This window comes from Lathyrus oleraceus, chromosome 3 (genome assembly GCF_024323335.1).
Source record: "Lathyrus oleraceus cultivar Zhongwan6 chromosome 3, CAAS_Psat_ZW6_1.0, whole genome shotgun sequence".
Classification (NCBI taxonomy): domain Eukaryota; kingdom Viridiplantae; phylum Streptophyta; class Magnoliopsida; order Fabales; family Fabaceae; genus Lathyrus; species Lathyrus oleraceus.
In genome coordinates, this window is record NC_066581.1 from 390,069,360 (window position 1) to 390,141,448 (window position 72,089).

Here is a 72,089-nt window from a genome sequence, read left to right on the forward strand (position 1 = left end):
GAATCACAACTCAAATATTCCTTTGCTTCTCATGCAAAACAAAATAAAATAGATTATGTTTACCAAAATGGAAAGATTTTTGTAATAAATATATTTGAAAGTATTATGGGAAAAGGATAAAAATTACTTGAAATATGCTTTGTGATATAATCGTTTATATAATCTACAACGTTAATGGTTGAAGTCAAAATTGTTCTACTTGAAAGATAATTAGAGTCTTTGTAATTGTTAACTAGATCAAGATATGTACTTGTAATAATGACTTTAATTGGATCATTAAAATCAGATATTATAAAAACTCTTTTGGAATTGCAATGTTAACATACCCATCATTTGGCTCTGATATTTTCTCATCACCAATTTTCAATATCCATTCTAAAAACTTTTTGATTTCATCTCTTGATGATGATGGTGAATCACTTTGTAAGCACATATGTTCTTTGCAAGCCTCAATATTTTACAATGATCCCAAATATATTAAGTATTTATGGTTGAATGGACAATATCAACTCTAGTACCTCTTGGTATAACATGGAGAATCTATCTGGAATCACCACAAAAAACAACTATTTTTCTCCAATTATCCTCTTTAATGCATTCTTGTATCACTCATGATATCTTCAAACTTTTTTCAAGTATTTCAAAGTAAAACTTATGTGCCATAGGAGCTTCATCCCAAATGATTAGATTTCTTAACTTCAACCACTCATCAAATTCATATTTCTTATCTATATTGCAAATGGAAATTTTAGTAGTTGACACTAGAATATGAAACTTAGAATGAGTAGTTCTACCTCCTACTAATAATAAACTTGCAATTCTGATGGATGCAACCGTTAAAAAAAATCTTTTTGAATGAATTGCAATAGAAAGGGTGTTCCACATGAATATTTTACCTGTTTCGCCATAGTTATACCGGAAAATCACACCTCCTTGTTTTGTTTGAAAAACTTGCATGATCTTACTAAAGATATGTATGTGCTTATCTAAATAACAAGTAGGAAAAAATGTATTATTAGAAAATATAAATAAAAGTCATTATGCATTTAGGTATAACACAAAAATATAAATTATCGTCGGTAAGAGAGTCAACTAGTCATTGATATAGAGTTTTTTTAGCAATCGGGTCATATTTCCTTTCATCATAAATTTATCTATTTCCAAGGAAGTAAAGGACACAATTGTTAGACGGTGTGGCTAGTGATCGAGAGGGGGGGTGAATAGATCACCTCTTTAAAATTTAACGGATTTAACGTTTAATCAGAGTTTTCAGAAAACAGCGGAAAAAGCAGTCCCGAATCGACTTCCGTCTATTCTGAACTGCTACTAGAAAGCCGGACACGCAAGTGCAGTTGCTGGATTTTAATGAGAATGACAGAAATAATACACACAGAATATTAACAGATTGAATGCGCTTATCCTCAAATACTATTTCCAATGAACACAATTTAGTTAACCGTTTTGTCAAACAGTTGGTGTGTGAGTGTTTGATGATAAACATCAATGGTGTATGATTAAAGGTTTTATTATCACTGCTGTCCAGAATTATGATCAATCACCACACACTAACAGAAATTGCAAAACAGTTTTGAAACGTAAAGAAGATTAAGGTAAGAGTACGATACGCAGAGATTTGTTAAGGAAGTTCCCCACGTCGTCCTCGCGTGTGGGTACGTCTCCCTCTCAATTTCAAATGAAATTGAGAACTTTGATTATCAATTATTGCCGAATCCGTTGATACAAGGTTTTGATACAAAGACAGAATTTCTAAACTCCAAGAACCTCTTCTTGTATAAACCTTCACTTGATCTGAGCTTGATCAAGATTTTCCTGCACAAAGTTGCAAACAATTCACCGGTTCCACGACCTGCTTGCGAAATCCCCCGATCTCCAAACGCAACGCTGCGGCTGAATCTGTTCTGCAAATGTGACTCCGAAACCCTCAAGAACACACCAGTTCTTGAAGGACAAACCAGTAGGTTTTTCCTAGAAACCCCCTTCAATCTTCGACTCAGCTAGATCCTCGATCGTTCCACTGCAACCCACAGTTAGATCCTTGATCACACCACTGAACGTTATCTCAATGCTTCTTTGATCCAACGAACAAGAATTGTTATGTGTAAATGTTCTTGAAAGAAGAGTGATTGAGAAGATGAAGAAGATGAAGTCTCTTTCAGGTTTCTATGTGCTCACTGACAATTGCTCCAACACTGCTTTGATCTTGTGTTCAATTGTCTTTTTGCTCAATGAATTCGTGTCTTCATCTGCTGTTGAAACCTGTATATATGTGCTGCAGAAACAGTTACTGTTATGACTTAAAATAACCTTATGTATTGATACACAGGAGTGTGCATCGATGCATACTGTAAGTTGTATGAATATTTGGTCAAATTAATTAATCATGTATCGATGCAGGAGTCGTGTGTATCGATGCATGTGATTTTTACACTAATCTGTATCGATGCTTAATGCTCATGTATTGATGCACAGGCTGTCTCAAGTGGTCATGTATCGATGCAGAAGTCGTGTGTATCGATGCACAGAGTTTTTGCCCTTTCATGTATTGATGCATGGCTCGTGTGCATCGATGCATACTGAACAGAAGTTGTTTTGTGATTAATCAAAGCTACATGTATCGATGCACAGATTCATGTATTGATACATACTGTTACAAAATGCATTTTAATAGTTATTTTAAGGAATTTTTCAATGTACATTTATATGTGGGGTTATGCAACAATAGAATGGGATGAATCACAAAGTAAAAACACAAATATATCATGTAATGCAATGCACAACCAATTTGGATGATGTTCACACAATTTGCTATCATTAAAAGTTAATTCAAGTTAAAGAATTCTTTCACAAACTCCCCCTTTTTGATGATGGCAAATTCTTGGCAAGATGTGTGATACTCCCCCTGAGTTTGTGCATATCTGCATTTTCTCCCCCTTTGTCAACATCAAAAAGAGGAAGAACCATAGTTATCAAGTAGAAAGTGAAGCAGGGCATGGCAAAAATGGATAATACGCTATCAATCACAAAGAAAGAAGCTGCAAGTTAAAGAATCATTCACAAAGAATCATTCAAACAGTAAGGGCAATAACGAATAGAGATAAACAGAAACTTAAAAGCATTTAAAGTTTGCAAACGAGTTTAGGAGTTACATAAGCTAGAATATATAATGTGCAACCAAATAAAATGAAATGCATTGGAATGAAAGATATGGTGGGTTAATTTGGATTGTGGCCACCACAGGATTCCTCATCATGTCTGTCGGGGTCTCGGTAGCTTGGCGGAGGTGGAGGAGGAGGCATTGTGTCTGGATTTTGTCCCATGAAGGAGTATTGCCTAAACCGATTCTGAACCTCAATGCTTCGAAAGCTGTCCATAATCCCAGGATTTTCACGGCAGTCATCCATAAAGCCGGACATTTCGTTGTAGAACACTTGATGCCATTTAACCAAGTCTTGGTGCCAAGCATGTTGATTGTGATACATCTGTGTGTGCTCATCATGCCAGTCACGATGCTCATTGTGCCATTCAGTTTGTTGAACATGCCAATAGCGTGCTTCTTCGTGGCGTTCTTTGTTGACAAGTTCCATCTGTTGAAGCATGTGAGTGATGTCGGCATTTGGAGTTGAGGCTGAAGTACCACCGGAGAAAGGAGGGGCTGTAGGTTCAGGTACATAGTTGGTAGGAGACCACCTTCGTGGCACCCATTCATCCCAACCAGTGTTGGCCTCAGCTTGTGGTGCATCGGTATCAGCCGCATCCTGCATCTCTTCATCAGGCTGATCTTCAGCAACATGGATGCGTTCCGAAGGGATGTCAAAGTTGTAAATTCTGGTTTTGGATTTTCTTTCGTAAAAATAGAAGCATTTGCGGTCTTTATCCCACCGATATCCCATATGCGAAAGAGTGGTAGAGTCAAACTCTTGAGCAGCAGACGGGGATAGAAGAGGAACAATAGGGAATGCAATTTTCCAAAATTTAAGAATTTTCATTATCTGAGAAGCATAGCCTAAAGCCACAACCTTTGAGCTGTCTCGCACGTAAAATAGACGTTTGACAAAGTAGTTAGCCCAATTCAAGAACACCCTATTTTGCAGAATGTAGAGAAGATGTATGCTGGGCCTGTCCAACCGGGAATGTCCACTGTTTGTTGGACGCAGAATGTGCGTAATAATCCAGTGAAGTATACGCGGGGTTTGCTTGATTAATCCAGACGTGATGTGTTCATCATCACCCAATGGTCTGTCTATTTTTAGGATAGATAGAAGAAAATCCTTCATGTCGAATTCAGGATCAAAATGCAGGTCATGCCAGGACTTACTAGCCAGTGTCGGAGCCGACATTTGAAATACCGTTTCCCAATCAGAGGCATCAAAAGTGTATGTTCTGACGCCGATAGAGCACCGGAACATATAACCTCTGCCAGTTTGTAAACCAGCATAGAAAGCCCGAATGAAATCCTCGTGATAATCATCTTTTGTGGACAGAAAAGACCCAAGCCGTTGTACATGTAAGAGTTCAACTACTTCATTTAGGTGCAGATGAATAGCATCTGTTTTGTCAAAGATATGAGGTTTCATGACTAACCTTGTCTTGAAAGATTCTTCAAATTCATCAGCAACAGCAGGATGAAGTAGCTCTAGGGCATTCGACGGAACTTCTGGTGGTTGCTGAGACGTGCCGGCAGGTTCTTTTCCCTTTCCTTTTCCTTTGGTTCTGGCTGGAATAGTGCGTGGAGGCATGGTGGTATGAGATTTTAGGGTTTTGGAGAAAGTGAAGACGAGGAGGATTAGGGTTAGCCACTGGTTTTGGGTTTTGAGGGAAGATGATATGAATGCTTGAGATAAGAGATGATATGATTGGTTGATGTGTCGATGCATGAGAGAGAAAAAAGAATGCATTTAATTCAGATGACAGCAGTAAGTATCGATGCAGATAGTTGTGCATCGATGCCAAGTGTTTCAAAAATGTCATGTGTATCGATACATGCGATGGATGCGTCGATACCAAGTGTGTACAATTACCTTGTGTATCGATACATGCGATAGATGCATCGATGCATACTGAAGCAGTTTTTCAAAAAATTTAATTTCAGAGTATTTGTATCGATGCTGGCTTCGTATGTGTCGATACATACTGATGCTGAACTGGTTTTTAATAGGTTTTAATGCAGTATGATTATGCAGTAGCACTATGTCATGATAATTTTGCTCAGAAATCAGATTGTTAATGAGCACACATTATAGACAGGAAGTATATTCAAGCAAACTTTACATCAACTAGAGTAAGCACATTTGATCTAACAAACACAATCACTAATCAATAAGAAAATTGTAAAAAGGATTGATATTACCTCTGTTGGAGAGATCTTGTGAAGGATAATTGACATCTAAAACAGTGCTTGTCACACACGGTGAGGCATAATATAATTAAGATGTAACATGCTTATGACATCAAATGAGATAGATCTAAGATTCCTAATGCGCGACGAATGTTGAAGAAAGGTTCCGTTGCCAAAGGTTTAGTGAAAATATCAGCAAGTTGATTTTTGGAGTCAACGTGCTCAAAGACAACGTCTTCTTTTTCAACATGATCACGAAGGAAATGATGTCTAATCTCTATGTGTTTAGTGCGTGAGTGTAAAACAGGGTTTTTAGTAAGGTTTATGGCACTAGTGTTGTCACATTTGATAGGAATACGTTTGAGTTGAATGTTGAAGTCTTGTAGTTGCTGCTTCAGCCATAAAATCTGAGCGCAACAACTACCGGTTGCAACGTATTCAGCCTCTGCAGTTGACAAAGCCACAGAAACTTGCTTTTTGCTGTGCCAACTGACCAAGGAGTTTGAAAATAGGTGACACGTACCACTTGTACTTTTCCTATCTGATTTGCAGCCAGCAAAATCAGAATCGGAGTACCCTACTAGGCTACAATCACTTCCTTTAGAATACCAAAGCCCATATTTAGATGTTCCATGAAGATATCTAAATATGCGCTTCACCGCTTTTAGGTGCGATTCTTTAGGATTTGATTAATAGCGTGCACACATGCAAACACTAAACATGATGTCGGGTCTAGAAGCAGAAAGATACAAGAGAGATCCAATCATACCTCTGAATCTTTTGACATCTACACACTTACCGTGCTCATCCTTTTCTAGATTTCCGTAGGTAGGCATTGGGGTGTCGATTGATTTTGAGTCATTCATTCCAAAGCGCTTTAGTAGTTCTCTGCAGTATTTTGTTTGACATACTGCAGTACCTTCATCAAGTTGCTTTATTTGCAGTCCTAGGAGGTAGTTTAGCTCCCCCATTAGACTCATCTCAAATTCACCCTGCATAACCTTAGAAAATTCTTCGACCAAGTGTATGTTAGTTGAACCAAATATGATATCGTCGACATAAACTTGAACTAAAAGAATGTGCTTCCCTTTGTGTCTAATAAAGAGAGTATTGTCCACTTTGCCTCTTGAATATCCATGATCAATTAGGAACTTGCTAAGCCTTTCATACCAAACCCGAGGGGCTTGTTTAAGACCATACAAAGCTCGTTTTAATTTGTAAACATGATCTGGATTTTCAGCATTTTCAAAACCGGGAGGTTGTGAAACATATACTTCTTCATTTATGACACCATTTAGAAAGGCACTCTTTACGTCCATTTGGTAAAGCTTAAAATCCTTAGAACACGCATAGGCAAGCAAAAGACGTATAGCTTCAAGGCGAGCAACGGGAGCATAAGTTTCCTCATAGTCTATGCCCTCCTCTTGGTTATACCCTTGTGCTACTAAACGTGCCTTGTTCCTAGTAATCACTCTGTTTTCATCAAGTTTGTTTCTAAAAACCCACTTAGTGCCTATGATATGATGATCTCGCGGACGAGGGACAAGTTCCCAAACGTCATTTCTTTTAAATTGATTAAGCTCTTCTTGCATGGCCATTAGCCAAAATTCATCAATCAAGGCCTCTTTGGCATTTTTAGGTTCTACTTGTGAAACAAACGCGAAGTGAGAACAAAAGTTACTTATCTTAGAACGAGTCAATACTCCCTTTGAAATGTCTCCCAAGATGTTGTCAATGGGATGGTCTTTTGAGGATCTCCAAGCTGTTGGAAGATTATCCACTTCAGCTGTCTTTTCTTCCTCAATTTCTTCATGACTAGTATCTTCCTCCTTCTCATGGGCAACTGTCTTGGACTGATCAGTTTCCTCAACAGCTTCCTTGAGTATGTCTTCTGTAGATACACCTGCGTCATCAAAAGAAATACCTTTTCCGACATTTTTCGGATAAGACTCATCAAAGGAAACATGAACAAATTCTTCAACAGTAAGTAAACGCTTATTATACACTCTATATGCTTTACTTGACATTGAGTAACCAAGAAAAATACCTTCATCCGCTTTTGCATCAAACTTCCCAATGTTTTCCTTACCGTTATTCAAAACAAAACATTTACAACCGAATACGTGAAGATGTGACAAGTTTAGTTTTCTTCCTTTCAAAAGTTCATAAGGAGTTTTGTTCAAAATAGGGCGAATTAAAATTCTGTTTAGGACATAACAGGCTGTGCTAACAGCATCAGCCCAAAAGTATTTTGGTAATCCACCCTCATTAAGCATTGTTCTTGCCAACTCCTCTAAAACACGATTTTTACGCTCCACAACGCCATTTTGTTGTGGAGTGCGAGGGGCTGAAAAGTTATGCTCAATGCCATACTTGTCACAAAACTTCTCAAAGTGATAATTTTGAAACTCACCACCATGATCGCTACGAATTGTAACTATTTTGGAATTCATTTTGTTTTGGGACAGATTTGCAAAAATTTTAAAAGCAGAAAAAGTTTCATCTTTGCTATGAAGGAATATAGTCCAAGTGAATCTAGAGTAGTCATCAACTATTACAAAGCCATAGTAGTTTCCACCTAGGCTCTTTGTCCTAGAAGGTCCAAAGATGTCCATATGGAGAAGCTCAAGGGGTCGTGAAGTTGAAATTACATTTTTAGATTTAAAAGACACCCTTGTTTGCTTTCCCATTTGGCACGCGTCACATAGGTGGTCTTTTGAAAATTTTATTTTTGGTAGACCAACTACTAGATCCTTAGATACAACCTTGTTTAGCAAATCGAAGTTAACATGAGCTAAACGTCTATGCCAAAGCCAAGAATCATCATTCAAGGTGACTAGACATTTAGTGTTTGTTAACGGTACATCAAACAAGTCAAGCATATAGATGTTGTTTACTCTTACACCCTTAAACACAATGTTTTGTTCAGCATGTTCAATTATGCAGCAAGTTTTTGAAAACGAAACTTTATAGCCCATGTCGCATAGTTGACTTATGCTCAACAAGTTGTGTTTAAGTCCCTCAACTAAATGGACATTTGAAATAGTAGTGGTGGAGGGATTACCTACACTACCTTTCCCGAGTATAGCTCCTTTGTTGTTGTCTCCATAAGTAACATATCCCTTTTTCTTCGCCTTGAAGTCTATAAAAAGCGATATGTCACCGGTCATGTGCCTTGAGCAGCCGCTGTCAAGAAACCACCTTCTATCTACGGAAGCAAGGCACTCATCCTACAACATCAAAAGAGAAAAGTTGGTCCCCAATTTTCATTGGGTCCAAGAGGGTAAGTGTTAACATGGTTGCCTTTTGGCTTCCATTGATAAATACCTTTAGGGACTAGAAATCTCCTAAATTTGCATTTCTCAATGGTGTGGCCAGCATGACAACAATAATGACATAAACCATGATGATGTGTTAGTTGTTTCTTGTTCATTGAATCCTTTAGAATAAAAGAGTATTTTGCATATGGAGGATTCAATGACTTCTTAAACAACTTGGGGTCAACTGCATAAGTAATTTTAGGTTGTAGCGCTTTCTTTAGTTTGTCCTTAAGAGTGTTTACCTCTTTTTGCCAAACATAACAAGCGTCACAATACCTAACTCTACTACATCCGTCAATGTCAATAGTTTTTGAATTTTCTGCAATGCTAGTTTTCAATGCTTCTAAATCAATTTCAGCTTTGTTTACTTTACCTTCCAAAAAAGAAGATATGTTTGTCGGAAGCAAGTCGTTTAAAAGCATCTACAGCTTCGTTATGCAGTTTTTCAAAAGCTATTTTTAATTCCGAAAAAGACATAGAGGAGAAGTTATTGAAGTAAGCTTGTTTTACCTTTTTGTCATTGCTTTTCTTCTTGTGGTAGGACTGAATTTTTGAGTGAGCCATAAGGCACAGATTTGCAGCTTCATCATCATCACTTGAGCTTTGTGTGTTTGATGACTCACTATCACTTTCCCATGCAATATACGCTCTCCTTTGCTTGCTGTGACCTTTTGGTGAGTCTTTTCTTTGGTCCTTATACTTCATAGGACATTCCGTTTTAAAGTGTCCGGATTTACCACAATTAAAGCATGATCCTCTTCCTCTACTCTTCTTGTTTTCTTCTTGTTTCGAATTTATGGATTGTCTTCGAAACTTCATGAGATTTTTGTCGGAATGCTTGACTCCATTCTTTCGAATGAATCTATTGTATCTCCTTACAAACAGTCCCATTTCCTCATCATCCGAGTCTTTGTCACTACTTGAATCATTGTCGCTTTGCTCTTTTCGTGAGAACTTAGAGCTAGAAGCCACAAGAGCTATTGGCTTCTTCTCTCCCTCTTTGTCTCTTTTCTTTTCCTTCTCCTTCTTACTTTTATTCTCATATTTTTCAAGACTTTCCAAGGCTTGCTGATGTTCTTCCAGCTTTCCAAACAGTGTTGTAATCGTAAGTCTTGTAAGATCGTTGGCTTCCTTGATTGCTGTAACTTTAGGTTGCCACTCCCTGCTAAGACACCTGAGAATTTTATTAGTAGCAATTTCATTGGAAATAGGTTTTCCAAGAGCATTCAATCGGTTAGTTAGATGGGTGAATCTCTTTTGCATGTCGGAGATGGATTCTCCTTGTTTCATGCGAAAGAGCTCAAATTCCTGATTGAGTGTGTTAATGCGGGACTGTTTTACTTCAGTAGTACCCTCATGGGCAACTTCTAAAGCGTCCCACATTTCTTTAGCAGTCGTGCAATGTGATACTCGATAATATTCATCAACACCAAGTGCTGAAATTAACATGTTTCGAGCTCTCCAATCACACGACCACTTTTTCTCATCTTTCTCATTCCAATCATCTTCTGGTTTAGGTACTATGGCGCCAGCCGCATTTGTCATTGTAATTTGAAACGGACCGTTTTCAATGGCAGCCCATACTAACCTATCCACAGAATTTATATGAACTCGCATGCAGTCTTTCCAGTAGCCATAATTTTCACCGTTGAAAATAGGCGCTCTATTATACGCCCCCTTTGGTTCAGAATCCATACTGTTACAGGCAGCCACAGAGCACCAGCGAACCGGCGCTCTGATACCACTTGTTAGACGGTGTGGCTAGTGATCGAGAGGGGGGTGAATAGATCACCTCTTTAAAATTTAACGGATTTAACGTTTAATCAGAGTTTTCAGAAAACAGCGGAAAAAGCAGTCCCGAATCGACTTCCGTCTATTCTGAACTGCTACTAGAAAGCCGGACACGCAAGTGCAGTTGCTGGATTTTAATGAGAATGACAGAAATAATACACACAGAATATTAACAGATTGAATGCGCTTATCCTCAAATACTATTTCCAATGAACACAATTTAGTTAACCGTTTTGTCAAACAGTTGGTGTGTGAGTGTTTGATGATAAACAGCAATGGTGTATGATTAAAGGTTTTATTATCACTGTTGTCCAGAATTATGATCAATCACCACACACTAACAGAAATTGCAAAACAGTTTTGAAACGTAAAGAAGATTAAGGTAAGAGTACGATACGCAGAGATTTGTTAAGGAAGTTCCCCACGTCGTCCTCGCGTGTGGGTACGTCTCCCTCTCAATTTCAAATGAAATTGAGAACTTTGATTATCAATTATTGCCGAATCCGTTGATACAAGGTTTTGATACAAAGACAGAATTTCTAAACTCCAAGAACCTCTTCTTGTATAAACCTTCACTTGATCTGAGCTTGATCAAGATTTTCCTGCACAAAGTTGCAAACAATTCACCGGTTCCACGACCTGCTTGCGAAATCCCCCGATCTCCAAACGCAACGCTGCGGCTGAATCTGTTCTGCAAATGTGACTCCGAAACCCTCAAGAACACACCAGTTCTTGAAGGACAAACCAGTAGGTTTTTCCTAGAAACCCCCTTCAATCTTCGACTCAGCTAGATCCTCGATCGTTCCACTGCAACCCACAGCTAGATCCTTGATCACACCACTGAACGTTATCTCAATGCTTCTTTGATCCAACGAACAAGAATTGTTATGTGTAAATGTTCTTGAAAGAAGAGTGATTGAGAAGATGAAGAAGATGAAGTCTCTTTCAGGTTTCTATGTGCTCACTGACAATTGCTCCAACACTGCTTTGATCTTGTGTTCAATTGTCTTTTTGCTCAATGAATTCGTGTCTTCATCTGCTGTTGAAACCTGTATATATGTGCTGCAGAAACAGTTACTGTTATGACTTAAAACAACCTTATGTATTGATACACAGGAGTGTGCATCGATGCATACTGTAAGTTGTATGAATATTTGGTCAAATTAATTAATCATGTATCGATGCAGGAGTCGTGTGTATCGATGCATGTGATTTTTACACTAATCTGTATCGATGCTTAATGCTCATGTATTGATGCACAGGCTGTCTCAAGTGGTCATGTATCGATGCAGAAGTCGTGTGTATCGATGCACAGAGTTTTTGCCCTTTCATGTATTGATGCATGGCTCGTGTGCATCGATGCATACTGAACAGAAGTTGTTTTGTGATTAATCAAAGCTACATGTATCGATGCACAGATTCATGTATTGATACATACTGTTACAAAATGCATTTTAATAGTTATTTTAAGGAATTTTTCAATGTACATTTATATGTGGGGTTATGCAACAATAGAATGGGATGAATCACAAAGTAAAAACACAAATATATCATGTAATGTAATGCACAACCAATTTGGATGATGTTCACACAATTTGCTATCATTAAAAGTTAATTCAAGTTAAAGAATTCTTTCACAACAATCCTTCGAATATGACATTAACTTGAACTCTTTCAAACTCCTACGATTATCTTGTAATTGTGACTCAATTACCATAATGTGAGTTGTTGTGTTTCTACATTGACGAGTAATAAGCCCAATGGAAATAAAGAAGTGAAATTGTTTTAGTAAATATTAGTATTGTGAGATTAAATAAAATTTACATAAGCAATAGTTGAGTACATTAACAATATTAAAATTAAGATTACCTGGATTTTTAGCTAATTGATGTTGTTTATAAAGAATACCATCAGATAAGTACTTTCATGCATTATGCAATATATGCTCAGACAGATTCATTGATGCAAATAAAATTTACATAAGCAATAGTTGAGTACATTAACAATATTAAAATTAAGATTACCTGGATTTTTAGCTAATTGATGTTGTTTATAAAGAATACCATCAGATAAGTACTTTCATGCATTATGCAATATATGCTCAGACAGATTCATTGATGCAAATAACAACATAGTGACAAATAAATTTCTAAAAAAAAATCCAGAACTCCAAACATGTGCCTTTTTTATTGCTTCAATAAAATCTCAGTCATCTTATAAAAATTCCATTGAAAAAACATGCATCCCTAAAGGTTTTATGTTGAAAACCATCCACTTTCTTAATGTCATTATAACTAATAGACCATTTCTTCACAATTAACATCATCCTTAGAAAATATAACTCTCATGGACAATATGGAACCCAAATAAGATGATCAACTGTGTATTCTCTTTTGTATGGTTTCCGAGATCTACTTTGTTTGACATAAAGAAACTTTGAAACAAATTGTCCAAAAGTTAGCAACCTTGTATCTTCATAGATGTTGTTTTCTTCAAACCAAGATGTAACCATGGATTCCCTAACACTTTGTTTTAGTAAGACATTTCCAATTTTCTCATAATCTTTGTAGTACACTGGATTTTCTCATTCCATGTGAAAAAAGAATCTCTCTACAACAGGTTTTATCCCATGGATTGAATATGAGAATATCCTCCAACATGTTGCACTTAGGGAAATATACTTACAATATAAATATTGTTTAATTTCATCAATGTTATTTTTGTCACCCCTTGTAGGTGTTTCTGAAGGTATAATAACAATTGAAATTCTATCAGAAAATTTATTTATATACTTGAATAAGCATTTTATTGAAGTACTTTGATTGCACCATTCCATGTTAACGTGTGCTTCATATTTCAACAATAAACATGGTTTATGAGGAACTGCATGATCATTATATACGGTGGCGGAACTGAGGGGGGACGTGGGAAGGCCACGACCACCCCTCAACTTTTTATTTATTTTTAGTTCATATATATTAAATTACTAAAACATCCTTATTTTAAATTAAAATTAATTTTTATTTTTTATTTTTCATTCAAAGTTAGGTTAAAATACAGATAAGGTAAAAAGCTCTTACCTTTCCTTTCTTTCTCATATGGGTTTGCTACTGGCACCGGAATCGGAACAGATTAAAGTGATCGGCATCTAACAGGTACAAAACTTTATTCATTCTTCTTTTATAAAAAGTAACAAATTAAAGTGATTGCTTGATTTGTGTTTTTGAGATTTTTAGGGTTTTTCTTTCTTGATGTGTTAAAATAATCTATATGAGGTTTATTAAGTCAATTCATAACACTGTAATTTACAAATATAATTATACACTGTAATAAGGTTTATTTAATCATTGTTGCTGCTAATTTCTAATAGTGAAGTTACCGGTATTTGAAAACAGATTAAAGTTGATTAATTAAGTTTATTAATTTTTTCTCTTTTAATTTTTATGTTCTCTAAATTGATTTTTGGATCTGATATGATATTATAGGAAGAGTAAAGATGAATAATAGGAAAATTGATTCTTTTTTCAAAAGAAAAGCATGTGAAATTGAAAGAAAAGAGAGAGATGAAGAAATTATAATCCCGACATCCGAATCTGAAACAGTTCTTGAGAATCCAACAATTGAAGAGCATCATGGTTTTGAAAATTCTTTGGAACGCGATCCTGGAAAGCGTCCTCCTATTTGGCAATATCCACCAAATCAAGTGGATGCAATACGAAGAGCTTATCTAAAATGGGGTCCATATCAAATTCATTTAGAAAACTATCCTTTGTCCGGTAACGAGGATCATCCTAGAAGGTTTCAACATACTTGGTTTAGCATATTTCCATCATGGTTAGAATATTCACCATCTGAAGATGCCGCATATTGCTTACCATGTTACCTTTTTAGCAAAAAACTAAGTGGACGTCTCGGATCACTTGTCTTTATTTCTATGGGTTTTAGAAATTGGAAAAAGTTAGGAATGGAAAACATTGTTCCTTTCTTAAACACATAGGGAAGGATCCTTGCTCACCACACAACAATGCAATGAAAGCTTGTCAAGACTTGTTGAATCAAGATGGTCATATTAGAAATGTTATTCAAGTGCAAAGTTCAAGTCAAAGAATGAATAATCGATTACGACTCAAGACTTCAATTGACACTGTTTGTTGGTTAACATTACAAGCTTGTGCTTTTAGGGGTCACGACGAAAGTAGCAAATCAAGAAATCAAGGTAACTTTCTTGAGTTATTGAAACTTTTAGCATCCTACAATGATGAAGTTGCAAAAGTTGTGTTGGAAAATGCTCCACAAAATTGCAAGTATACTTCACATCAAATTCAAAAAGAGCTCTTGTAAATTCTTTCTAGTAGAGTGAAAAGAGTATTTGTGAGGAAATTGGTGATTCCAAATTTTGTATCGTTGTTGATGAAGCTCGTGATGAGTCAAAAAAGGAACAAATGGCTCTTGTATTAAGATCTGTTGATAAAGTTGGTTTAATACAAGAGAGATTTTTTGATGTGGCACATGTTAAAGACACCACATCTTTAACTCTTAAGGAAGCAATATGTGATATACTTTCTCGACATAACCTTGATATTTCTAACATTCGTGGTCAAGGGTATGATGGTGCTAGCAATATGAGAGGAGAATGGAATGATTTACAAGCCCTCTTTATGAAGGATTGTCCTTATGCATACTATGTTCATTGTTTTGCTCATCGATTGCAACTTGCATTAGTTACATCATCAAGAGAAGTCAAACCTGTTCATAAATTTTTTGAGAAGCTGATCTTTGTTGTGAATGTTGTTTGTTCTTCTACAAAGCGTCATGATGAGTTACAAGCTGCCCAATTAGAAGAAATTGCTTATTTGTTAGAGATTGATGAGATTGTAACTGGTAAAGGTGCAAATCAAGTTGGTACATTGAAACGAGCTGGAGATACTCATTGGGGATCACATTACGATTCAATTTCTAGCTTGATAAACATGTATGAAGCAACTTGTTTAGTTTTAAAAAAAATTGCAAAAGATAGAGGGAGTTATGCTACACGTGGGGATGCAGATAGTTGTTACAATTACTTGAAGGCATTTGATTTTATATTTATTTTGCACTTGATGAAAGAAATCATGGGAATAACAGATATGCTTTGTCAAGCCTTACAAAAAAAATCAAGATGTAGTTAATGCTATGAACTTGGTTCGTTCAACAAAACATCTAATTCAAGGTTTGAGAGAAAATGGTTGGGATATATTGTTTACTAAAGTGGTATCTTTTTGTGAAAAGCATGGTATTGAGATTCCTGATCTTAATGATGTTCATTCAACAACAAGATTTGGACGCTCCCGTCTTGAAGAGAATCAAGTCACAATTCAACATTACTTTAAAGTTGAAATCTTTTTCACTACCATTGACAAACAATTACAAGAGTTGAATAGCAGATTCAGTGAGCAGGCAATGGATTTGTTAACTCTTTCTTGTTCTTTATCTCCTAAGTATGGATATAAAGCTTTTAGCATTGATACTATTTGTTCTTTAGTTGAAAAATATTATCCTATGGATTTTAGTGATCAAGAGAAGAATAATTTGCAATTTCAACCCCAATATTTTCTATTTGTTGCTCGTCAAGCATCAAACTTGAATAATTTATCAACTATTCAAGAACTATGTTCATGTTTGGTTGCATCTGGACAGGCTGAAACTTACTTCTTGATTGATAGACTACTTCGTCTTATCATAACTCTTCCCGTTTCTACGGCCACAACTGAGAGGTCTTTTTCAGCAATGAAAATTATTAAGACTAAGTTGAGAAACAAGATGGATGATGGGTTTCTTGGAGATAGCATGACAATATATATTGAAAGGGAGATTAGTGCAAGCATTAGTTCGGAGTCAATTATTGACGATTTCAAGTCACTCGGAACGCGTAAAGCATTACTTTAAGGTAGTTTTAAGTCATGTAATTTAAATTTTTAGTAATTAACTTTGTATTTATTTTAACTTTAATGTTTTATTTAAAATACTATTTAAATTTTATTTATAATCTTTATTTTACGTTAGCGGCCATCCCAAATTTTTTTATCTGGCTCCGCCACTGATTATATAGTAAGATTTCATTTTTTTTCAATTGTGTACCCATTATCTCTTCTTCTATATAAAGGACAACTTTCTTGATCAACTATAATAGCATTACGAAACTGTCTAGGATAGTATTTGGAACATTTCTCATCCTTCACGCAAGGTGAATTTTTGTTTTTCAAACCACAAGGCCCATGTACCATATGTTTCTTAACCAAATTGTATAACTTTTGATCTTTCAAAGGATCAAACACTTCAACACTTATAATATTATTTATATCTTCCGGTCCCGGATATTTGTTAGGTGGATGCAAAAAAATGAGGATGTGTGAATGTGGCAATGCTCTCTTTTAAAACTCAATAGTGAACATATCTACAATATAGAAAACACATTTAGTTAGAACTATGATATTGTGTAAAAGATGAATACTGACATACACATGATTTAGAGGTAAGTTGAAATAATAATGTAATAAAGAAAAATAGATCAAAAGGTGGTAAAAATCATACAAAGTAACAAATGGTAATATGGTTATTTGTAATAAATATTTAGCATTTAAAACTCACATACAAGAACTTTTCCCAAAATTTCCTTTTTGGTTACATTTGAAAGTAGTTGATAAAACTCTATTTTAAAATTTCTTGATATAAATTTGGTCTATCTTGAGGTTTCAAATGAAGAAAGCACTCTTTGTGTCTCTGGCCAATCAGGATTTCATATAAAAGTGATGAATAAATATGGAAATTTTACCTTGCTACAAATGAACATCTCATCATAGTATAATTGATCCATAAACTCGCGACTACCAACATACGATGATGGAAACATCACTCTTTTCCTAGTACTTGAACCGGGTGTTTGACTTTGGTCGCCTTTTTCATTTAGAGTTCTATATATTGACATTATCAACTTGGCTTTATTGTTATAAAGTCGTTTCAATCTTTATGACTCTAACATTGTGTAACCATATACTAAGAACTGTTTAAAAAATCTCCTAGATTGTAACTTTTGTTGCCTATTCAGATCTGCTTTGAATACTAAAAGAAATTCATTCTCTTGTTGTAAGTTTATTTCTCTTGTCATAAAAAATCTCCAAGTCTTTGTGTGCAACATTAGGTATTGTTCTTGCTAAAAACACTAAAATGTTGATTTCTCCGATGCTAGTCAGGGAGTGCTTCAAATGATTGATTAAGTGTCTATAAATGTTTTTATAAGGTAGTTATTGTCTCATTTTCCTTATTTCTTGATGTCCCTTATATAGGTTCATTCCTACCCCTAAATATAATGAAGAACAATTTCCTCTTCCTTCCTGCATTCAAAGCCTAGAAAATCATCGATGCTTTATCATTTAATCTCACTTCTTAATGACTTGTAACACCTGTTTCATTATGTACCGTTATGACCTTTCATTTTCCGAGACCGTTTCCAAATGGTGGCCCTTTGTCCGGCTATTATCTCGGCTTATCTGGGTTTCATACCCGATGACACGAGGCTCTCCACCTCGGCTCATCAGGACCCTCAACCTGGAAATACGATGACTTCCTTAGGCCATATTATATCTCGGGTATCCATTAGACGAGTATGTGTTCTAGCTATGACTACTACCGGCTTCCACCTGAACCATCCCTACTTCATCATGGATTTCTTCCGATTTTACACATCGATTGGTCAAAATAATTTCCAGGGTGTACATAAGCCCCTTGAGCATGAAATTTAAAAGAGTGAAATGCTCAGAAAAAAGAAGCCCATAACATTTTTCGTCCATCATGAGGTTGAGGTATAACTCGGCCCTACATACCGTTGTTTGTTCTATAGACCCGCATTAGTGAAGTGGACAATCGTGACAGACGTGGGGGTGTATCTTTTCCAGATTTTATCTTTTGTCTATAATGATGATTTTTATGGAGAATTTATTTTCTTGATAAATCTCAAACACCTCATCTTTTAGAATCGTTAAAAAGGACTCTCCTCTTATTTAAAGTTGTTTCTTCCTTTTCTTGCTAATCATCCACTAAAGTAACTTATTTCTCCTTCAAGACGATTTCAGAGCTTCCAACCGTTCTTCAATTCCAGGTATTTATGCTTTTATCTCTTTATCCGCTTTTCTTTTATGTTTTGCATCTGAATCCTGCTGTGATCCGTAACAACTGTGACAATCTTGTATCTTGTTTTATGTTATTGGTTGTCTCCTTTTCATAATTTATCTTTATAATTGGTTTTTCTGAAGTGGTTCCTTATAGAATCCCCAAGTGCTAAAAATAAATTTTTAAACATAAGTGGCTCAGTCAAACCCACTCCCTAACTAGGGGTAAGGCTATGGTAAGTCATTAAGATATTTCTACTTTGATAAACCACTCGAGTACCTCTACGAGGCATGGTCATGATGATAGTATAACTCAGAGCACTTATAAAACACGACTAATTAACAAACCAAAGACCCCGACCATGATAAGCATATATCGGCCTAGGGTTTCTCTTTATAATTTAGTCAGACCCAATTTCTCTAGAGGTTTCTATTAACTTGGACTTCAGTTAGGCTAGAGGTTTCAATTAACTTAGCCCGACCGCAATCGATAATGCATAAGTTTAAATTAACATAGACCTCAATTAGGCCAAAGGTTTCAATTAACTTAGCCTATCCACAACCGATTATGCTAGAGGTTTCAATTAACATGAACTTCAGTTAGGCCAGAGGTTTCAATTAACATAACCCGACCGTAGCCGATTATGCTAGAGGTTTCAGTTAAATTAGACTTCAGTTATGCCAAAGGTTTCAATTAACTTAGGCCATCCACAACCGATTATGCTTGAGGTTTCAGTTAACGTGGACTTCAGTTAGGCCAGAGGTTTCAATTAACTTAGCCTGACCACAACCGATTATGCTAGAGGTTTGAGTTAACTTAGACTTCAATTAGGCCAGAGGATTCAATTAACTTAGCCAGGCCGTAGCCGACTATGCCAAAGGTTTCAATTAACTTGGACTTTAATTAGGCTAGAGGTTTCAATTAACTTAGCCCAACATTATCTAATTATGCCAGAGGTTTCAATTAACTTGGACTTTAGTTAAGCCAGAGGTTTCAATTAACTTAGCCCGGCCGCAGGAGATTATGCCAGAGGTTTAAATTAACTTAGACTTCTCATATCAATGATTGCTTGACATTTATCCGGGTTTGCTTCTATTCCCCAGCTGATCAACATAAATATAGGGAATTTCCCGGCTTATGCCCCGAAAGTGAACTTGTATGGGTTAAGCCTCATGTTGTAACTTATGATTGACGTAAATGTTTCTTCTAAATTTGTGACGTGTTTCCAATTTTCCGAGGTTTTTATCACCATCTCATCGACATATACCTCCAGGTTCTACCCTATCTGTGAAGCGAATACCATATCCATTAGTATTTGGTAGGTAGCCCCTGCAATTTTAAGTCCGAAAGACATCACCTCATAATAATAATTATTCTTGTTTGTCATGAATGTCATCTTGGGAGCATCCAACGAATTCATTCTATCTGATTGTAATCCGAGTAAGCATCCATAAAGTTGAGAAGACGGAAACCGGAAGCCCTGTCGATTAGTTGATCAATGTGAGGAAGCAGATAAGGATCTTTGGGACATGCCTTATTCAAGTCAGTGAAATCCACACATATTCACCACTTTCTCGATTTCTTTTTTACCATGAATATATTAGCCAACCAAGTCGGCTACTTAATTTCCTCAATGAAATCGGCCTTCACAAGCATTCTGACTTCATCTTCTATCTCTCTTCTCTTCTCCTTGCCATCCTTTCGCTTTATATGAGACACCAACTTCATGGTTGGATGCAATGCCAGATGGCGGCAAACTATGTTTGGATCGATTAGGGGCATGTCAACTGGTTTCCATGCGAACAGATCTATGTTCTCCTTCAATATTCTTATGATCTCGTCTTCCTTCTCTGGATACAAATTAGAACTAATCTGAGTTGTCTGGGATATTTGCGCACCAATTTGTACCTTCTTCACATCCTCGATAGGTGTCAAACTATCTTCCGTCAAGTCTTCTCTTGGATCAATATAAACTAGATTCACCTTTAAATGATCACCTTTTATTGGCTAATCAGTTTGAGCTTTATTTTTGAGATTCAGACTGTCTTTCTAACATTTCCTTGCTAAACCCTAATAACCTTTTATTACCCCTACATGGACATCTTTGAAAGGATACTTTAGTGTGAGGTATAAAGTGGATAGTTCCGCCTCTAAAGCATTGAATGATAGTCTGCCAATAATAATGTTGTAAGGAGATGCGACATTGACAATCAAGTACCTAACCTTGACATTTTTTGCATTTTTTCCACTGCCAAAAGTTGTTATCATGGGCAGGTGCCCTAGAACCTGCACCTGTTCTCCGGAGAAACAGACCTAAGTACCTTAAAAAGGTAACATCTTAGCGATATCGAAATTCATACCCTTGAATGCATCCCAATACAAAATATTTGTTGAACTTGCCGAATCTACTAAGACTTGCTTCATACTTTAATTATAATTGGGTCATTATCGTGAGCCAATACTCCTTTAACATCTTTTCTGGAAAAACTGATTAGGGTTGGGTTTTCATCTTCTTTTGAAAGCGGCTTCTGTCTGATATGCATCACTGTTCGTGCATATCTTTTCCTGGATGAATTGGTTTCTCCTTCTCTTGCGAATCCTCCAACAATGATGTTCAATGTATGACGGGTCACTCGGGCTTCGCGGATCTCATATGTATTTTCCCCTTCTTTTGCGGAGGATTTTCCAAGCTGATATCCCCCCTGGAAGGACTTCTCTTTCCTGTATGTTCTCCGACATCTTTCACATAGGACAACAAATGACCTCTCTGAATTAAGATCTTGATTTCTCTTTTGAGCTGATGGGAATCTTCCGTGTGATGACCATGAAGTTTGTGGTATGCACATCATGCATTCTTGTCCTTTCCCATCACAGCATGGACTCCTTTTGGACGCCCCGGGATATAGAGTAATTTAAGATGATAGACTTCTCTGAAGATATCTTCACGTCTTGAATTCAGTGGCGTATACTCGACATCTTTGTCAAACGGTCGCTGGGATGGTCTTATCATTGTTCGGTCTCTATGTCTGAGCTTAGGGTACTCCTTCATATGCCTGACTCCCTCTTCTTTAGCTCACATTTTTCCTTGGCATCTTAAGATCTATTTTTCGCGTTACTCTTCTCCCCTTTGATATAGTATTTTGCTCTGGTAATTACCTCATCCATGCTGGATGTCGACTTTTGTGTTAGGGATTCATTGAACTTTCTGACTTTGAGGCCACGTTGAAATTCCCCCACGAACATATTCTGGTTTGAATGAGACACATTAATGGTTTCTTCGTTGAACCTCACCAAATACTTTATAAGATACTCCGAGTACCCTTGTCGAGCGTTGAATAAAGTGGTAGTCGACACTTTTCTATGTTTGCTTGCTGAAAAGTGTTGTACCATCTTTTTAGTTAGGTCCTAGTAGCTAACAACCGAGAATATGGGTAAGATCATATACCATCACAAAACTCATCCCTTAAAGGTACCTACCACGATTTTACACTAAGGGAGTCGGATGCCCATACTATTACCATATAATTATTAATCGCAATAATATGCTTATGTGGGTTGGTTTTATCATAAAAAGATACCAACGATGGTGGTTTGAAGTTCTCTGGAACTTGATCATCCCATATCGCCTCAAACAATGGTTGGGAATCTAGAAGCTCGTCCTCTACATCCTCATCCTATTGACTATATGTTTGTAAAACATGGACGTTATCTTGCAATGTTTGATTTTGTTGATGGAGAGCCTTCACCACTACGAGCAATTGGATTAAATCTGGTGGTGGAAGTGGATCACTTTGGTTGGGAGATGATCTGAACATCATATAACTGGGCTATTAGCGATTTTCATGATGATTTTTTGTGTGGCCTGGGAAAATTTTACCAAGGCCTCACGATGGGAGTCAAATGTTCATGCTAAAAACACTAAACGATTGACTTCCCCGTGTTTACCAGTGATTTCTGATAAACAACCGTTAGTCTTCCAAATTTATATATTTTTGGTAACTTACAGGATCGACTAGATTGATCATAGGACATGTGTCTCAAGAACTACTATTACGGTGATTTGACTCATGGTTAAGTTTGTTTCTGGTTTATGGACAACGAAAAGTGTTTTGACAACAATTCTAAAAGAAACTTATGACTTTATGAACAAAGTAAATGATGATAACTTTGTAGTAAAAGGTTTTTTAAAGATAACGAAAATACTTGGAAAGGGTAAAGATAAGTGACTCGAAGTAAATGCTTTAAGTTTTGAGAAATTAGTGGAAATGAAGACTTGGCGAAATGTAAATGCAAAAGTAAGAATGATGATAAAATACTGAAAATAAGGGCAACTCGACAAAATAAAAGGCATTGAATAACTTTAATTTAAATGACTTGCATGAAATAGATAACATGAACGAAACTTATGGTGTTCTTCATACATACATTTTCAGCGTAAAACTCTTTTCTCTCGCTCTGGTACTTCGAGTATATTTTGTGAATTTCTGTATATTTGTTTGAACACACCCTGAAATCTAAAACTAAGACCCCTATTTATAACAATTCGACCCTAACGGTCTCTACATTGATGACTGCCACGTTCGACATTTTCAAGTGTTGCATGTCTCAGATGTTTCCACGTGTTGGTCTGACGAAACTGCTTCGTTTAAATTTCAAATCTTCCCGCTTGAAGCTTCGACTCTGTCAAAACGCCTACATCGAAGAGAGCTTTGTGGAAATCCAAAAATCTTCTAAGTCTCAGGCTTCGACCATAAAGATTTGTTCACCCAAGAAAAGAATTCAACAAACAGCTTCGACACAACCATTTTTTATTTATTCTCCAAAATGCAACATTTCCAAAGAGCTTCAACTATTTGTCGAAATCTCCAGTTAACAAATTGCCCCCAATAAATGTCTATTTCGAATCAATGTAGAAATGAGCATTTTTTGTAATCACCAGATTTCGACCAGAGACCTTTCATAGACCTAAAAGTCCACATTTGTCAGTTAATCATGATTAAATTTTTCAAAACGTCTCATCAGAACGTGTGCGCAGTTATTTGTCATCAAGAATTTCAACTTCCAAGAAAATGAACAGTAATCCCTGTACCCTTTTCTCAGAAAAACCACCACGTGGCCCACTACCCTGGTAAAGCGTAACCAGTCAGCTTCGTAGGTTGACACTATAAAAACTCACTTGTCATTTCTTTATTTCTTTTTACGAAAATCTTCATTTCCAACCTAAGTTCATCTTCTAAAACCTCTCTGAAAATGTTTCTTCTTCCCTAAAACCCTAATCCTTCAAAATCTCCAAAAACCCCTTACAATGTCTTCTGATAAACAGCAAAAGCAATCAAAGAACATCAAAGGTGCTGGATCCTCAAAAAGTTCTGCTTCTCAGAACATTCCAACTAGCACAACCATCACTGTTGGGGATCGGGAGTACATCACTATTCCAAAACTTATGAAAGAACAGAAAGCAATTTTTGCTTCTCAGGTAATGGTTCCTTCCTTACTTTCTGGAAATGCTTTAGGGTTTTTAGGCCCATTAGTTTCTGAAGAACATTTAGAGAAATGTGCGAAGTTTTTTCCCTGTTATCATAATACCAAACCCATAGCCAACAAAACCGTTTCCTCCAGGAATAATGAGGATCTAGTCCAAAGGGAGGCTTTTCAACTGGATTTTATTACTGATAGTTTCAGACCCTTTCGGTCTTGTCCAACCTTGGACAAATCCTATCTAGCTTGGTTAACTAAAGTTGAGAAGAAGAAAGCTTCATTTTGGAAAGAATTGGGTATTTTTGACCTAATCCAGATGTCGAAACTGGGGTTTAGTTACTGCCAACCTTTATTATTATCCAACCTATATTTCTGGGATAGCACATATAATAGCTTTCATCTCCCTTGTGGAATGATGACTCCTATGCTTTTCGACGTAGTTGTCATCGCTAGACTTCCTCCGACAGGAGAAACCTTCGACCCCTACCAAGACTGTGAAAACTTGATTGACTTCAACGTCAAGAACGCTTCATTCAGTACTTACATTAATCTGTATCACGCTGATGGGGAAGAAGTTTTTGATATAGAACATATAGCATTCTTAGGTCTATGGTTGTCCAAGTTCTTCTTTTGCTGCAAATTTCTGCAAGTTGCAAAGAGATTTTTAACACTCGCTAACCAATTGCATGTTGGTCGAAGAGTGTGTTTGAGTAAACTCTTACTGGCTAGTTTGTATGAAAGTTTAGGATCAGCTAGTGTTAAGTTAAAGGAGTATGAAGCTGATACCAATTTATTACTATCTGGGCCTTATTGGCTTCTTCAATTGTGGCTCAATGCCACTTTCGAATCCTTTTTTCCAACATGAGGAAACGTCGATGAAAGTGCCCCAGAGATAATAAATCGAAGCATTGAGGGCACCAGACTCCTTCGATTGACTCCAGCTGATGATGTTGACAACTTACAAACTTCCCTCACTAAATACACCTTGATATTCTCGAAGCGTCACCATTTCCTTCCTTCGATGGCTCCTTTTGCCAGTCGAACCCATGGTCCTTCCTGGTTTACTACCTCGCTCGAAGATGTTGTGAAGAACGCCAACACAGAGATCGAAGATATATGGCGTGCCTTCCTCTTCTCAAGGCTGCTTGTTTCTAGGATCCTACCAGTAAAGAGCCATGTGTGTCTGTTGGCTTATCAACCTAATTTTGTCTCTCGACAGTTTGGGTTGTGTCAACTTATTCTTGTTTCTTTATTCAAACGAAAGCGCGAGATCTGTTGTGCAGGGACTGAATGGAGCGCTCGAGACATTGCCATCCACAAAGAATTCCATGCAAATTTTGTTGAATTCCAATTAATAGCCTACCAACCGTCGTTCTACTCCACCAATGGTTTTGCCACTTGGTGGACAGATTTCTATTCCCAGAATACGTTTTCTACTGCCGATATCAAAGAACGTCTAATGAAGGCCTTTTCATCTTTGCAGGAAAATATCCACAAGGGTAAACTTACTCACTCTGAAGAAATCCAAGCATTCCAAAAGTACTTTGAAACTGTCTATGACCCAACGGACCTTGCTCGAACCGTTTGTGATGCAGCGCCAATTTTAAAAGAAAAATTCGAAAAGCAAATTGCCAAAAGAAAATCTCTCAAAGCTGTAAAACCTGAATTTAAATATGATTTGGCCTTTGAGTGCAAACCACCCAAATTTCCAAATTTACCCAGTGCAGATTTTGCTTTGTCATTTTTTACCCCTTATCCAGACTGGTTCATATGTGGGGACATTTTTCACATAATAAAAAATGACCAACAAAAACCTGCCAAAAGAGTAATTGCAACCAAACATACCTTAGATAGTTTCAAAGGCTTTCTTCACTTCGACTTAGATGCAGTGAGAATTACTTCTCTGACATGTGAAGGTGTGGAATGTTTGGATTTCTTGGTTTTACAACTCCCTTTCGTCTTTTTGCCAATCTTTTAAACATTTGCATGTTTCGACTAACTCACATTCTTCTTTAGTTGTCGAAAGGAAGGTGGCAACGAAAGAGAAGCCTGCGGCGAAAGCTAGTTCGAATATTGCTTCTAAGCCAACCACCTCTTCAAGCCAGGGAGTGCCTTCTGGTGTTGCTCTAGAGAAAACGAAGAAGAGTTCAAAGGTATTACATCAAATAACTTCTTTGTCTCTTTCGTATTTTTCTAACTATTTATAATTTTCTTTTTCAGGGTAGTGGCAAGCCTCCTTTGACGCCCAAGAGAAGAAAAGTCTTCACTGCTAATATAATTCTTGTCGAAGATGATGAAGAAAATACTCCTCCGACTCCACTGAAGAAAAAGCAAAAAAAGAATAAGGCGACAATTTCCCCTTACCAAGCAAATAAACAACAAGGTGTCGAAACCAACATTCTCCCTCCTCTTCCAAAGAAAACTCAATCCCAACCCTCTAGTGGCGCAGCACTAGAGCACATTAGGAGCAATGCTTCTGACCCTGAGGCTCAGCAGGTAGACTTCGACCTTAAGTGTTTTATCTTTCGACAAACTCATACTTTATTCTAACATTTTGTTTTCAGGACAAGCCTACCACTCCCCTCATTTCTACTGCAAATCAAAGTGATCCTTCGAGCGGCATGAATCCATCTCCTCCTCCGACAATCAGCGGTGCTGTCCAAAACAAAGGATCTTCGACTGGAGCCCAAAATCTCGAAGGAGATAACACCCAGAACGAACAAGAAACCTCTTCTCCTGGTGAAGATGGTGAAATAGTTTCGAAGCATGCTGATGAGAAGGACTCAGCAGAGAAAGAAGATTCTGAGGATACTCTCAGTAATTCTCCTGCCAGAGTTGCGTTTCCTTCGAATGATGCTGATGAGGATGATCAAGATTCTGATGAGATTGAGGGGTACTTTCAGGACGATGAAGACATGAATGTGGGAGAAGCTGATCCTAAAGGAAATCAAATTGGAGCTGGTGATGCCAACGTCGACACGGTCCCAAATCCAATTAAAGTTCGACCATCCATCACCCAAACTTCGCCTATATCACTTACTGAGGAGGAGAAAAAAGCTTTAAAACAAAATGATCCCCTCAAGTATGTAAGGTTAATGATGGCTCAAAGAGAGTCTTCTTCAGAGCAAAGCATTTCTGGAGCTTCGACCCATTCTGGTGCTAGTGCAAATGAAGCATCACATGACGAACTCCTTCAGCAGGTGAAGAAGGCAGTTTTTGATGTAGATCTCTTTGAGGAATTAAAGAATAATGTGGGAGCGAGCTTTAGCATAAAGAAGTTGATAAGCAAGATTAACATCACTGCTTGCCCCAATGATATAGGTGAAGCCCTTATCGACATTCAAAACCTCATTGACCAGGTTTGTGCTGAATACCATAGGGAGGTGGATGCCAAAGCAAAGCTTCTATCAACTGAAAAAGCTCAAGCCACTGAGTTTGACAATGCCCTTCGAACTTCACAAGCTTCTAAGGAGTTAGCCGCTTCCAAAAAATCAGCCCAAGCAGAATTCGACACTTATACTGCTTTGATACGTCATTGGGAATCTCATATTGCAGAATTGCAGAAGAAGATTTCTGATGCTAAGGCGAAGCAGGCTGCTATCCAAGGCTTGGATAGTACTGAAGCTGATGATCTAGCGAAGCAAAGCGTAAATCATGTCGAAAAAGCTACTGCTATGAACGAAGATATTGCACGCCTCAGAGGGGTTCAAGCGGCTGTTCAGTATAAGATTGGCTTGGCGAAGAAAAAATATGATCGGATGAGGGCCACTATTCCTTTTTGATTTCCACCTATATTTGTTCTATTCGACTCTTGTTTATTTGTAATTTGATTAAGACGAAAGCCATTTTGGCAAAGTTTGGAGTTAAAATATCTTCACCATTTTGGCTATGATAGTTCTTTGCTTGCTATGTTGCTATGATTTTAACTTCATGCATACATGGTTTATACTTCTTTAAGTATTTCCCATTTACTTTTAGGATTCTTCGATCCTCTGTTAATTCTTCTATTTCGTATGCGTTATTTGAAAAGGCTTTTAAAATTCGAAAAGGTCCTTCCCAATGTGGAGACCATTTTCCTAATGCTTTATTCTTTCGATCCATAGGTAATATAACTTTCTAAACTAAATCATTCATAGTGAAAGTTTTACCTTTGACCCTCTTATTATATGCCTTTGCTACCCTCTCCTTCTGTCTTCTTAATACTTCTAACGCATGCAACCTTTCTTCGTCCAAATCCACCAGCTCATTTATCATCATTTCCCAGTGTAAGTCAGATGGAATTTCTCCTTGTCTTTGGATTCTCACTGATTTTAAGTAGATTTCGACAGGTAATACTGCATCATGTCCAAATGTAAGCTGGAAAGGTGTAGTGTTAGTAGCTTCTTTAGGGGAGTTTCGACAAGCCCAAAGTGCTTGATCTAAAGTTTTGTGCCAGTTTTTTGGCTTCTTACCTACATGCTTTTTGATTAAGCCAATTATTACTTTATTAGCTGCTTCAACTTGCCCATTGGCTTGAGCATAATAGGGTGTGGATGTTAATAATTTCAAACCCATCTCCTTTGCAAACTCTTGCATCTTTCGACCAGTAAAAACTTATCCTTGATCTGTTGTTATACTTTCTGGGATTCCAAATCTATATAATATTTGCCTTTGAATGAATTCGATAACAGTTTCTTGATCCACATTTACTAAAGGTACTGCTTCGACCCATTTAGTGAAATAGTCAATTCCTACAAGTATGTACCTTTGGCCTTTGGATGAATTGGGTCAAATTTCCCCAATTAGATCTAATGCCCAACCTCTGAAAGGCCAAGGCTTAATAATTGTATGAAGCTCACTTGCAGGAGCATGTTGAATTCCTGCATGTATTTGACATTCTTGGCAACCCTTAGCAAACTCTATACAATCTTTTAACATGGTGGGCCAATACATTCCATATCTGAAAAGCAACCATTTCATCTTATGGCCTTCCTGGTGTGCTCCACAGGCTCCACTATGTACACTAGATAATGCCAAGTAAGCTTTGTTTTCTCCTAAACATTTCAGCAGGATCCCCTTAGGGGTTTTCTTGAATAATTCATTCCCCATCAAAACATAAGATAAAGCCTTGTACTTGGTTTTTCTTTCTGTATCTGTCGAAGGGTCCTTAAGATAATTAATAATTGGATTCCTCCTATCTATATCTATTAAGGTATCAATGGCCAGTACTTCAAACTCCTCTTTGTTAGCATATCCTAACTGAGTGCTTTCCAAATCTGTCGGAGACAATCTGGCAGCCATTGCCTTTCCTCTTACTTCGACAAGTTCTTCTAGCTTCTCTTTTGAAATTCTATACCCTGAAGCTATTTGTGCTAAGTCATTAGCTTCTTGATTTTTTATTCTAGGGACATGTTTTATGTCGATATATTCGAATTTTTTAAGTAACCTATTTGCAATGACGAAGTACATAATCAAATTTTCTTTTATACATTTGTACTCCTTCGTCAGTTGCTTGATTACTAATTCTGAGTCTCCTTTAATTTCGACCCTAGTTGCCCCCAATTCCAACAAAGCCTCAAGTCCTGCAATAAGGGCTTCGTATTCTGCTTCGTTGTTAGAACAAAGGGGACCTTCAATTCTATATTTGAGTTTTATTGGAATTCCGCCAGGAGAAATTAACATGATCCCAACTCCACTTCCATCCTTATGAGTGGAACCGTCGAAGAATAATCTCCAAGGTTTCAACTCAACTTGAAGTTGAGGATTTTCGACCACTGCATGGTCTACAATAAAGTCTGATACTATTTGTCCCTTCATTGCCCTTAAGGGCATAAAGGTTAAAGAGTATTCAGTGAGTGCCAAAGCCCATTTGCCAATTCGACTGTGCATTATTGGCTTAGATAACATATACTTGATGACATAAAAATGTGAAGAGACGTATAAATCAATAGGTTTTATATAATACTTGAGTTTAGTACAAGAGAAATGCAAACAAAGACATAACTTTTCTATTGAAGTGTACCTAGTTTCTACATCATTTAAAACCCTACTAAGATAATAAATGGCTCTTTCGACGCCATCTTCATTCTCTTGTGCCAACATGCTACCTATGGTAGTGTCGGAAGCTGATATATACAGTCTCATAGGCTTCTTTCCACATGGTGGTGCCAAGATAGGAGGATTCGTCAGATAGTGTTTGATCTTGTCAAATGCCTTTTGATGTTCGTCATTCCATTCGAACTTCCCTTGTTTCAGGCGTAGGAGGGGAGAGAAGGCTTGAGTTCGACCACTTAAGTTTGAGATGAATCTTCTTAGGAAGTTTATCTTTCCTAATAATGATTGCAACTCTTTCTTGGTTGATGGTGCTTTGGTCTCCATAATAGCATTCGTCTTGTTCTGATTGATTTATATCCCCTTTTTATGGACCACAAAGTCTAGAAAATCTCCAGCCTGCACAAAGAATGCACACTTAAGAGGATTCATTTTTAAGCCATATTTTCTCATTCTTTTGAATGATTGGCTTAGATGGGTTAGATGATCTTCATCTGACGTAGATTTTATCACAATATCATCTATGTACACTTGCATAAATGTCTCTATATAATCATGGAATATAGAATTCATTGCTCGCTGGTATGTTGCCCCAGCGTTGTTTAGACCAAATGGCATAACTATCCACTCATAAGTGCTTATTGCCCCTGGACATTGAAAGGCTGTTTTAGAAACATCCTCTTCTGCAATGAAAATTTGGTTATAGCCATAATATCCATCAAGCATGTTGAGATATTCATAACCTGCGGCTGAGTCAACCAGCATCTCTGCCACAAGCATTGGATACTCATCTTTAGGAGTTGCTGCATTTAGATCACGAAAATCTATACACACTCGCAAAGAGCCATTTTTCTTGATAACAGGAACTATATTTGCAATCCAATCCACATACCTTGTGGTCCTAATGAAATTGCATCGAAGAAGTCTTTCGACCTCTTTTTTGATCTTTGAGAGGATCTCTGGGGCGAATCTCCTTTGAGTCTGCTTGATGGGTTTCTTGCCATCCTTGATAGGCAACTTTAATTCGACCAAGTCCCTCTTCAAACTAGGCATCTCGTCGTAGTCCCAAGCAAAGAAATCTTTGTTTTCTCTTAGCAATTCAATTACTCTTACTTTCAACTTGGGGTCCAATTTAGTGCTGATGTAGGCGATTCTTTTTGTACTCCCATTTACGAGATCAATTTCTTCAAAAGGATTTTGCGCTAACATCTTTGCACTTGATGTTACTGGATCTTTTTTGAATCCCAGAGGCTCTTCGTCGTAGATGGCATCTAACCTCTGTTATGTTGGTTCCACAGGTACTTGTTCGTCAGGGGGTTTTGGTTTAGAGTACTCCTCAGGTCCTGTATTATAGATTTCACCATATGTGGCTTTGTTAGCCATGTTTGTTATCTCGACTTTGAGAGCCGCTTATCTTTTGTTCTCAGCCATGTAGGCCGAAATCTTTTTAAGAAAAGAAGACTCAGTCATAGTACAGGTTATCATCCCAGCCTGTTGGTCGTATTTCAGATGATTCCCCTTCTTCTGGGTCTCCCATAATCTCCCTATCCCACTGAAAGCCATTTGGATGAAGAGTCAAGAAGTACAAGGCATTTTTATTTGGGGTGTAGCCTTCTTCCGCTGGGTAGCATGGTCCTGTATACAAGTATTTTTGACGCCATGAAATTAATAAGCAGAATAGTGTTTTCGACAAATGGAGATGCTTGCAAAAAGGAAAAATTAAACTGGAAATATATACTTGAAGAGCATTTTCAACAGTTTAGTTGATAAGTGTTTTCGACACTTTGACAGATTGGTAGGTCGATATTTCGACAGTAGAAGATGTGTGCAGATGGAAAGACGTCTTCGACAAGTACCCGTGTGAGAGAAAAAAGTCTTATCTGGAAAACGTACATGTGGACAAACACCATTTCTTTAAAGTTTTATCTTATAAATTTCAAAGTTCTTTACCAATTCTCCTTTACATTTACCAGTCATTTATCCTTTGCATTTACTTTATGCAATTTATTCTTTGCCATATATTTTTCGCCATTTATCTTAGTCTTGTTAAGTTTACTTTTACTTAAGCACTTTTAGTCAATATCTTTCGTACATGAAAGACTTAGTAAACCAAATAAAGGATACAAAGGTTGTTCTAAAGAGTTATAAAGTTATTTAAATTTGCACATGTCCTAGGATTTGTATAGTTGATCCTGCAAGTAACCCAATTCAATAAGTTTTGGAAAACCAGAGGTTGTTCGCCAAAATCAACATCGAACAAATTGGCACGCCCAGTGGGATTGGTGCAAAATCTAAAACTTAAATAATCTTTAGTCAAGGTTTCTTCTTTGTTGTATGAGACTAAGAAGCGGTAAATTAGCCGTATCTGACGTAGAAAGACCTAAAAGAACGAGAGTAAGGAAAATGGCGTGTCAGCTAAATAATCCAAATAATTCTAATCCAAATGAAGCCATCCCAGTATCCAACCCTATCCCTTCGACAGGAGGAAATGTGGGATCAGTCCCTGTGTCAGAGGTTGTGCCTTCGTTAACAGGGTCAATACCAGCGGTTTCAATATCGCAAAATGCGCCTAGTCCGTCCATTAGGGCGTAACAAATGCCTGTTGGGACACCTCCTCCTATAGGGAATGCTTCTAGGCCTTTTGTGACAAATTTCACCATGCCTCTGTCTGGTAGGGAACAACCATTTGGAATGCCAACTTCGGTAATGGTAAATTTACACAATTCGCCGGTATTATATTCTGATTCTATGGCCAATATGTCTTCACCATTACAAGGGTCAGGATATGGCGGAAACATGAGTAGACTAAACCAACAACCACTTCACATGCCGGCAATAACAAATAATTTTGTGCAAGTAATTAGACAACAAATGGACGAGAGTAATCATGATATGGTCCAAATGTTGACACAACAAATGGGGGCGGTGTTTAATCCTCTAATACAAAACACCACCCAAACAAACCAATTGTTGGCAGCGCAAATGACGCGCATTGCTGACTTTTTTGGGGTCCCTCAAACTCGACACAGAGAACAAGTGGTTCAAGACCCAGTGGTGGCGGTCCAAGAAGAGCCTACAATAAATCAAAGACCTTTAGATAATCCCCAGGCAAACGTCAGAAACCAAGAGGAAGTAGTCGAACAGCCTCGTGTCGAAATTCCTGTTCCACAAGAGCCTAGAAGGATAGTAGTCCAGAGAGGCCAAGACGCTGATGCTGTGTTGCAACAGCGAATCCGATATAATAACTTGCCTGCCGAAAACAATTTAGCGGCCATGGTCGAAACGATAATGGCACAAAATGGGGTAAACGTAGGATTACAAAGGCCTAGTTACGCTTCCCCACTGTCGGAATATATTCTGCAAGAAGAATTGCCCCCAAGATGGAAAGTTCCTAAGTTCACCAAATTCTTTGAGGATACTAGTGAATCCACCATAGAACATGTAGCACGTTATCTGATTGAAGCAGGAGAGATAGCCCGTAATGAAAATTTGAAAATAAAATACTTTCCTAGTTCCTTGACGAAAAACGCATTTACTTGGTTTACATCCTTGCCTGCAAACTCAGTGTATACGTGGACCCAATTAGAGAGGTTATTCCATGAACAATTTTACATGAGACAAACCAAAATAAGTCTGAAGGAATTAGCCAGTGTTAAGAGAAAATACTCAGAACCAATAGATGATTATTTAAATAGGTTCAGGTTGCTAAAGGCTAGGTGTTTCACTCGGGTGCCAGAACATGAGTTAGTCGAAATGGCCGTAGGGGGTCTAGATTATTCTATAAGAAAGAAACTAGACACTCAGTATCTAAGGGATATGGCGCAATTAGCAGATAGGGTGAGACAAGTCGAAAGGTTAAGGGATGAAAATTTTAGAGCAAATAAAAATGAAAAAGAAAGGGTGGCCTATATAGGGGTATGTCAAGATGATGAATACGACGAAAACGAACTAAGTAACTTCGACGAACAAGAGATTGACTTAGCAAAACTAAAGCAAGGCCCACCATATTCGTGTAAAGTACTAACTTCGTCGAACGGAAATCCAATCGAAACCAATGACAAGTTTCCTAAAAGAATTTATACGCTCGACATCACCAAATGTGATGAGATTTTTGACTTATTGGTTAAAGATGGTCAATTAATAAAACCACTAGGCACTAAAGAACCGCCTGTGGAACAACAGAAAAAGAGAGGTTTTTGTAAATACCATAACTTTCTGGGCCATAAAACATCTCGGTGTTTCCTTTTCAGGGATCTCGCTCAAAATGTTATTCGTGACGGAAGGCTGAAGTTTGGTGATAAGCCAAAACAACAGATGAGGATTGATTCGAATCCCATGCAGCCAGTCGAAGCCCATTATGATGAACCATCCATTGTGAATATGGTGGAGGTCGAAGTTGCTTCTGACGGCAATTTTGAAATGATGGAAGCTGCTGGAGGTTTCGACACTAATATGAACATGGTTGAGATTGTTGATGATCTTACAAACCAGAACAAAGTTGAAGTTATTGAAGGCTTTGACGACCAGAAAAATATGGAAACTACTGAAGGTTTCGACAAAAAGGACAATGACAATATTGCTGAAGATGTTGTAGATCGACAAGGAGCAAATTGGGATTGCTTGGGATAGTCAAGTGGGAAGTACGATTATCTCGTGAAATACACTGCGCCTGCAATTTCTCGTATCGACATCAACGCAATCCAGCAAACTAGGTGGGGGGATTTACCTTTGAGCAACAATGAAAAAACAACTGAGACAACTGAAAATTTCCCTATCCTCAAAAAGAAGGTTACTGAAGACCTCACTATTGAAAACAAGGCTACTGAAGGCCTTGATCCTGACCAAATGAGGATAGGTGATGTCGCAAACTGCGTCAACATTATGGGACCTTTCAATAAAGTGGTCACAGGAATCAAAGCAGAAGCTGTGGATGGTCTTATGAAGCCTGTGACCGGTGGAATCCTACGTAGGGTAATGGAGGACCCCAAAAGAAATTCGAACAAATGTTGCTGCAAACATGGTCCCAGGAACATATCTTGGTGTTGCTGCCCAGAAAAGGAGTTTGACCAGATACAAAGAAATGGTGAAGTCGAAGAAGAAAGACTTATTAAAAAAATGAACAAATTAAGCATTGCTGACGGACGGAATGTTGGGGTGAATATGGTGGAAGTGTCTCAGAGAAATCAGGTAGAAGTGGATGAAGATCACCGTCGAAAGGAGTACCAAAGGCTGGCATATCCTAAAGAAGAGGAAAGTCTAGTGGAATTCATCAAGAGGTGCCAAAAGATGGGGACTGAAGTGATGTTATGCCCACGTTGCAGTGCAATCTTCGACAGGAAGGCAACAATCGATCTGGAAGCAGTGGATAAAGCCAGGAGAAAAAGAAATTGGGGGACAACAGGATATGACCCAAGAAAAAGTGATCATCACCAGTGGAGGCGCGGAGAAAGACACCATAGCACTTACAAGCCATCCAACAAAGCAACGGATGACAAATGGGTTCAGCCCATTAGAGATACTCAAGGACAGAAAAAATGGAGAAATTTTGAAGTTCAGAGAGGCACTTCGATGGAAGGTAAGAAGGAGGTGGAGAAGCACAAGTCGAGACCATATCCTTCAGAAAACTACAAAGGAGCTGCAGAAAAAAGCGTGATTGGAAAAGATGCTGACAGCAAAGATAAAGTAGAATCCAGTGACAATGCTCAGATAGTAAACAGAGAGGAGCCCTCCCACCAGATCAATCCTGGCAGCATGGTCGAACCAGTGGTGTCCAAAGAGAAGGTGCAAGAAGACGACGAAATAACTAACAACTTCGACTCTGACTCAGAAGCGTCCTTTAATGTGATCTGCAATGTGGTTTCTGTCCTCCCTAAAGATTATGATAGAATCATGGAGGTCGAAGACGAGGAAGATGAGATGGAAGAGGAAACAATGGTACATGGGCCCGTTTGCTACTACGTCATGAACAATGGTTGCGTCGAAGAACAGAATGCTTTCTTCGAAAGGCCAGATGATTCCATGAAGGCACATTTAAAGCCTTTGTTCATAAAAGGAAAGGTTGAGAATGTTGGTGTAAACAAGATATTGGTAGATGGCGGAGCAGCAGTAAATTTGATGCCTCATTTCATGCTAAAGAAGATTGGGAAGGATGATTCAAACGCAAAACCTCACAACATGGTGTTGTCGAATTATGAAGGAAGAGTAGGAACCATTATGGGCGTTATCCAGGTGTATTTGATTGTTGGAACCATAACAGGTCCAATAATGTTCATTGTCATTGCTTCAACGGCGAATTACAACTTACTACTTGGAAGGAAGTGGATTCATGGTGTAGGAGTCGTACCTTCTTCAATGCATCAGCGAATAGCCATCGGGAGACCAGACGGGATTGTCGAAAACATTGAAGCTGATCAAAGTTATTTCATGACAGAAGTGAACAATGTCAACAGTCGAAGTTTCGACAAGAACCTGGCTCACATACCTCCGTGCAGCCCAGCCGAGTTCGACCTAAAAGCAACAGACAACGCCTACTGCTCCATGTACCTTCATCCTACACATGGTTTTTAGTGGGACAAAGAAGTAATTGGCGAATCAAACTACATGTGGGGAACTACTCATATAGCGCCAACAGGATGGGGAAGCGAATTTGATGATGATGATGAGTAAGGAATCAACGCTCGAAAGAATTACGGCTTACATAGCCGAAAACAAACTCAAAGAGGCCCTTGAGGCCGAAGTAAAATATATGGCTATCGAAGCCAACAAAGAAAATCCCAACGAACAATGTCCCCAAAGAGACGTTGCAGAAGATTATGATGACAACCAGATGGGCGAATGGCAACACCAAAAGCTCGACGCCATTTATGATGACAAACCTCTGGGGTTTGAAAAAGATCCAGTGTCAACTAACGTGAAGATGGTGGCGCAGGATCCATTAGAAGAAATAAATTTAGGACTGGGGGCAGAAAGTAGACCAACCTACATAAGCGCAAAGATGGGCCCCTAGTTCAAAGTCGAAATAGTCCAGTTGCTGAAAGAGTTCAAAGACTGCTTCGCATGGGATTACGACGAGATGCCTGGTTTAGATAGAAGTTTGGTCGAATTGCAGCTGCCAATAATGGAAGGAAAGAAGCCAGTAAAGCAGACTCCAAGACGCTTCGCACCAGAGATTCTGTCGAAAATAAAAGAAGAGGTCGAAAGACTTCTAAAATGCAAGTTCATCCGCACAACCAGGTATGTCGAATGGATTGCAAATATAGTTCCTGTAATTAAGAAAAATGGCAAACTTAGGGTATGCATTGATTTTCGAGACTTAAATTCAGCTACCCCAAAGGATGAATATCCTATGCTAGTGGCAGAAATGCTTATAGATTCTGCAGCAGGCCACGAGTAATTAAGTATGCTAGATGGATACTCCGGCTATAATCAAATTTTTATTGCTGAAGAAGATGTTCCTAAAACAGCTTTCCGTTGTCCTGGAGCAATATGAACGTACGAATGGGTAGTAATGCCCTTTGGTCTAAAAAATGCTGGAGCAACTTACCAACGGGCTATGATATCCATTTTTCATGACTTTATTGAAACTTTCATGCTAGTGTATATTGATGATATTGTGATCAAGTCTGTTTCAGGGAAAAGTCATATAGACCATCTTCGACAATCCTTTGAAAGGATGAGGAAGTTTAGTTTAAAAATGAATCCCCTTAAATGTGCTTTTGGTGTGAAGGCGGGTGATTTCTTAGGTTTTGTGGTCCACAAGAAGGGGATTGAAATAAATGAAAACAAAGCCAAAGCCATAATGGAGGCGAAAGCGCCATCAACGAAAAAGGGGTTGCAGTCTCTGCTGGGGAAAATCAACTTTCTCAGAAGGTTTATCTCCAACCTTAGTGGAAAAACGCAAGTCTTCTCTCCTCTACTTCGACTAAAGAAGGAAGACTTTGCATGGGGGCAACAACAACAAGCTGCCTTTGACAAAATCAAGGAATACCTGGCTAGTCCTCCAATTCTAATATCTCCTTGTAGAAAAAGAAGTATAAGATTGTACATTTTGGCATCAGACAAAACATTAGGAAGTATGTTGTGCCAAGAAGATGAGAATGGCGTCGAAAGGGCCATCTATTATCTCAGTAGAGTCCTAAATGATGCTGAAACTAGATATAGTATTATAGAAAAACTATGTTTATGTGTATATTTTTCTTGTATGAAATTAAAGCATTATATAAAGCCTGTCGATGTGTACATTTCTTCCCATTTCGACGTAATACAATATATGTTATCTAAATCTATTTTACATAGTCGAATCGGAAAATGGGCTTTAGCATTGACAGAATATTCTTTGAAATATTTGCCTTTAAAGGCTGTGAAGGGACAAGTGGTTGCTGATTTTATAGTTGACCACTCTATAGATGAAAATGTAGAGTATGTCGAATTAGAACCATGGAAACTGTATTTCGACGGTTCCAGTCATAAGAATGGAACAGGTGTTGGGATGTTGATTATTTCTCCTGACAGAATTCCAACAAAATTCAAGTACAAAGTTGAAAGTCTGTGTTCAAATAATGAAGCAGAATATGAAGCTTTGATTGCTGGACTTGAAATGTTGTTGAAATTGGGGGCAACAAGAGTCGAAATAATGGGTGACTCTGAACTAGTGATAAAGCAGTTGACTAAAGAATATAAATGTGTGAAAGAAAATTTAATCATGTACTTTGTAATAGCCAATAGAATTCTCAAGGAATTCGACAGTGTGGCCTTGTTCGCTGTTGATTTTGGCGAACAACCTCTGGTATTCCCAAACTTATTGAATTGGGTTACTTGCAGGATCAACCATACAAATCCTAGGACATGTGCAAATTTAAATAACTTTGTAACTCTTTAGAACAACCTTTGTATCCTTTATTTGGTTTACTAAGTCTTTCATGTACGAAAGATATTGACTAAAAGTGCTTAAGTAAAAGTAAACTTAACAAGACTAAGATAAATGGCGAAAAATAAATGGCGAAGAATAAATTGCATAAAGTAAATGCAAAGGATAAATGACTGGTAAATGTAATGGAGAATTGGTCAAGAACTTTGAAATTTATAAGATAAAACTTTAAAGAAATGGTGTTTGTTCACACGTACATTCTCCAGATAAGACTCTTTTCTCTCACACGGGTACTTTGAGTATTTTTGCAGGAATTTTGTACAACTTTTCACACACACTATTCTGATAACAACTATCCTATTTATATACAAACAAAATAACTGTCACTAACGAATAAATCCTAAAACTATGACACTTGGCTCTCTGCATGACTTCCTTTCGCCAGGTGCTTCCACGCGTCTTCTGCCAAACGTTACAACTTTTTGAATTTGAATTTCTGCTTTACGTCGAAACGACGCGTCTCCTCAGACTTGTAGAATTGTCGAAATATCATAACATCATCCGTACTTGTCGAAGACGTCTTTCCATTTGCAGACATCTTCTTCTGTCGAAATATCGAACTACCAATCTGTCGAAGTGTCGAAAACACTTATCAACTAAACTGTTGAAAATGCTCTTCAAGTATATATTTCCAGTTTAATTTTTCCTTTTTGCAAGCATCTCCATTTGTCGAAAACACTATTCTGCTTATTAATTTCATGACGTCAAAAATACATGTATACAAATTGCCCCCCAGCAAAGATGTTTCGACTACTCTGGAGAAACAATCATTTGTTGTCAACCAATATTTCGATGCCATGTCATTTAATTCCACCATTTCCAAGCTTTTATAATCTCAAGTTCCCAAACAGATTCATCATTACACTTTTTCAAAAAACGTCATGTCTAGCCCACGTTTAGACCTTACCCCCATCATTTCCTAAACCTAACATCATGGCCTTTTTCAACTTCCACATCTTCATCATCACCGTTGTGATTCAGCCACGTGTCCCACGATTATCATCAAAAACTCAAACGTTTTTATCATCTTCCCTTATAAATACTCACAACCTATTTTCTCTGAAACTTTTTTACGCTTCAAACCTTCTTCTTCATACCCATTTTCATACTTTCAACTTTCCTGAAAAATTTCTTTGTTCTTCTCAACAATGGCTCCTCCAAAATCTTCCAGCAGCAAACACTCCAAGAAGACCCAAGATTCAACTCTTCATCCTGCGCACGAGTTGAATGGACCAATGATTGTTGGAAACCAACAATACGTTCATGAACCTTCCAATGAGAGAGAGAAGGAATGTATCTACAAATCACAGGTATTAATTCCTGTTCTTGTTTCTGGTATTTGTCACGCTATGTTAGGTCCACTCCCCAATCCAGATATTAAACCAGATCGTCTGAAAGAATTTTTTCCCACATATTTCCATACCAAACCCATAGGTGCTTAAGTAAAACCTCAACCTCAAGAGAAATCTGTAGAACAAATTGACCCACAAAGTTCGACTGATGATGGAGAGTTGAATTTAACTTATTTGAATTATGCTAGGATCTTTAGAACTTGTCCATGGTCGAAAGACCCGTCAGACTATTTATCCTGGCTAGATAAGGTTGAAAAGATTAAAGGAGATTTCTGAAAGGAAATAGGCATTTTCGACCTCATTCAATTGTCGAGAGTAGGACCCAACATTTGCCCCAATATGCTTTTAGCTTCCCTCTATTTTTGGGACAGTACCTATAACACTTTTCACCTTCCTTGTGGGATGGTCACACCCACTCTCTTCGACGCAGCAACCATCGTTGGCCTTCGCCCCAATGGGATAGATTTCAAACCCACCAACCTAAATGAAGATTCTTTAGCTTTCGACACTAGCTTTGCTCCATACTCTTTATTCATGTCTCATTATCATGACAAGGATACCACAGAAGTCTCGAATGTCGAACATATAGCCTTTTTTACTCTATGGCTAACAAAATATGTGTTTTGCTCTTGTTCCCTCCAAGTTGCCAAAAGATTCATCACTATGGCCAATCAGCTTCACGCATGAACCAAACTATGTTTAAGTGAAATGATTTTGGCGAATCTTTACGAATCCTTGAGTGAGAGTGTAAATTTTTTGAAAACCATCAAAGACAGATGTAAAATCAATTTGTCAGGACCTTTCTGGCTTTTACAATTATGGCTCAATGCCACCTTTGAAGCTTCTTTTCCTGTAAAACACAAAGTGAACGAAGAAAAAGTGAAGGACAGGAATGTCGAATGGCCTAGGTTGGTGCAACTAATGCCAACTGATGAAGGAATTAGCCTTCGACAAGCTTTCAACGGTTATGTCATGATGTTTGCCAAAAGGTATCATTTTACTTCGACCATGGCACCCTTTGCTAGTAGAAAAATTGGACCTGAATGGTTTACCCAACAACTGCCCTTGGAAATGCAGAAGGATGAGAATATATTTTTGGATGTTTGGGAATCATTTTTAACCCCCAGGCTCCTTTTTTCCCATCATAACATAACCAAAACCCAAATAGCTTTGATAGTCTACCAACCCAATCTCGTTGCTAGAGAGTTTTGCTTGATCCAAATAAAACCTCGACCCATCTTCCCAAAGAAAGGATCTATCATTTTTTACAACTCCCTTCATAATGAAGATAAGAGCAAAGAGCTGTCGAAGAAGCTAACTGATGATTCTCTTGATATTCGAACAGTGATCTTTCGACCATCTTTTCTCTGTACTCCTGAGTTTGATGAGTGGTGGAAGGATTATTATTCTACCAGTTTTTTGACGTAACAGTCTTCACCACACATTTAACAGATGCTTTTGCTTTCGTGCAGGATCGGACCAAAAAAGGTATTCAAAGACACATTAAAGAAATACAAAAATTTCAAAAATATTTTGAAACCGTGTATAGACCTGATGATCTTAGTCGAACCATACGCGAAGCAACAATAATTTTAAAACATAAATTGACGGAGAGGTTTGAAAAATTGTCATTGCCTTCACATGTTCGACCAGAAGCGCGTTATGACCTGGCTTTCAGCTGTCATCCACCAAAATTTCCTCCTCTACCAACTGTTGAGTTTGGCGTGGCATTAAGCCCTCCATTTCCAGATTGGTTCGTTTGTGAGGACTATATGAAACTTCTTCGTTAACATTACAAAAAACCTGTTGAGCGTGTGGTTCCGACTAAGTATCATCTGAACGACTACCAAGGACACCTTCATATTGGAATAGAACACGTTCACGTGGAAAGTCCCATTCTTGAAGGTGTTAACAGAAAACACGATTTTTCTTTTGTTATTCTAACCGTATTATCATGTATTTCTTATATTTGTTTCTAATTTTCCTTTCTTTCCTTAGCCGTAAAGATCCCTACCAAGAAAGCTTTCGTCGAAGCGTCACCAGGTGCTGCTAAGAAACCTTCGACAAAGGTACAAACCTCACCCTTTTCATTTATTCTTTTTCCTTTTAAGAAATTAACCGGCTTTGGTTTGCATGACTAGGTAAGTCGAAAGCCCCCACCAATCCAAAAAAGAAAGAAAAAAGAGGAGAAAGTTCCCAATGAAGAATCTGGTGATGAATCTCCAGAGCCAAACCCCCCTCCTCAGAAGAAGACAAAAATCAAGAGGATCTCTACCCAAAGATCCATTGTTAAGTCAGCTAAAAAAGACTCTTCAAGTATTCCAACTGCCAAACTTCAGTCAAAGGATACAGAGAGTGGGAAATCTAGTTTTAATACTGAGATTCCTGAGGTAAATCCTTATTTCTACTATCTATGTTCATCTTCATTGCATTTCTTTCTTCTAACTTAGAATTATTGTAAGAAACAATTGGTTGTCGAAGGAAAACCTACAGATAAAAACAAACCAAAACCTGATAGTGGTTCTGCTCTCAAAACTGTCAGCTCGACGTCCACTTCTCCGAAGGATTCGACAAAAGGATCAACAATGGAGATCCCGCAGACAAAAATTAATCCTTAACTTGAGAAAACCCTGGAAGAGACAGTCCAAGAAAAAGATATCTCCAAAAATGATCATGACATGCAGACTGTAGCAGAATCCGACGCTACAATGAGTGAAGCTTATGAAGACGATTCTCCTCCTCATTCAGGATTAAATGCTGCAAATAAGGGCGATGACACTAACGTGGAAACTGGGGTCGAAGATGACCATGAAGAAGAAACTACTAAAGATGAGGATGACAGTCGAAACAACCAGATGCTGGGCAAACTTTAGGGCGAAGCACTCAACCCGCTCCTGACCAGACCAAAGGAAGTGCCATATCAACTGGTTCGACTGGTTTCTCTCGCGAAGAGCTTGAGAGTCTCAAGGTGCAGAAACCCTTAGAATATCTGAAGGCCATGCTTAGCGCTCGTCATAATTTTCAAGATTCTTCGCAAAGCAGTTCGAACACCTCTGGGGCCACTTCTGAAGCGCAATCTCTTGACAATATCTTGACCAAGATAAAGACGAAAATCCTTGATGTTGATTTGTTCAAAGTTTTAGAAGAAAGCGCCACTGCTCGTATTGAACTCAAGAAGATTTTGAAATAAATAAACGTCTTGGAAACTTCTGCTAAGGCTGGCAATTTTGTGATGGAACTGATGACCCTCATTGACTTAGCGACTGCAGACCTTCATCGTCAAAGAGATCTCTCCCAGCAAATCTCCACAAAATTCGAGACTCAAGTTGTTGAATGGGATGTTGTTGCTACTTCGACTGACGAAGTTTCAAAGCTGCAGCAGCTTTCTGAAACTTATATCAAAGAAGTTGCTGCTTGTGATGATAATATCCAGAAATGGGAGAAACAAATAGCTGTTCTTCAAGAAAAAATCTCACAAGAGAAAAAGCGCAGAGCATCCATACAACAACCTAAGCAAAATGAGATTGACGACAAACTGAAGGTGGGTATTCGACATGCAGAATGGGCTCAGCAACATAGTCAAGAGATTGAGACTCTCTCTACCCACAGAAGTCTTTGTGATCATCGACTCCAGTTTCAGAAAAAGAAATTTGCCACATTGAAGGAAGCTTTTGCTAGTATCAATTTGTAGTCAAATTAGTTTAACAATTCTCAGCCCTTTGAGGCTTTCTTTGTAATAACTTTGGTGCCCTTTTTGTTTGGCAAAGTTGTCACAATTATTTTCACAATTATTCTACTGCTATTTTTACTTCTTACAATATTGGCTTATATTTTTTCAAATACTTGCCATTTATCTTTAAGATTCTCTCGTCTTTTCCTATCTCTTCAATCTCATACGCACCATTTGAAAAACTTTTCAAAATCTGGAAAGGTCCTTCCCACTTAGGAGACCATTTTACCATTAATCTATCTTTTCGATCCATAGGAAGGATTACTTTCCAAACAAGATCACCAATTAAAAAGGTCTTGAATTTTACTTTCTTATTGTAAAACTTTTCGACTCTTTCTTTTTGTCTCTTTATTAGATCCAGCGCACGCAACCTTTCTTCGTCTAAATCAACTAATTCGTCCATCATCATACTCTAATATATATCTGATGGGATATCATGATGCCTTTGAACTCTAACTGATTGCAAATATATTTCGACTGGTAAAACTGCATCATGTCCATTGGTCAACTTAAATGGAGTCGAAATCGTTGCTTCTTTTGGAGATGTTCGACAAGCCCACAAAACTTGATCTAAAGTTTTATGCCAGTTTTTAGGTTTTCTCCCCACATGCTTTTTGATCAAATTTATCACTACCTTGTTGGCTGCTTCAACTTGTCCATTGGCTTGAGCATAGTAAGGTGTCAAAGTAAGGAGTTTAAATCCTGTTTCTTGTGCAAATTTCGGTATATTTTTACCAGTGAACACAGATCCTTGATCTGTTGTTATTGTTTCTGGTATCCCAAATCTATAAATTATGTGCTTTTGGATAAAATCTATAACTGCTTCTTGATCCACATTTACCAATGGTATGGCTTCAATCCACTTAGTAAAATAGTCTATTCCAACCAAAATGTACTTTTGCCCTTTTGAAGAGGCTGGTCGAATTTCACCAATCAAGTCTAAAGCCCAACCTCTAAATGGCCAAGGCTTTATAATTGAATGCAACTCACTTGCAGGAACATGTGGTATGCCTGCATGTACTTGACATTCCTGACAACCTTTTGCAAATTCGACACAGTCCTTCAGCATTGTTGGCCAATACATTCCTTGTCGAAATAATAACCATTTCATTTTATGACCTGCTTGGTGTGCGCCGCACGCTCCACTGTGCACATTCGACAAAGCTATGTAAGCTTCATCTTCACCTAAGCATTTTAACAAGACTCTTTCTACAGTCTTTTTGAACAATTCGTTTCCAAAAAGTACATAACTTAAAGCTCTGTATTTTACCTTTCTTTCGGCTTTCTGATTTGGGTCTTGTAGATAATCCTTGATGGGCTTTCTCCAGTCTTCAATTCCTGAATCATCTATATTGAATATCTCAAAATTTTCTTCGTCACCATATCCTAATCTTATTGACTCCAAATCTGATGGGGACAATTTGGTAGATATGACTCTTCCTCTGACTTCAATACCCTTTTCTAACTTTTCCTTTGACACTTTATATCCAGACGCAAGTTGAGCAAGGTCATTTGCCTCTTGATTCTCCACCCTGGGAATGTGCCTAAAGGCCACATTGTCGAATTCCTTAAGAAGTCTATTGGCTATTACAAAGTACATCATTAAATTTTCTTTCACACATTTATATTCTTTAGTCAACTGCTTTATCACCAGTTCAGAGTCACCCATTATTTCGACTCTTATTGCCCCCAATTTCAACAATATTTCAAGTCCATCAATCAAAGCTTCATATTCTGCTTCATTATTTGAACACAGACTTTCAACTTTGTACTTGAATTTTATTGGAATTCTGTCAGAAGAAATAATCAACATCCCAACACCAGTTCCATTCTTATGACTGGAACCGTCGAAATACAGTTTCCATGGATCTAATTCGACATACTCTACATTTTCATCTATAGAGTGGCCAGCTATAAAATCAGCAACCACTTGTCCCTTCACAACCTTTAAAGGAAAATATTTCAAAGAATATTATGTCAATGCTAAAGCCCATTTTCCAATTCGACTATGTAAAATAGATTTAGATAACATATATTTTATTACGTCGAAATGGGAAGAAATTACACATCGACAGGCTTTATATAATGCTTTAATTTCATACAAGAAAAATATACACATAAACATAGTTTTTCTATAATACTATATCTAGTTTCAGCATCATTTAGGACTCTACTGAGATAATAGATGGTCGTTTCGACGCCATTCTCATCTTCTTGGCACAGCATACTTCCTAATGTTTTGTCTGATGCCGAAATGTACAATCTCATACTTCTTTTTCTACAGGGAGATATTAGAATTGGAGGACTAGCCAGGTATTCCTTGATTTTGTCAAAGGCAACTTGTTGTTCTTTCCCCCATTCAAAGTCTTCCTTCTTTAGTCGAAGTAAAGGAGAGAAGGCTTGCGTTCTTCCACTAAGGTTGGAGATAAACCTTCTGAGAAAGTTGATTTTCCCCAGCAGAGACTGCAACCCCTTTTTCGTTGATGGCGCTTTCGCCTCCATTATGGCTTTGGCTTTGTTTTCATTTCATTCGATCCCCTTCTTGTGGACCACAAAACCTAAGAAATCACCCGCCTGCACACCAAAAGCACATTTAAGGGGATTCATTTTTAAACCAAACTTCCTCATCCTTTCAAAGGATTGTCGAAGATGGTATATATGACTTTTCCCTGAAACAGACTTGATTACAATATCATCAATGTACACTTGCATGAAAGTTTCAATAAAGTCATGAAAAATGGAATTCATAGCCCGTTGGTAAGTTGCTCCAACATTTTTTAGACCAAAGGGCATTACTACCCATTCGTACGTTCCTATTGCTCCAGGACAACGGAAAACTGTTTTAGGAACATCTTCTTCAGCAATAAAAATTTGATTATAGCCAGAGTATCCATCTAGCATACCTAAATACTCGTGGCCTGTTGTAGAATCTATAAGCATTTCTGCCACTGGCATAGGATATTCATCCTTTGGGGTAGCTGAATTTAAGTCTCGAAAATCAACGTATACCCTAGGTTTGCCAATTTTCTTAATTACAGGAACTATATTTGCAATCCATTCGACATACATGGTTGTGCGGATGAACTTGCATTTTAGAAGTCTTTCGACCTCTTCTTTTATTTTCGACAGAATCTCTGGTGTGGAGCGTCTTGGAGTCTGCTTTACTGGCTTCTTTCCTTCCATTATTGGCAGCTGCAATTCGACCAAGCTTCTATCTAAACCAGGCATCTCGTCGTAATCCCATGCGAAGCAGTCTTTGAACTCTTTCAGCAACTGGACTATTTCGACTTTGAACTGGGGGTCCATCTTTGCGCTTATGTAGGTTGGTCTACTTTCTGCCCCCAGTCCTAAATTTATTTCTTCTAATGGATCCTGCGCCACCATCTTCACGTTAGTTGACACTGGATCTTTTTCGAACCCCAGAGGTTCGTCATCAGAAATGGCGTCGAGCTTTTGGTGTTGCCATTCGCCCATCTGGTTGTCATCATAATCTTCTGCAACGTCTCTTTGGGGACATTGTTCGTTGGGATTTTCTTTGTTGTCTTCGACAGCCATATATTTTACTTCGGCCTTAAGGGCCTCTTTGAGTTTATTTTCGGCTATGTAAGCCGTTATTCTTTCGAGCGTTGATTCCTTACTGAACATCATCAAATTCGCTTCCCCATCCTATTGGCGTTATATGAGTAGTTCCCCATATGTAGTTTTATTCGCCAATTACTTCTTTGTCCCACTGAAAACCATTTGTAGGATGAAGGTACATGGAGTAGTAGGCGTTGTCTGTTGCTTTTAGGTCGAACTCGATTGGGCTGCACGGAGGTATGTGAGCCAGGTTCTTGTCGAAACTTCGACTGTTGACATTGTTCACTTCTGTCATGAAATAACTTTGATCAGCTTCAATGTTTTCGACAATCCCGTCTGGTCTCCAGATGGCTATTCGTTGATGCATTGAAGAAGGTACGACTCCTACACCATGAATCCACTCCCTTCCAAGTAGTAAGTTGTAATTCGCCCTTGAAGCAATGACCATGAACATTGTTGGCCTTGTTATGGTTCCAACAGTCAAATCCACCTGGATAACGCCCATAATGGTTCCTACTTTTCCTTCATAGTTCGACAACACCATGTTGTGAGGTTTTGCGTCTGAATCATCCTTCCCAATCTTCTTTAGCATGAAATGAGGCATCAAATTTACTGCTGCTCCGCCATCTACCAGTATCTTGTTTACACCAACATTCTCAACCTTTACTTTTATGAACAAAGGCTTTAAATGTGCCTTCATGGAATCATCTGGCCTTTCGAAGAAAGCATTCTGTTCTTCGACGAAACCATTGTTCATGACGTAATAGCAAACGGGCCTATGTACCATTGTTTCCTCTTCCATTTTATCTTCCTCGTCTTTGACCTCCATGATTCTATCATATTCTTTTGGGAGGATAGAAACCACATTGCAGATCACATTAAAGGACGCTTCTGAGTCAGATGCGAAGTTGTCAGTTATTTCGTCGTCTTCTTGCACCTTCTCTTTGGACACCACTGGTTCGACCATGCTGCCAGGATTGATCTGGTGGGAGGGCTCCTCTATATTTACTATCTGAGCATTGTCATTGGATTCTGCTTTATCTTTGCTGTCAGCATCTTTTCCAATCACGCTTTTTTCTGCAGCTTCTTTTTCTGCCCTCTTCTGCCTCTGGAATCTTCTCCATTGGGATCTTGACATAAGGTTTTTTCCTTTGTAGTTTTCTGAAGGATATGGTCTCGACTTGTGCTTCTCCACCTCCTTCTTACCTTCCATCGAAGTGCCTCTCTGAACTTCAAAATTTCTCCATTTTTTCTGTCCTTGAGCATCTCTAATGGGTTGAACCCATTTGTCATCCGTTGCTTTGTTGGATGGTTTGTAAGTGCTATGGTGTCTTTCTCCGTGCCTCCACTGGTGATGATCACTTTTTCTTGGGTCATATCCTGTTGTCCCCCAATTTCCTTTTCTCCTGGCTTTATCCACTGCTTCCAGATCGGTTGTTGCCTTCCTGTCGAAGATTGCATTGCAACATGGGCATAACATCACTTCAGTTCCCATCTTTTGGCACCTCTTGATGAATTCCACTAGATTTTCCTCTTCTTTAGGATATGCCAACCTTTGGTACTCCTCTCGACGGCGATCTTCATCCACTTCTGCCTGGTTTCTCTGAGACACTTCCACCATATTCACCCCAACATTCCGTCTGTCAGCAATGCTTAATTTGTTCATTTTTTTAATATGTCTTTCTTCTTCGACTTCACCATTTCTTTGTATCTGGTCAAACTCTTTTTCTAGGCAGCAACACCAAGATATGTTCCTGGGACCATGTTTGCAGCAGCATTTGTTCGAATTTCTTTTGGGGTCTTCCATTACCCTACGTAGGATTCCACCGGTCACAGACTTCATAGGACCATCCACAACTTCTGCTTTGATTCCTGTGACCTCTTTATTGAAAGGTCCCATAATGTTGACGCAGTTTGCGACATCACCTATCCTTATTTGGTCAGGATCAAGGCCTTTAGTAGCCTTGTTTTCAATAGTGAGGTCTTAAGTAACCTTCTTTTTGATGATAGGGAGATTGTTCAAATGAGGATAGGTGATGTCGAAAACTATTGAAAACAAGGCTACTGAAGGCCTTGATCCTGACCAAATGAGGATAGGTGATGTCGCAAACTGCGCCAACATTATGGGACCTTTCAATAAAGAGGTCACAGGAATCAAAGCAGAATCTGTGGATGGTCCTATAAAGCCTGTGACCGGTGGAATCCTACGTAGGGTAATGGAGGACCCCAAAAGAAATTCGAACAAATGTTGCTGCAAGCATGGTCCCAGGAACATATCTTGGTGTTGCTGCCCAGAAAAGGAGTTTGACCAGATACAAAGAAATGGTGAAGTCGTTGAAGAAAGACTTATTAAAAAAATGAACAAATTAAGCATTGCTGACGGACGGAATGTTGGGGTGAATATGGTGGAAGTGTCTCAGAGAAACCAGGTAGAAGTGGATGAAGATCGCCGTCGAAAGGAGTACCAAAGGCTGGCATATCCTAAAGAAGAGGAAAGTCTAGTGGAATTCATCAAGAGGTGCCAAAAGATGGGGACTGAAGTGATGTAATGCCCACGTTGCAGTGCAATCTTCGACAGGAAGGCAACAATCGATCTGGAAGTTGTGGATAAAGCCAGGAGAAAAAGAAATTGGGGGAGAACAGGATATGACCCAAGAAAAAGTGATCATCACCAGTGGAGGCGCGGAGAAAGACACCATAGCACTTACAAACCATCCAACAAAGCAACGGATGACAAATGGGTTCAACCCATTAGAGATGCTCAAGGACAGAAAAAATGGAGATATTTTGAAGTTCAGAGAGGCACTTCGATGGAAGGTAAGAAGGATGTGGAGAAGCACAAGTCGAGACCATATCCTTCAGAAAACTACAAAGGAAAAAACCCTATGTCAAGATCCCAATGGAGAAGATTCCAGAGGCAGAAGATGGCAGAAAAAGAAGCTGCAGAAAAAACCGTGATTGGAAAAGATGCTGACAGCAAAGATAAAGCAGAATCCAATGACAATGCTCAAATAGTAAACAGAGAGGAGCCCTCCCACCAAATCAATCTTGGCGGCGTGGTCGAACCAGTGGTGTCCAAAGAGAAGGTGCAAGAAGATGACGAAATAACTGACAACTTCGACTCTGACTCAGAAGCGTCCTTTAATGTGACCTACAATGTGGTTTCTGTCCTCCCTAAAGATTATGATAGAATCATGGAGGTCGAAGACGAGGAAGATGAGATGGAAAAGGAAACAATGGTACATAGGCCTGTTTGCTACTACGTTATGAACAATGGTTGCGTCGAAGAACAGAATGCTTTCTTCGAAAGGCCAGATGATTCCATGAAGGCACATTTAAAGCCTTTCTTCATAAAAGGAAAGGTTGAGAATGTTGGTGTAAACAAGATACTGGTAGATGGCGGAGCAGCAGTAAATTTGATGCGTCATTTCATGCTAAAGAAGATTGGGAAGGATGATTCAGACGCAAAACCTCACAACATGGTGTTGTCGAACTATGAAGGAAAAGTAGGAACCACTATGGGCGTTATCCAGGTGGATTTGATTGTTGGAATCATAACAAGGCCAACAATGTTCATGGTCATTGTTTCAAGGGCGAATTATAACTTACTACTTAGAAGGGAGTGGATTCATGGTGTAGGAGACGTACCTTCTTCAATGCATCACCGAATAGCCATCTGAAGACCATACGGGATTGTCGAAAACATTGAAGCTGATCAAAGTTATTTCATGACAGAAGTGAACAATGTCAACAGTCGAAGTTTCGACAAGAACCTGGCTCACATACCTCCATGCAGCCCAACCGAGTTCAACCTAAAAGCAACAGACAACGCCTACTGCTCCATGTACCTTCATCCTACACATGGTTTTCAGTGGGACAAAGAAGTAATTGGCGAATCAAACTACATTTGGGGAACTACTCATATAGCGCCAACAGGATGGGGAAGCGAATTTGATGATGATGAGTAAGGAATCAGCGCTCAAAAGAATTACGGCTTACATAGCCGAAAACAAACTCAAAGAGGCCCTTGAGGCCGAAGTAAAATATATGGTTGTGGAAGCCAACAAAGAAAATCCCAATGAACAATGTCCCCAAAGAGACGTTGCAGAAGATTATGATGACAACCAGATGGGCGAATGGCAATACCAAAAGCTCGACGCCATTTATGATAACGAACCTCTGGGGTTCTAAAAAGATCCAGTGTCAACTAACGTGAAGATGGTGGTGAAGGATCCATTAGAAGAAATAAATTTAGGACTGGGGGCAGAAAGTAGACCAACCTACATAAGCGCAAAGATGGACCCCCAGTTCAAAGTCGAAATAGTCCAGTTGCTGAAAGAGTTCAAAGACTGCTTCGCATGGGATTACGACGAGATGCCTGGTTTAGATAGAAGTTTGGTCGAATTGCAGCTGCCAATAATGGAAGGAAAGAAGCCAGTAAAGCAGACTCCAAGACGCTTCGCACCAGAGATTCTTTCGAAAATAAAAGAGGAGGTCGAAAGACTTCTAAAATGCAAGTTCATCCGCACAACCAGGTATGTCGAATGGATTGCAAATATAGTTCCTGTAATTAAGAAAAATGGCAAACTTAGGGTATGCATTGATTTTTGAGACTTAAGTTCAGCTACCCCAAAGGATGAATATTCTATGCCAGTGGCAGAAATGCTTATAGATTTTGCAGCATGCCACGAGTATTTAAGTATGCTAGATGGATACTCTGGCTATAATCAAATTTTTATTGCTGAAGAAGATGTTCCTAAAACAGCTTTCCGTTGCCCTGGAGCAATAGGAACGTACGAATGGGTAGTAATGCCCTTTGGTCTAAAAAATGCTGGAGCAACTTACCAACGGGCTATGAATTCCATTTTTCATGACTTTATTAAAACTTTCATGCAAGTGTACATTGATGATATTGTGATCAAGTCTGTTTCAGGGAAAAGTCATATAGACCATCTTCGACAATCCTTTGAAAGGATGAGGAAGTTTGGTTTAAAAATGAATCCCCTTAAATGTGCTTTTGGTGTGCAGGCGGGTGATTTCTTAGGTTTTGTGGTCCACAAGAAGGGGATCGAAATAAATGAAAACAAAACCAAAGTCATAATGGAGGCGAAAGTGCCATCAACGAAAAAGGGGTTGCAGTCTCTGCTGGGGAAAATCAACTTTCTCAGAAGGTTTATCTCCAACATTAGTGGAAAAACACAAGCCTTCTCTTCTCTACTTCGACTAAAGAAGGAAGACTTTGCATGGGGGCAAGAACAACAAGTTGCCTTTGAATAAATCAAGGAATACATGGCTAGTCCTCCAATTCTAATATCTCCTTGTAGAAAAAGAAGTATGAGATTGTACATTTCGGCATCAGACAAAACATTAGGAAGTATGTTGTGCCAAGAAGATGAGAATGGCGTCGAAAGGGCCATCTATTATCTCAGTAGAGTCCTAAGTGATGCTGAAACTAGATATAGTATTATAGAAAAACTATGTTTATGTGTATATTTTTCTTGTATGAAATTAAAGCATTATATAAAGCCTGTCGATGTGTACATTTCTTCCCATTTCGACGTAATAAAATATATGTTATCTAAATCTATTTTACATAGTCGAATCGGAAAATGGGCTTTAGCATTAACAGAATATTCTTTGAAATATTTGCCTTTACAGGCTGTGAAGTGACAAGTGGTTGTTGATTTTATAGCTGACCACTCTATAGATGAAAATGTAGAGTATGTCGAATTAGAACCATGGAAACTGTATTTCGATGGTTCCAGTCATAAGAATGGAACTGGTGTTGGGATGTTGATTATTTCTCCTGACAGAATTCCAACAAAATTCAAGTACAAAGTTGAAAGTCTGTGTTCAAATAATGAAGCAGAATATGAAGCTTTGATTGCTGGACTTGAAATATTGTTGAAATTGGGGGCAACAAGAGTCAAAATAATGGGTGACTCTGAACTGGTGATAAAGCAGTTGACTAAAGAATATAAATGTGTGAAAGAAAATTTAATCATGTACTTTGTAATAGCCAATAGACTTCTCAAGGAATTCGACAATGTGGCCTTTAGGCACATTCCCAGGGTGGAGAATCAAGAGGCAAATGACCTTGCTCAACTTGCGTCTGGATATAAAGTGTCGAAGGAAAAGTTAGAAAAGGGTATTGAAGTCAGAGGAAGAGTCATATCTACCAAATTGTCCCCATCAGATTTGGAGTCAATAAGATTAGGATATGGTGACGAAGAAAATTTTGAGATATTCAATATAGATGATTCAGGAATTGAAGACTGGAGAAAGCCCATCAAGGATTATCTACAAGACCCAAATCAGAAAGTCGAAAGAAAGGTAAAATACAGAGCTTTAAGTTATGTACTTTTTGGAAACGAATTGTTCAAAAAGACTGTAGAAGGAGTCTTGTTGAAATGCTTAGGTGAAGATGAAGCTTACATAGCTTTGTCGAATGTGCACAGTGGAGCGTGTGGCGCACACCAAGCAGGTCATAAAATGAAATGGTTATTATTTCGACAAGGAATGTATTGGCCAACAATGCTGAAGGACTGTGTCGAATTTGCAAAAGGTTGTCAGGAATGTCAAGTACATGCAGGCATACCACATGTTCCTACAAGTGAGTTGCATTCAATTATAAAGCCTTGGCCATTTAGAGGTTGGGCTTTAGACTTGATTGGTGAAATTCGACCAGCCTCTTCAAAAGGGAAAAAGTACATTTTGGTTGGAATAGACTATTTTACTAAGTGGATTGAAGCCATACCATTGGTAAATGTGGATCAAGAAGCAGTTATAGATTTTATCCAAAAGCACATAATTTATAGATTTGGGATACCAGAAATAATAACAACAGATCAAGGATTTGTGTTCACTCGTAAAAATATGCAGAAATTTGCACAAGAAACAGGATTTAAACTCCTTACTTCGACACCTTACTATGCTCAAGCCAATGGACAAGTTGAAGCAGCCAACAAGGCAGTGATAAATTTGATCAAAAAGCATGTGGGGAGAAAACCTAAAAACTGGCATAAAACTTTAGATCAAGTTTTGTGGGCTTGTCGAACATCTCCAAAAGAAGCAACGATTTCGACTCCATTTAAGTTGACCTATGGACATGATGCAGTTTTACCAGTCGAAATATATTTGCAATCAATTAGAGTTCAAAGGCATCATGAAATCCCATCAGATATATATTGGAGTATGATGATGGACGAATTAGTTGATTTAGACGAAGAAAGGTTGCGTGCGCTGGATCTAATAAAGAGACAAAAAGAAAGAGTCGAAAAGTTTTACAATAAGAAAGTAAAATTCAAGACCTTTTTAATTGATCTTGTTTGGAAAGTAATCCTTCCTATGGATCGAAAAGATAGATTAATGGGAAAATGGTCTCCTAAGTGGGAAGGACCTTTCCAGATTTTGAAAAGTTATTCAAATGGTGCGTATGAGATTGAAGAGATAGGAAAAGACGAGAGAATCTTAAAGATAAATGGCAAGTAGTTGAAAAAATATAATCCAATATTGCAAGAAGTAAAAATAGCATTAGAATAATTGTGAAAATAATTGTGACAGCTTTGCCAAACAAAAATGGCACCAAAGTTATTACAAAGAAAGCCTCAAAGGGCTGAGAATTGTTAAACTAATTTGACTACAAATTGATACTAGCAAAAGCTTCCTTCAGTGTGGCAAATTTCTTTTTCTGAAACTGGAGTTGATGATCATAAAGGCTTATGTGGGTAGAGAGAGTCTCAATCTCCTGACTAAGTTGCTGAGCCCTTTCTGCATGTCGAATACCCACCTTCAATTCGTCGTCAATCTCATTTTGCTTAGGTTGTTGTATGGATGCTCTGCGCTTTTTCTCTTGGGAGATTTTTTCTTGAAGAACAGCTATTTGTTTCTCCCATTTCTGGATATTATCATCACAAGCAGCAACTTCTTTGATATAAGTTTCAGAAAGTTGCTGCAGCTTTGAAACTTCGTCAGTCGAAGTAGCAACAGCATCCCATTCAGTAACTTGAGTCTCGGATTTTTTGGAGATTTGCTAGGAGAGATCTCTTTGACGATGAAGGTCTGCAGTCGCTAAGTCAATGAGGGTCATCAGCTCCATCACAAAATTGCCAGCCTTAGCAGAAGTTTCCAAGACGTTTATTTGTTTCAAAATCTTCTTGAGTTCAATATGAGCAGTGGCGCTTTCTTCTAAAACTTTGAACAAATCAACATCAAGGATTTTCGTCTTAATCTTGGTCAAGATGTTGTCAAGAGATTGCGCTTCAGAAGTGGCCCCAGAGGTAGTTGAACTGCTTTGCGAAGAATCTTGAAAATTGTGACGAGCGCTAAGCATGGCCTTCAGATATTCTAAGGGTTTCTGCAACTTGAGACTCTCAAGCTCTTCACGAGAGAAACCAGTCGAACCAGTTGATATGGCACTTCCTTTGGTCTGGTCAGGAGCGGGTTGAGTGCTTCGCCCTAAAGTTTGCCCAGCATCTGGTTGTTTCGACTGGTCATCCTCATCTTTAGCAGTTTCTTCTTCATGGTCATCTTCGACCCCAGTTTCCATGTCAGTGTCATCGCCCTTATTTGCAGCATTTAATCCTGGATGAGGAGGAGAATCGTCTTCATAAGCTTCACTCATTATAGCGTCGGATTCTGCTACAGTCTGCCTGTCATGATCATTTTTGGAGATATCTTTTTCTTGGACTGTCTCTTCCAGGGTTTTCTCAGGTTCAGGATTAATTTTTGTCTGCGCCATCTCCATTGTTGATCCTTTTGTCGAATCCTTCGGAGAAGTGGACGTCGAGATGACAGTTTTGAGAGCAGAACCACTATCAGGTTTTGGTTTGTTTTTATATGTAGGTTTTCCTTCGACAGCAATTGTTTCTGAAAATAATTCTAGGTTAGAAGAAAGAAATGCAATGAAGATGAACATAGATAGTCGAAATAAGGATTTACCTCAGGAATCTCAGTATTAAAACTAGATTTCCCACTCTCTGTATCCTTTGACTGAAGTTTGGCAGTTGGAATACTTGAAGAGTCTTTTTTAGCTGACTTAACAATGGATCTTTGGGTAGAGATCCTCTTGATTTTTGTCTTCTTCTGAGGAGGGGGGTTTGGCTCTGGAGATTCATCACCAGATTCTTCATTGGGAACTTTCTCCTCTTCTTTCTCCTCTTTTTTCTTTCTTTTTTGGATTGGTGGGGGTTTTGAAATTTTATCTGGCTAAAACCTTTAACGAGTTCTATACTGAATTTTTGCTTGAGGACAAGCAAAGATCTAAGTATGGGGGAGTTTGATAACATGAAATTATATCATATTTTAGGACTTAATTCAATTAAATTTTATCATTATTTATTCCAGTTCACTTCATTTTATTAGATATTATGCGGTATTTTCTTCCTATTTGTCTCAGGTGGCTTATTTTGAAGCGCAAGTAAAAATGGAAGAAAAGGAGGTGCAAAAAGAGAGAAAATGAACCAAATGTCAAAGCCCAGCCCAAAGTACAAGAACACAGGTGTTGTGCCTGTGACGTGCGTCACAGAGGCTGTGACGAGCGTCACGCCTTACACACTCCTGTGACGAACGTCACACATGGTGTGACGAACGTCACACCAGTCCCCTACATTTTTGGCGCAAGCAACGCTTCAGAGACGTTGAGGGAGAGTTGAAGCCGATGTCCACGCCTAAATACTTTGCACGTTGAAGACCTTTGGAAGCGGAAGCAGTTACTCAAGGCACCAATATAAATAGCCACTTGCCAAACCTAAAAGGGTTCCACGTTTTTCCACAATTTTCTTTGCCGTTTTCGCTTTTGCATATTTTCTTTTCCAGCAGCTTAGGCATTGTTTCTTTATTATTTTTACGAGTTCTACACTATTTCCCTTGCAATTTCTATTTTCCTTTTTAGCATTTAGTCAATTCTTTTCGCACAATAGTTTCTACACCGGAAACTATTGTGTACCTTTTTACCGGATCTAACCTTACGTTAGAATCCAGTTTTTATTTCCTTCGTTTTAATTTGTTATTTAATTGAAGAATCCAAGAACAAATCCTACCGGCTTGTGGTGGAGTGTTCAAGACTACTGTTTAACTTATTCAGGTTCTTTAGTTATTATTTAATGCTTTGTTTTATTATTTATTTATATTATCTGCCTGGGATGAGTCTGTTTATGCATGATAAGTATTTTAGTTTGTTTAGCATGTCTGGCTAATTCGCTTAGATATCGGTATGTAAAGTAAGCGGAATAAGGGATCAGGACTAAGTCGGTTTAACTAAATTTAAAATTAAAATCACTCTTTTTACGGTCTCAATTTACAGGTTTAATAACAAAGGTTTCTACGAAAGTAAAAGACATAAAGAAGTTAAAATCAATAGAGCGAGAGTTTGAGGTTTTAACTGGACAGTGTAAATTAGACATTAATTCTAGATCAGGGCGAGAGCAAGTTTTAGAGTTAATTAAATTCCGATCTTTTCCAAAAAGTATTTTTAAAGATTGAATGTGAGGACGAGAGTTAAGCATTCGAATTTAATTATATAACCTAAGTCAACAGAGCGAGAGTTTGAGATAAGGGTGTTTAAACGGTCAGTGTTTTCTTGAAAAGAGTTTCTATGGATTGTATTGCTTTCAAAAAATGGTTTTTGACTTAATTATAAGTGACAGCTACATTAACATAAAATCATGGTTTATTCAACAGAGCGAGAGTTTGAGATAAAACTTTTAATCAATAAAGTCAACTGAAAAGATTTATTTTAAAACCAAGAGACCGACAAAGGATTGATTCCCTAATTACGACGAACTACATACCGATATCCGCTTTATTAATATTTAATCTAGATCTCAGTTTAGTTTTTAGCTTTTTCCCAAACAATCAAACATTATCCACCTTAGCTTTACGAAATAACCTTAGATAACGGTATATCGATTCATAAGTCCCTGTGGGATCGATATCTTTTAAAACTACGCGATAGAACTGTGCACTTGCAGTTTGTACCCCATTCTCGACTCACGAAGTCGAGCGATCAAGTTTTTGGCGCCGTTGCCGGGGACTTTTATTTAATCGATATCGTAACTCTTCTGTTACGCTGTAGAGACTAAGGTTTCTTTTTCTTCTATTCTTTCTTTCGTTGATTTGTATGCCACGCACTCGCTCACAAGGCGAACCGCTCTATTTACGAATCAACGATATCGAACTATATCTCCGAGTCCTACGACGAATCCGGGAATATCGTGCTGCAAACAATCTCCCTCCTGTAGAATTTCCTGATTTCAAAAACATTTTTCCTTCGATAACCGAGATGGCAGAACCAGCTCGTGCTCTTAGAGATTACGCTGCTCCATCACAAGATGAGCCGCATTCAAGTATTGCTCCACCCGCAATCGAAGCAAACAACTTTGAACTTAAACCTTCGTTGTTGCAGGCAGTGCAACAGAACCAATTCTCTGGAAATCCTACCGAGGATCCAAACCTTCATTTATCCGTATTTGTCCAATACGCTGATACTGTTAAGGCTAATGGTGTCACTTCAGAGGCAATTTGACTTTGTCTTTTTCCTTTCTCATTAAGAGATAGCGCTAGAAGATGGCTTCAGTCTCTCCCTTCCAACTCTGTCACCACATGGAACGAGTTGAAGAAAGTTTTTCTTGCCCGATACTTTCCGCCAAGCAAAACAGCTATGTTAAGAGCCCAGATAAACGGATTTAAACAGAAAGACAACGAGTCTCTTTTCGAAGCATGGGAAAGATACAAAGACATGATGAGACTTTGCCCACACCATGGTTTGGAAGACTGGTTAGTAATTCACACATTTTATAATGGTCTCTTGTACAACACAAGGTTAACAATAGACGCCGCTGCAGGTGGTGCATTAATGAACAAACCTTATGCTGATGCTTACCAGCTTATCGAGAGCATGGCCCAAAACCACTATCAGTGGGGAACCGAACGAACAATGGTGGAAAAACCTCAAACGAAAACTGGCATGTACGAGATAAGTAACCTTGATCACGTCAATGCAAAAGTGGATGCTTTGGTCCAGAAAATTGAAAGTTTAAATGTATCACCTCCAGCCGCCGTGGCTGCTGTAACTCAGAATTGCGAGGTCTGTGGAATCCAAGGTCACACTCCTACGGATTGTCAACTCTTGACAGGAAACCAAGCAGAGCAATTGAACTATGCTCAAGGAAGCCCCTACTCGCATACCTATAACTCAAATTGGAAGAACCATCCAAACTTTTCATATAAAAGTAATAATGCTTTGTACGCACCTGGACAATCTCCAAATCAAGCCCCAGCTATACCTCCGGGATATCAGAAACCGAACCCATCCATGCCTAACAATAACGCCCCTAGGAAATCCAACTTGGAAATCATGATGGAAAACTTTATAGCTTCCCAACAACAAACCAATAAAGATTTCTTAAACCAAAATGTACACACTGGCGAACAACTTAAACAACTAGCAAACAAAGTAGATGCCCTGGCTACCCATAACAAAATGCTGGAAACACAAATATCACAAGTAGCTCAACAACAAGCGCCTACTGCTGCCCCAACTGGTACATTCCCTGGACAGCCCCAACCTAACCCGAGAAGCCACGCTCATGCAATCATATTAAGAAGTGGAACGGAAGTGGAAGGACCGTCTGATCCAAGGACAGAAAACCAAAACCCTAAAAGATCAACTGAGGAACGCGAACCTAAGGAAAAGGAAGAGAGTAATAAGGAAACCATAGAAAAGAAGGAACCTTATGTACCTCCACCACCTTATAAACCACCTATCCCTTACCCTCAAAGGCTGGTTAAAACCAAAGATGCGGACCAATTTAGAAAATTTGTTGATCTCCTTAAACAATTAAACGTTACAATTCCGTTCACCGAAGCTATTACGCAAATGCCCTCATATGCCAAATTCTTAAAAGAAATTCTTTCTAATAAGAGGAAACTTGAAGATAGCGAAACCGTTACACTCCCTGCCGAATGTAGCGCTATAATCCAAAACATGCCTCCTAAACTCAAGGATCCGGGTAGTTTCTCTATACCCTGTCACATAGGAAAATTTATCATCGACAAAGCCTTATGCGATTTAGGAGCCGGAATTAGCGTTATGCCTTTATCCATATGTAAGAAACTGGAAATGGGAGAATTAAGACCAACCAAAATGTCTGTGCAACTAGCAGATCGCTCCATAAAATATCCTGTAGGAATTCTTGAAAACGTTCCCGTACGCATATGTCAATTCTACATTCCAACTGATTTTACAATTATGGACATTAGAGAAGATGATATTACACCCATTATACTAGGAAGACCGTTCTTAGCAACTGCCGGTGCAATCATAGACGTAAAACGAGGACGACTCACCTTCGAAGTAGGTGAAGAGAAAATTGAGTTCATTCTTTCCCAATTCTTGAAAGCACCTGCAATAGAAGATACATGTTACTTCATGGATATCATCGATGAATGCATAAAAGAAGCAGAGTTAGTAGAAGACAAATCATCTGACTACCTTGTAGAAGACAAATCTAACCAATGTTTAGCAATAACGCCGGACCCTACGCAATGTCTTAACAAACCAACCCTTGACCTGAAAACACTTCCCAAAAATCTGAGATACGAATTCCTAGACTTAGAACTTGAACGACCTGTGATAGTTAATGCAGACCTAGGAAGACTCGAAACAGAAAAACTCCTACATATCTTAAGAAAGTATCCAACCGCACTAGGTTACCACATCACCGATCTTAAAGGAATAAGTCCTTCTATTTGTATGCACCGCATCATGCTAGAAGAAGACTGTAAAACCTCTAGAGAACACCAGAGGAGACTAAATCCGATCCTGAGTGAGGTAGTAAAGAAGGAAATAACCAAGTTATTAGAAGCAGGCATTATATATCCTATATCTGATAGCAAATGGGTTAGTCCTGTACACGTAGTACCAAAGAAAGGAGGCATAACCGTTATTGAAAACGAAAAAGGGGAAACTATAACGAAACGAATCGAATCGGGATGGAGAATGTGCATCGACTATAGGAAACTAAACAAAGCAACCCGAAAAGATCATTTCCCTCTACCATTCATTGACCAGATGTTAGAACGATTAGCAAAACATTCACATTTCTCTTATCTAGACGGTTATTCAGGCTTCTTTCAAATAGCAATTCACCCTGATGACCAAGAAAAGACAACGTTCACGTGCCCTTTTGGTACCTTCGCTTATAGACGAATGTCGTTTGGCCTGTGTAACGCCCCTGCAACCTTTCAAAGATGCATGATGGCAATTTTCGCCGATTTTCTCGAAAACATCATGGAAGTATTTATGGATGACTTTTCCGTATACAGACAAAGTTTTGAAGAATGCCTTGAAAACCTAGAAAGAGTTCTTGAGCGATGTGTAAAAGTAAACTTAGTACTTAACTGGGAGAAGTGCCACTTTATGGTACAAGAAGGAATTGTTTTAGGACACATCATCTCGAACAGAGGAATTGAAGTAGACAAAGCCAAAATAGAGGTAATCGAAAATCTTCAACCCCCAAGAACCGTGAGAGAAGTACGAAGCTTCTTAGGACACGCCGGTTTTTACCGACGATTCATCAAAGACTTCTCTAAGATAACTAAAACTTTAACCGGACTATTGATGAAAGATGCTGAATTCATATTCGACGATAACTGTTTAAAAGCATTTCAAACGCTCAAGCAAGCATTGATCTCCGCACCCATAATGCAGACACCCGACTGGAATGAACCATTCGAAATAATGTGTGATGTCAGCGATTATGCTGTAGGTGCTGTTTTAGGACAACGAAAGGATAAAAAGCTTCACGTTATATATTACGCAAGTAGGACCCTAGATGAAGCGCAGATGAATTACGCCACTACCGAGAAAGAACTCCTAGCAGTGGTATTTGCGCTAGATAAATTTCGTTCCTACTTGGTCGGAGCCAAAATAATAGTTTACACTGATCACGCCGCTATCAAGTACCTCTTAACAAAAAAAGATGCTAAACCTAGACTCCTAAGATGGATCTTGTTGCTACAAGAGTTCGATTTAGAAATAAAAGACAAGAAAGGAACTGAAAACGTAGTAGCAGACCACCTCTCTAGACTTGAGAACCTTGAACCGGAAAGAACATCAATTAATGATGATTTCTCGTACGATAAACTTATAGCTACTTTGGAAGAGAATAACTCTGACAAGCCAGTAGAAACCACCTTAGCTATATCTGTCACACCATGGTACGCTGATCTCGTCAATTATTTAGCCGCCGGAATAGTTCCACCTAATTTATCTTACCAGCAGAAGAAACGATTCTTCTACGACATAAAACACTATTACTGGGATGATCCCTTACTTTTCAAAAGAGGCCCCGATGGTATCTTCCGTCGATGTATACCCGAAGAAGAGGTAGAAAATATAATCCAACACTGCCACTCCGCTCCTTATGGTGGACACACAAGTACATCCAAGACCTGCTCTAAAATCCTACAAGCCGGCTTTTATTGGCCAACTATATGGAAGGACGTACATGCGGCTATTAAGGAATGTGACAGATGCCAACGCACAGGAAACATATCTAGACGTGACGAGATGCCACAAAAGGGTATTTTGGAAGTAGAGATTTTCGACGTGTGGGGAATAGACTTCATGGGACCTTTTCCATCCTCTTTCGGTAACAAATACATACTCGTGGCAGTAGACTACGTTTCAAAATGGATCGAAGCTATAGCTTCTCCAACAAATGACACCCGAGTAGTAACTAGACTCTTTAAGAATATAATATTTCCGAGGTTTGGAATCCCAAGAATAGTAGTCAGTGACGGGGGATCGCACTTTATATCCAAGGTACTCGAAAAACTATTGTTTAAATATGGCGTGAGACATAGGATAGCGACACCTTACCACCCTCAGACCAGTGGACAAGTGGAAGTATCTAACAGAGAAATCAAGCAGATACTAGAAAAAACAGTCGCCACTTCAAGGAAAGATTGGTCATTAAAATTACCAGAAGCTTTGTGGGCATACCGAACTGCTTATAAAACCCCCATAGGGACAACCCCATTTAAGCTCATTTATGGAAAATCCTACCACCTCCCGGTAGAGTTAGAGCATAAGGCCTATTGGGCCATTAGAAATCTGAATTTAAACTATAAGGCCGCCGGCGAAAAGAGAATCCTTGACATAAACGAATTAGAGGAACTCAGAAGAGACGCCTATGAAAATGCCAGAATCTACAAAGAAAGAACAAAACAATGGCATGACAAGCGTATATCAAGGAAAATCTTCAAGCAAGGCGACACAGTCCTTTTATTTAACTCTAGACTAAAGTTATTCCCGGGAAAACTACAATCCAGATGGTCAGGTCCTTTTCATATCACTAACATCTTCCCCAGTGGAGCGATAGAAATTAAAGGCAAATCCATAGAACCGTTCACCGTAAACGGGCAACGTCTAAAACACTATCACTATGCGGAAACCAACGAAGATTCGCAAATCCTACACTTAGACGAAATGCCCCCAGGATCAATAGATTATACTTAACAGTTTCTTTGTCAAGCTTGCGACATTTAAACAAAGCGCTTAGTGGGAGACAACCCACAATTATTTTATTATTTTCTTATTCTATTATTATCATTTTTCTATTTCTTCCTTAATTATTCTTTTAATTTCTGTTTAGTATTCATTCCTGATTTATTTTAATTCAAAAGAAAAAATATAATAATAATAATAACAACTTTTTTCTTCTTTCGGCATTTGGCCAAATCCTAACTAAAACTCATGTTTTCTTTTCTCTAGCTAACACTAACCAGATGGGACATATTGATCGTATGGGTATCAAATTCAGAGGAATGGCTCAGAAACAAAAGTTTGACGAACTAGCCACTAGAGAGATGCTACCTAGTTTATATGCTGATGATTGGGCTATGACTGCCCTTGGACTAAGAGAAAGTGTCCTGTATTTGCTGAATCAGATAAGATGGGAGACATCCCCTATCCTAAGACATTTTGCCACCTACCGGAGACTCACACTAGAATTCCTTAGCTCATTAATCTACCTACCCAGCCGTGGAAAAGGAATTAGCAGAGGTTTTATCCAGTTCAGAATGTTCAACATGGAGTACCAATTTAATATTAGAGACTTTACAAACCTATTGGGTTTTCCTACCTCCTTTTACACATTCACAGTAAGCCAGGAAGAACTGTTTGAGTATAGAGAACTTGAACACTTTTGGGATAGTTTGACTGGAAATGATGAACCCGAGGACCATGAGTTTCTCCCTGGAAACATTCACAACCTGGCCTTCCGTTACTTCCATGGGATCCTCACCCACACCTTATTTGGAGAGAAGCCAAGCAGCACTTCAGTTTCACATGATGAACTCTTCATCCTATTCTGTGCTTCTCAGAACCGTCCAGTAAACGGTGCCACCTTTATGCTAGCAAATTTAGACCACCTTATCCAAGATGAGCGAGCACCCATTAGAATAGGCGGTCTGATAACCATGATTGGTAACGCTATCGGGTTACGTCAGTCGATTCTCGACCTAAACCCTTTTTGTGGCATTACTACTATGAGTATACCCTTCCTCTTCAACACCTTGTTTATAGCAAACCTAGGATCTGATGAGTTTGAGCTTATTATTAATAACCAGGTTCTTTGCCTATTTACCTTACCCGATCCTAGGACTAGTATTCATGACCGCAACAACTGGCTCTGCAATATGAACGAAACCCCCACTCCTGCTAGATCCACTGAATCCATCCAGGACTATGAGATTTGTGATGACTATGAGATTTACAATGACCAGATCCCTTATGCTGAATCTGACCCTCAGACACCATCTGGCTATTATGATATTGACCCTCCTCCTCAGCCTGTTCAGACCGAAGAATCAGCAATACCCGACCTCCGGCATCATATGCCCGGAACTGATTATAACACCGCCATTGAAGCTTTGATGTCAGAACAAGACGCCCTCAGAGAAGAATTTACTGACATGAGACACGAAGTTCTAGGATACATGAGCAGTATGACAGATCAGTTTCACGAGTTGCTACACCGTGTTAACTCTTTTGCTCCTCCGGCCAGAGATCGTGCAGATGGATAGAATTTAGTTATTTTTCTTAGCTATCTAGTTTTAAGTTAGATTATTCATTAATGTTATTTGAATTCATGTTCGCATTTGTTTCCTTTTCACATTGCTTTTGTTTCTTTTTTTTCTTTCCAATATTACATTATGATCATTTTATTGAAGCTATTTATTTAACTTTATTATGCAATAGCTATTATATTCTCTACTGTTGCTGCTTATAACCTATTGAATTATTCATGCAATATTATGCAAAGTAGAATAGCATGCAAGATAAATTAATTAGCAATATAAAATAATCTAAAAACAAAACAAAATAATAAAAATAAATCCATTACCAAAGTAATTCTGTAGAACGCTACTGAAGCCTTGCCAAAAAGAATGTGTGACGAGCGTCACACAATCTATTACGAACGGCACGCCAAGAGCCTGTTACGAGCGTCACACCCCTGTGACGAGCGTAACACCTTTCTGACTAGGTGAACGTTACATAGCCGTTGGAGACGAACGTTACACCCTTCATTTTTTATCTTCCCCATTTATTCACATTTACCCACATTTATTTACTTTTCAACCACTTTTTTTTTCTCCAACTTCCAAATTCTTTTCCTATAAATACCCATCAAAACCTCCCTTCATTCACCACAAACAATTCTCTCCTATCAAATACATTTCTTTTCTCTCCAAATTACTCCTTCAAATTCATTCATCACTATGGCGGGAAACCAGAATTTCGGAAATATCATCTTCCGATCCGAAGACGAAAATTATCAAAGGGAGCAATTCGAGCGTTTCCAACAGCGAGGCGTCGTCTCCACCAGGTACCCTAATTTTACTTGTTTACACCAATTAGGATTACTCCAAGGTATCGAATGGATGCTCCGTCAAGCCGACTTAACCTTTCTATGCAAGTTCATACGCATACACCACTTCCGCCGGTGAAGATGAATTTTTAACCGGCACTGCAACCTTCCGAATGTTCAACACCAAGTACTCCTTAAGCCAAAACCAATTGAGTACCATGCTACAATTTCCCACAGAAGGTCAAGTCTACCCCAGAATCCCTCCCGAAATACACTGGAGCACAGTTGCCATTTCCACCTTTTTTAAGAAAATATCCGGTCTAGATGCCTACAACTGGGAAGAACTCCTTCTTTCCCACATACATAACCCAACCATCCGATATTTTCTCCGGATCCTACAAAACACAGTTTTTGGACGACCAAACAACAGTAAGGTCAACGCAAAAGAACTATTCTTCCTCGAATGCGTCTTCGAACCGACTGCTAAGGTAAACGCTGCCTCTTTTCTACTTCATCATATCCGCACCTTATGTGCTAGAGGCCGCCAACTCTTTGTAATTGGTGGATTAATCACCACCATCGCGCTTGGCTTAAACTTAGGGGACCGACTCCAAACCTTAGACTCCCTACCTCCCCTATTTATGGACATCAACTACTGTCGATCCAGCCGCATGATTAAGAATAGAGTAGGAGGAGGATATTATCTTATGGTGAACAACCAGGCCATCCCAAGCGTTGTCCTACCCAACATGGCCCTGACCGATGTCACAAACCGCAACCGCCTCCTCTATGATCTAAATGCTCCCGAAGCCATCGAGCCTTCACAAGCAAACCCGCCCACAGACGAGTTTGAAGAAATGGAGCAAGGTGATCAGCCTCCTGCACAACAATCCGCCCCGCTCAACCCTTCCGATAATGCAACTGACCCATCCTCCCAACGTCGTCGACGAAGAAAGACTGCAACCAACGACGACATCATGGATGCTATTGATGGTATGCAGGCACATAATGTCGAGATGATGCAGATGATGCGTCAAATGCAACAACAACAGGATGCTAGGAATGCCATAACCGACCAGCGGTTTACTGAGTTGTTCAGCAGGTTCGACAACTTAGACTTACGTCAGAGATCACCTGGCCCAAGAACCAGAGGCGGAAGGCAGCCTTAGTTGTAGTTTCTTTTTCCTTTCCATATTGTATTTCATTTCTTTAAAACATTGGGGATAATGTTTAGTTTAAGTATGGGGGGAAACCATGTTCTTTCTATTTCCATTTTTCAAGTATGTACCTTTCCCTTCATTGTTATTTGTTTTATTAAAAAAAAAATCTATTATTTTAAGTTAAGTCCCGAGTGTGAACAAAAATTCTATTATCTATTCCCTCAATTTTCTTGAGCCATAACAAAAATTTAACACACCCAATAAGTATAAAGGTTGCTTATTTTATAAAACTTGAGTGAAATCAAAAACAAAATCATTACCATAACAACGCTCTGAGAACCTCAACATGTTAGATCAGGATAAGTACCTATTATACCAATCCCTTGAACTTTTAGTTTTATAGTAACCCCGAGTAGTTTATACAAGAAGTCAGCACCATCCTAATAGCAAACTACGTGGAGAGCCGATGAATATAAGTGAATGATTCCCAAAGTAACATAAAAAAATAAATATATCAGGAAATGCACTAATTAAGTTAGGTGATCCTTACCAGATCATTTAATCTAAAGGTTGCAGATCATACAAAAGCATAAGATGAGAGATCCATTATGAGTTGGTTCAGCAGGTATCTGGTGCTGAACTTGGTAGGGCGGACTACGGTCCGATCCCCCGCAATTTGCAATGGACTGAATAACGAAGTTATCCGACTTATGTACCAGAACTTCAGGCTAAAAAGGGGATCAGAATCACTAACCGGTTACTCCACTATGTGCGCGAAAAGATAAAGGGCTTAATGTGATTTCGCTTGAATGAAAACGGGTGAAATAAGAGTAAAGGAACCAGAATAACTATCGTAGTGTACTTGAACTGATTTGCATAAGGCAGGGTTATCTAGGTTGTGACGGTGGTTGTTGATGTCAAGATTAAACTCAAGTTGCTTCTAAACTAAATCCACTTGCGACCTATCACGAATTGATGTGTGTTTTGAAATTTTATCTGGCTAAAACCTTTAACGAGTTCTATACTGAATTTTTGCTTGAGGACAAGCAAAGATCTAAGTATGGGGGAGTTTGATAACATGAAATTATATCATATTTTAGGACTTAATTCAATTAAATTTTATCATTATTTATTCCAGTTCACTTCATTTTATTAGATATTATGCGGTATTTTCTTCCTATTTGTCTCAGGTGGCTTATTTTGAAGCGCAAGTAAAAATGGAAGAAAAGGTGGTGCAAAAAGAGAGAAAATGAACCAAATGTCAAAGCCCAGCCCAAAGTACAAGAACACAGGTGTTGTGCCTGTGACGTGCGTCACAGAGGCTGTGACGAGCGTCACGCCTTACACACTCCTGTGACGAACGTCACACATGGTGTGACGAACGTCACACCAGTCCCCTACATTTTTGGTGCAAGCAGCGCTTCAGAGACGTTGAGGGAGAGTTGAAGCCGATGTCCACGCCTAAATACTTTGCACGTTGAAGACCTTTGGAAGCGGAAGCAGTTACTCAAGGCACCAATATAAATAGCCACTTGCCAAACCTAAAAGGGTTCCACGTTTTTCCACAATTTTCTTTGCCGTTTTCGCTTTTGCATATTTTCTTTTCCAGCAGCTTAGGCATTGTTTCTTTATTTTTTTACGAGTTCTACACTATTTCCCTTTTTCTATTTTCCTTTTTAGCATTTAGTCAATTCTTTTCGCACAATAGTTTCTACACCGGAAACTATTGTGTACCTTTTTACCGGATCTAACCTTACGTTAGAATCCAGTTTTTATTTCCTTCGTTTTAATTTTTGTTGTTTAATTGAAGAATCCAAGAACAAATCCTACCGGCTTGTGGTGGAGTGTTCAAGACTACTGTTTAACTTATTCAGGTTCTTTAGTTATTATTTAATGCTTTGTTTTATTATTTATTTATATTATCTGTCTGGGATGAGTCTGTTTATGCATGATAAGTATTTTAGTTTGTTTAGCATGTCTGGCTAATTCGCTTAGATATCGGTATGTAAAGTAAGCGGAATAAGGGATCAGGACTAAGTCGGTTTAACTAAATTTAAAATTAAAATCACTCTTTTTACGGTCTCAATTTACAGGTTTAATAACAAAGGTTTCTACGAAAGTAAAAGACAAAGAAGTTAAAATCAATAGAGCGAGAGTTTGAGGTTTTAACTGGACAGTGTAAATTAGACATTAATTCTAGATCAGGGCGAGAGCAAGTTTTAGAGTTAATTAAATTCCGATCTTTTCCAAAAAGTATTTTTAAAGATTGAATGTGAGGACGAGAGTTAAGCATTCGAATTTAATTATATAACCTAAGTCAACAGAGCGAGAGTTTGAGATAAGGGTGTTTAAACGGTCAGTGTTTTCTTGAAAAGAGTTTCTATGGATTGTATTGCTTTCAAAAAATGGTTTTTGACTTAATTATAAGTGACAGCTACATTAACATAAAATCATGGTTTATTCAACAGAGCGAGAGTTTGAGATAAAACTTTTAATCAATAAAGTCAACTGAAAAGATTTATTTTAAAACCAAGAGACCGACAAAGGATTGATTCCCTAATTACGACGAACTACATACCGATATCCGCTTTATTAATATTTAATCTAGATCTCAGTTTAGTTTTTAGCTTTTTCCCAAACAATCAAACATTATTCACCTTAGCTTTACGAAGTAACCTTAGATAACGGTATATCGATTCATAAGTCCCTGTGGGATCGATATCTTTTAAAACTACGCGATAGAACTGTGCACTTGCAGTTTGTACCCCATTCTCGACTCACGAAGTCGAGCGATCAGTAGACTATCAAAGTTATTTGGGTTTTGGTTACGTTATGATGGGAAAAAAGGAGCCTGGGGGTTAAAAATGATTCCCAAACATCCAAAAATATATTCTCATCCTTCTGCATTTCCAAGGGCAGTTGTTGGGTAAACCATTCAGGTCCAATTTTTCTACTAGCAAAGGGTGCCATGCTCGAAGTAAAATGATACCTTTTGACAAACATCATGACATAATCGTTGAAAGCTTGTCGAAGGCTAATTCCTTCATCAGTTGGCGTTAGTTGCACCAACCTAGGCCATTCGACAGTCCTGTCCTTCACTTTTTCTTCGTTCACTTCGTGTTTTATAGGAAAAGAAGCTTCAAAGGTGGCATTGAGCCATAATTGTAAAAGCCAGAAAGGTCCTGACAAATTGATTTTACATCTGTCTTTGATGGTTTTCAAAAAATTTACACTCTCACTCAAGGATTCGTAAAGATTCTCCAAAATCATTTCACTTAAGCATAGTTTGGTTCCTGCGTGAAGCTGATTGGCCATAGTGATGAATCTTTTGGCAACTTGGAGGGAACGGGAGCAAAACACATATTTTGTTAGCCATAGAGTCAAAAAGGCTATATGTTCGACATCCGAGACTTCTGTGGTATCCTTGTCATGATAATGAGACATGAATAAAGAGTATGGAGCAAAGCTAGTGTCGAAAGCTATAGAATCTTCATTTAGGTTGGTGGGGTCGAAATCTATCCCATTGGGGCGAAGGCCAACGATGATTGTTGCGTCGAAGAGAGTGGGTGTGACCATCCCACAAGGAAGGTGAAAAGTGTTATAGGTACTGTCCCAAAAATAGAGGGAAGCTAAAATCATATTGGGGCAAATGTTGGGTCCTACTCTCAACAATTGAATGAGGTCGAAAATGCCTATTTCCTTTCAGAAATCTCCTTTAATCTTTTCAACCTTATCTAGCCAGGATAAATAGTCTGACGGGTCTTTCGACCATGGACAAGTTCTAAAGATCCAAGCATAATTCAAATAAGTTAAATTCAACTCTCCATCATCAGTCGAACTTTGTGGGTCAATTTGTTCTACAAATTTCTCTTGAGGTTGAGGTTTTACTCTAGCACCTATGGGTTTGGTATGGAAATAGGTGGTAAAAAATTCTTTCAGACGATTTGGTTTAATATCTGGATTAGGGAGTGGACCTAACATAGCGTGACAAATACCAGAAACAAGAACAGGAATTAATACCTGGGATTTATATATACATTCCTTCTCTCTCTCATTGGGAGGTTCAGGAACGTATTGTTGGTTTCCAGCAATCATTGGTTCATTCAACTCGTGCGCAGGATGAAGAGTTGAATCTTGGGTCTTCTTGGAGTGTTTGCTGCTGGAAGATTTTGGAGGAGCCATTGTTGAGAAGAACAAAGAAATTTTTCAGGAAAGTTGAAAGTATGAAAATGGGTATGAAGAAGAAGGTTTGAAGCGTAAAAAAGTTTCAGAGAAAATAGGTTGTGAGTATTTATAAGGGAAGATGATAAAAACGTTTGAGTTTTTGATGATAATCGTGGGACACGT

General features: G+C 38.4%; 2 protein-coding genes and 1 pseudogene across 2 annotated transcripts; all 3 read right to left on the reverse strand.

Moving 5' to 3' along the window:
• Positions 1-28,857: 28,857 nt before the first annotated feature.
• Positions 28,858-30,447, reverse strand: LOC127131400 (uncharacterized). Its single transcript, XM_051060326.1, has 2 exons — positions 29,639-30,447; positions 28,858-29,515 (listed from the first exon to the last, which is right to left on the reverse strand). Exons 1-2 carry the CDS (start codon positions 30,445-30,447, stop codon positions 28,858-28,860), a joined length of 1,467 nt encoding a protein of 488 aa, XP_050916283.1.
• Positions 30,448-55,346: 24,899 nt separating this feature from the next.
• On the reverse strand, positions 55,347-56,624 carry LOC127131401 (uncharacterized). The gene is made up of 2 exons (XM_051060327.1): positions 55,817-56,624; positions 55,347-55,672 (listed from the first exon to the last, which is right to left on the reverse strand). Exons 1-2 carry the CDS (start codon positions 56,622-56,624, stop codon positions 55,347-55,349), a joined length of 1,134 nt encoding a protein of 377 aa, XP_050916284.1.
• Positions 56,625-59,373: 2,749 nt separating this feature from the next.
• On the reverse strand, positions 59,374-59,473 carry LOC127133850 (uncharacterized; annotated as a pseudogene).
• Between the last annotated feature and the right edge of the window lie 12,616 nt (positions 59,474-72,089).

Coding starts and splice junctions, on each gene's coding strand:
- LOC127131400 (XM_051060326.1), bottom strand. CDS start 30,447: ATGGAGACCAAAGCACCATCAACCAAGAAAGAGTTGCAATCATTATTA. Junction 29,516..29,638: donor ATTGCAGGACTTGAGGCTTT/GTTGGAATTGGG, acceptor CATTGCAAATAG/GTTACTTAAAAAATTCGAAT.
- LOC127131401 (XM_051060327.1), bottom strand. CDS start 56,624: ATGTTCATCTTCATTGCATTTCTTTCTTCTAACCTAGAATTATTTTCA. Junction 55,673..55,816: donor GGAAACTTCTGCTAAGGCTG/GCAATTTTGTGA, acceptor CGACTGACGAAG/TTTCAAAGCTGCAGCAACTT.